Source organism: Dromaius novaehollandiae, chromosome 12 (assembly GCF_036370855.1).
Source record: "Dromaius novaehollandiae isolate bDroNov1 chromosome 12, bDroNov1.hap1, whole genome shotgun sequence".
In the NCBI taxonomy this organism is placed as follows: Eukaryota; Metazoa; Chordata; class Aves; order Casuariiformes; family Dromaiidae; genus Dromaius; species Dromaius novaehollandiae.
The window spans coordinates 838,755-898,787 of record NC_088109.1 but is presented as its reverse complement, the minus strand read 5'-3'; the positions used below and the strand labels follow the sequence as shown (position 1 = coordinate 898,787).

At 42.5% G+C, this 60,033-nt stretch overlaps 1 protein-coding gene across 2 annotated transcripts; it reads right to left on the bottom strand.

Annotated features, from left to right (window-relative positions):
* Nucleotides 1–6,183: 6,183 nt before the first annotated feature.
* Nucleotides 6,184–55,609, bottom strand: USP4 (ubiquitin specific peptidase 4). Of its 2 annotated transcripts, XM_064518579.1 has the most exons (22): nucleotides 55,415–55,609; nucleotides 55,159–55,286; nucleotides 53,889–54,019; nucleotides 49,439–49,565; nucleotides 48,124–48,269; nucleotides 47,765–47,826; nucleotides 35,365–35,508; nucleotides 34,608–34,725; nucleotides 32,450–32,623; nucleotides 30,413–30,571; nucleotides 28,788–29,012; nucleotides 26,605–26,688; nucleotides 25,791–25,885; nucleotides 15,116–15,307; nucleotides 14,433–14,521; nucleotides 13,191–13,406; nucleotides 13,042–13,112; nucleotides 12,674–12,789; nucleotides 11,619–11,768; nucleotides 10,653–10,756; nucleotides 8,907–8,995; nucleotides 6,184–8,774 (listed from the first exon to the last, which is right to left on the bottom strand). In XM_064518579.1, exons 1-22 carry the CDS (start codon nucleotides 55,525–55,527, stop codon nucleotides 8,673–8,675), a joined length of 2,835 nt encoding a protein of 944 aa, XP_064374649.1. In that variant the 5' UTR covers nucleotides 55,528–55,609; the 3' UTR covers nucleotides 6,184–8,672. The 2 variants fall into 2 exon arrangements, with proteins under 2 accessions (XP_064374649.1, XP_064374650.1); XM_064518580.1 differs by lacking the exon at nucleotides 35,365–35,508 and having other exon boundaries at nucleotides 55,415–55,608.
* Between the last annotated feature and the right edge of the window lie 4,424 nt (nucleotides 55,610–60,033).

Genomic DNA, 60,033 nt, shown 5'->3' with positions numbered 1-60,033 from the left:
TCATGTTAGCAATTCAAAACCAACTTACCAGAGAAGTATCTACCACAGCCTCAGAAGCAGCCTGAGGGTTCACTTTCTTTGTATTGGTTGTCCTTCCTCCTTATACTCTCTCCCTGTTACAGTAATTGGAGTGTGAAGATTTCTCACAGGAAAACAAAACCAAGAGTAAGCATCCTTATTTTTTGGAAAAAAATGATTTTTTTTCCCCACAGTGATAGAGCAATGGAAGAACTTCTGACAGATTGTTACTGTAACAATTAAGAGCCAACATAGGCACTATTTATGTGCTGTAACTGTGACAGAGAAAACTCTGGTATCCGTATGTTAAATGGCTGGCAGACTAGATACTACTATTTTTCTGATATCAGAGCTAATTCTGAATAGCTGAATTTAGACATGAGAGTGGAAATATGTCCTCTTCAACACTGCCTTGTATCCAAGGCTGCTATCCACCACATAGGCTTATCTAGCTCCCATCGGCAGCTGAGCTACCCACTACACAGTGTAATAGAAGTGGGAGTAGACATTTGACCCAGATTATCAGATGTGCTATATGAAATCTGGTGAACTAATCAGCTGCATTTGCAGGCGGGTGAATGTAGTAGGTTAAATAGCTTGCAAAATCATATGTCTGAATCTCTGAAAAAACAGAGAGCTAGACTTTGAGTTTAGATTGGAAAGTGTATATTCTGCTTGTTTTAACCAATATTTTTTGAGGTCATTCAGAGAGAAGTTAGGAGTGCAGCTGGCATTATGGTTATTGCACATATCCAGATGTGGGAAGGGGTGTGTGTGCACTGCTGGGCATGCAAACAGTCAGGACTTCTGCTCCTTTAATACTTTAACCTCGTATCCTTGGCCTTGCAATAGCTGCATGTTCCTGGTTTAAGCCTTTGTGTTTTCACAGCAGGGTAGTTCCAGAGAGCTGCTGTTCCCTCTGATTTGCCAGGCCCAGCCAACTTCCCCTTCAAAACCAGGAGTTCAAAAATGCTCAGAGGGAAAACTTCAGTAGCAAAAAATGCTGATTAAGAACAGTAAGCGCTTGAAGGAACTCGCCAGACTTCGTAAGTGAATGGGATTTTGATTAATCCTGTTCTGCTACATGAAACCCACCGGGGTTTCCTTCAGTATCAAAGGCTGGAAACTAATCTCAGGAATGCTGGAGCCAGGCCAACCCCCTCACACCAGTTTCAAGCAGCTCAGCACAAAGCCAGCCATCTTCCTGCCTCCCTGCAGGGCCATAACCCTGCTCTTTGGAGACAGCAAAGATGTCTCCGTGGAGGACAGGCTTGCACCAAAGCCTGTGAACTGGGGTCAGCTCAGCCACCAGGGCCACCTGTCCTACCACAGCCCAAATATCTGGGTTGCCTACAGAATAAATGAAAACACGAAGAAACTTCAGGCCAATAAAATACATTCAGAGAAGAATGATTTTTTTTCCCAGATATCTAAAGACTTAAGTATTTCTATACATAGTAACCGGTCACAGCTCTTTATGCTGATGCCTGTCTCTGCAGCAAAACTTCTTTCTTCAGCCCAGTGCTAAAGCATGCTGCTTTGCTCTGTGGCTTTTTCCTACCTGGCACAGCCCAGAAACACCGAGCTCCCCACATCACTTTGGAGCGCCGTTTCCAGGTAATGATCCTTGTTCTGTTCTTCTCTTCTCTTCTCTTACTATATATTGTGCACCCTCATCTAACAGGGTGATGGCCCTCTTTATTTCATTCAGATATTGAAAAAAAACTTTCCCACAAGACAGTAGTACTTGTAGTAAGTAGGCTTACTAGTAGTGTACCAAATTCTGCTCTTTTTCCTGCTAGTTTTTTCCTCCTGAAATGCTGAACACCTCTGTCACCAAACACATTTCTACCATGCTCACAACAGCACAGTACCTTGAGTGCTGGTTTTTTGGTTTTGTTTTTTTTTTTTTTTTCATCTTTCACACTTCCTGAAAATGGAAGAAGAGGGCCATGCATTTTCCATGCTTGCCAGCAACTCTCTGCACACTTGGAGCCAGGGCCTCATTTGCTGGAATAACATTTGTCATGAAGGTAAGAGCCTCTTTTTCAGGAACATAAACAACTGGAGCAACTTGGTTGCTAGAGGGAAGTAAAATAGAAACAGGATCTTTGCACCATCTGCGCTCATCTCGGGCAAGGAAGCAGGTGTTGCTGTCTGCACCTCTCAGTTCCACTAACTGATGCACCGTGGTGAACACCAGGGAGGATGGAGACGTCTGCGCAGCCCCCTCCATAGCTGCAGCCAGGTTGGTCCCACATCGTTCACAGCTGAGAGGCTTCACTATATTTTGGACAAACCTCCCCTGCAGAAGCCTGGTGAGCCACTCAGTGCAGGGTCCTGCTGGTGCCACGTGTGTCCCAGCCTGCAAGCAGAGCCCCTGGGTGCTTCCCACAAAGGCACAGAGGGCTGGGAAGGGCTTTTTGGGGGCAGATGGGGGCTGCCAGTATATGTCAGTGTGAAAGGGCAGAAGAAAGCTGATAAAAAAGGACGGAGTAACTGAGGGCGTGCTCCCAGGGGCAGTTATAACCCTGGACCACTCAACTGGGAACCCTCTCCGTGGTCTCAGTGGAGGGTTTTGAGCCCCTCCCAGGTTTTTAACATAATTTCCCAGACCTGAGTTTGATATCTTAAAAACACTAGCGTGGAAGAAGCTGTCAGCCCAGGCACACACACAGTCACATCACACCTGGCCGTGACTGCTCTGGTGCACCACAGCCTGGGTCCTTGTGCACAGGGAGAGGTGCTGGCCCTGCTCCGGGTGTGGAGGCCGTGGCACCGTGCACACACAAGTGACATCACCCTATGGTCCCCAACTCACTTGCGTCACTGGCAGGGTCATGAGAGATGGCACACACCAGGACTGGGGCCAGGCTCAGTCCCTGCCAGCCCAGGGCTGCCTGCCAGAGGGGCGGCACAGCTGAGGCGGTAGTGTGAGCACAGCTGGTGTTGGTGGGGTCCCTACGTCCCACTGTGTCCTCCACACCAACTCCTGCCCCCTGCCATGCCCCCCCCCCCCCAATCTCGACTGCCCCACACTCCATGTCCCACTGCCAGATCCCTTTTTTGCATCACGGTATCCCCATGCCTCCCCACTATTGCCCCCTCCCGCCACACAACAAAGACTCCAGCACATTTTTGTTCCTTGAGGCCGCAGCGGGGTGCTTTCTGCCCCCAAAACTGGGGACATCTGGCACTCCACATCACTAACAAACAGCGGACGGGAGCTGGGGTAATGCAGACACCCATCCCTGCGAGGGGGGTGCTCAGCACCCTCCAGAGCAGCTTTTCAGGGAAGTCAGCAGGAAGGTGGCATTGTCATTTTGGCACCATGGGCCATGTGCAAGCCTCGTCACTGAGTGCTGACCCATACAGCCACATGGGACAGCTGGACCCAGCTGTGAGGAGTGCCACCTCAGGGACCCCAAAGCTCCCTGAGACTCCATCGTGGCTGGTGGCATCCCTGGAGCTGTCCCCTGACAGGCCTGACCTGAGTCCCCCTTCACAGACACTGGCTTTTTCACCTTAGAAGCACATGGGCAAAGCATTTGCCACCCAGCAGAACTGCACCAAGCATCACGGCTGGCAGTGCAGCAGGGCTGTGTGGCCCTGGGTGCCACTGTCTTTCTCTACCCCATCGCAGGAGAGGATGTACCAGCTGCTCCCAGTCACGAGGCACCCATGTTCACGTGTGGCAGCTCTAGCCCCATTTGCAGCCATGCGGTGGCTGTCCCTGAGGGTCATGTCACCCTCCAAGGCCATGGATGGGAGCACTCTGGTCGCACAGTGGCAAAGAGGCATGGCTGGGACCATAGCTGCCTCCTTGCAGAGGCCAGCACACTCCTACATACCCACAGCAGACTGAGGAAGGCACAGGAGGCTCCCATCTCTTCTCTCTAGCTCATGTTGATGTTGGCACTCATCGCTCTCCTGTTGATGCAGGGTCCGCTCAAGAGGTCCCAGGGATGCAGGTCAGCACTTCCAGCCAGGCTTCCTGCAGCAATTTTGACTCCTGGCACCTGCTTCCAGAGGAAAATGCCCCAGGAAGACAGGGGAACCCAATTTGCACCTACAGTCCAGCTCACCCCCTTGCACTTCTCTCCTGAGGGCAGCCAACAGGACAGGGCAAACCCTGCACACACTTGCCTGCTGCAAGGCACAGCCTAGCCCCCAGCAGTTCCTCACTTTCATCTTATACCCCGGCCTGCCCCAAGCTTCCCCCAAAGCTGCAAAATCCCACCAGCTTTCTCCTGCCCTGGTCCACTTGCTATGGGCACACACGGGGCCAATTCTTGTCCACCTTTGTTGCCTCATTCCTGGGTAGAACAGCTTGAGCACTGGAGAGTCAGTGATACCATTTCTATGGACAAATAGCCAACAGGCAGACTGTTTCCCCCATTGATTTATTGCTTCCTGAGCCCATTTATAAGCACCTCACGACTGCCTGCTGGGTCAGCCCCACCGTCTACAGAGCCCATTCTGCCTGCAGTGCACACAGCTGGTTAGGCCGTCTAGCAAGGGCATGGGTGCCCAGCCATTCCCCACGGTCCCCCTTCCAGTTATTTACTGTGCTATGCGAGGAAATTTAGTACTTGTCTTAAACCTACTGCCAAACTTCACCTTTTTGCACTGTAAGGAGCAGATAAGCAGGGAACAGTTGATCCCTGTCTACCTGCCAGGACTGGGGTCTGCAGGGGCTCCTCAGCTATCTTGTCTCCAAGCTGAACAGTCCTAACCAGCAGAGATGTTTCTCCAACATACCCGTGGCTAGTTTATTTTCCTTATGCCCCTCTGCATTGGAGTGAAACCATACACCCTCTTCAAAGCAGGGGGTGAGACAGGACTGAGACAATGTTTCCTACTCCTAGCAAAATCATTTGCTCTCCTGATTGCAGCCCTAACTCTGAACTGGTATTTTTCTCTGCCTCAGAGACTTCTCTTCTGAATGGTAATAACTACTTCACTAACAACATAAATAACACTTCAGGTTATTTTTTTCCCCTTTTGCAATGGGGAATTTCATCTCATTTCATGCCCCCAGCACTTTGCATGAGACCTTTTTGTATGTCTGTGCATTGACTTTACTATCTGCATATCTCCATATCAGAAAGTTGTTGTTTTGCTCTTTCCTTCTCTAACTCATGTTTGAACAATCAAACGGCACCGATGAGCACCAGGTCTCCCCGCTAAGCTCTTCCATTGCAATTTATCCTGCCCTTCACTTTGTTTTTAAGAAAGCTTTTCTTCAAGGCAACCTCCTTATCATGTTGACATTTTATCAGTTTACCTATTCCATTCTTTATAGTTTTCTCCTTGTCTAATTTCTCAGACAGCACCTGCCCCCCTCCAGCACACACTTCATGTCCATTCCATAGAAAGGAGAAACTTGCCACCTTGCACTCCTCTGGAGCCCCAAATATTAAGTGACAGGTTTCAAGCCATGCTTTAAAGGTCAGTATTTCATACTGAAGCTCCTTTAAAGTCAGTTGTGATCTGCTGTTCTGCATTAGAGCTATTCCAACCTTCTTTGAGGCTTCAGCTAAGACTAAGCTCCTCAGCTGTTGAACTGCAACCACAACATGAAGACTTCAAACTCTTAACTGGGGCTTAATCCTTCACAAACCCTCTTGTCAACAAACTTGCAGGTCAGGTAGATAGATGATCAAGCCCCCAAATTCCCTGCACATGCACTAATGCTAAATGCACAAAAACCTGTTGCATTTAACAAGCTTTCTCAATCTTTTCTGACCTGCTTTATTGTGTTTGGTTAGTTTGCTTTAAAAAGGAAATTGCAGGGATTGCAGGATAACCATTTCAGTGGTATAGCCACAAGGAGAGCAGTCCCAGTATCACCAGAGAAGATGGTCACAAGGAAGGCCAGGACCACCCAAGATACAGATCAGCAACCCAGTGCCGCAGGGGAGTGAAAGCAACCCTTGAGGGAGCACAAACTGTCAGATTTACACAGCGGCAATGGCTCCTTTCTTCTGAATCCCCACTGGCAGAGTGGCAGGGGGCTCTGCCATCACACTGTGCTTGCCCTGTGCCAGCCAGAAGAGCTCCTACTGAACCAGGCATCCCCGTGACCCAACAGTGCCCCAACAACAGACACCTGGCTGTGTTTCAGGTCACATAATGAAAGGTAAAAAATATAGCAGAACCCAGTTTCAGTGCAAACCACTCTTTAATTTTCCTCTTTGTACAATAGAGCCAGCCACTTACAAAGTGCTAGTCTCTAAAACAGGTCTGACATTACAGAACATACACACCAGCCGAAGCCCGTCAGTTCAGAGGCAGAGAAAGTAAGAGCTGTGCCCCTTTTTCTGCAGTACAAAGTTATACACCATCTGAGCATCAGAGGTTTCACCCCACTGACAGATTTCTCAGTCAGACCACAAAGAAGAAAGGACCATAGTCTGCATGGGTAGGAGAGGAGAAAGATGGCTGTTTTAAACTATCTTTCCTTTAAAAGACCTTCTACTCCCCTCCCTTTCCTTTCTCCCCCACTTTGGAATGCCCAGACAATGTTCTTTCAGGGTAAAACTAACAAAAAAAAAAAAAAAAAAAAAAAAAAAAAGAGAGAGAGAGAACAGAATATTCAGTGCAGTGCTACAGCTTAAAAATAGCTTTTTAGATGCTCCCCTCTCAGTGAAGAGGAAAGAAGAAAAATAAAATAACCATTTAAGAGTTGTAAAAACCCCAAACAAATCAAAAACCGAAACAGCAGAAGCATCAGCAATTCTGAGCTCAAAATTTAAATCTCCATGCTTTAAAACAAAAATTCTGCGGAAGAGCAGCACAACACTAACATGCCAACTAGGGACAGCCCTTCCTCCTCCTCTAGATCAAGACCTTTCAGTACAAAGGCCAAGGAGCTATACGGTGCTTTCTTCCCTTCCCGTTGCATAGAGAGGGTCAAGGGAGCAGGGAGCTGGCTGTGCTTTTGCAAGACAGCAGCACAGCAAAGGGATGGGGGGAAAACACAGCTTCCTCCCGAGGCCTGTCACAGGGCAGCAGCAATGGAGCTGAGCAGGCAGGTTCAGAGTTAAATGGATGGCTGCTGTTATGCTAATGGTCAGAAGAGAAAGTTATGGTCAGCAATGAAGCTGCAGGAGTTGTGCACAGGCAGGACACGGAGTTGCTATAAGCACAGACCTCAAAGAAAAAAAGCGGGGGCGGGGGGGCAGTCTTCCCTAGCCTTTTCTTCTGCTAGTGCTCTTGCTCCAAGCAGGGAAAAACATCTTAGTGTTTGGTTCACCCCTTGAGCCAGATATTTCCTAAACACAGTTAGGTTAAGACTCTGGATTTTCCCATTTTTCACATGGCAGACCAGTTTTCTGCTGAAGACTGACCTGACCTAGTGTCTGCAAAAGTCCTGATTCAAGACTCATGTTGGACTAGAGCCCTACAAATCCCACAGCCAGCTCAGGTAATGGGGGACAGAGGAAGAGCAGTTGCACTGGAAGGATGGAGCAAAATTATTAAACAGCTACTGCAAAGGGAGACCTCAGACAGGACCTTTACACCTGCAGCCTTGCAGAAGATGGGTGGGAGACCTAAGTGGGCAGTGCTCAAGGGAGGAAGAGAAAGGCCAAAAGGGCAGTACAAAAAAAGGTCGCAGGAGAAAAGCCAAGGCTGAAAACTCACACAACCCACTGCACTGGGTTGTCATCCGTAACTCTGGCAACAGTCCCAAGCTTTGCTGGAGTAAGAGCTTCAAAAAAATGAACAAAAACAAAGCTTCCACTGCCATCAGAGACATACAGGAGGCAGGGAAGTGCTTATGGAGCTGCCTGGAAGCTGGCATGAGGGATACGGGACAGGACAAGAAGTGGCCAATTTTACAGATGATATTTTCTCCTGTGAAGGATGGGAACCAAAGCCGAAATGGATGTATCCTGCAATCACCCTGCAGATCAGCTGATGCATACATCAGTCATGCAGGTGGATATGACTTGTTTCCAGTGAAGCTTCCTGCTTTGAGGGGTTCAGTGTCCATATGGAAAAGGCTAAGTCAAAGCTGCCCAGAAGAGTCTCGAGTGCATCAGCAGATGAAAGGACACAAGAATGAGAGAAACTTATGCTGCTTAGCAAGAGAAGCAATGTACAATGGCAGAGATGGCAACAGACAGGCCACACGTATCAAGATCTGAACTGAGAGCTTCCAAAAGGGTGCAGCCAGCCTCCCTGAAACAAGCAGAGCCCAAGAGCAACACCGGAGCGTTGAGAGGATCTCAGGCAGATTCACAGAATCATAACCCTTGTACTCCATGGGCCTCACAACATTCATCTATGACCTCCAGCTCAGGCTGTACACTCTTCCCAACCCAGCTACACCCCTCAGCCCAGCCCACGTCCCACAGTCCCAACCCAGCTCAGCCCTGATCCCTACCTTTAGCGACACAGCTCAGCCAGATTTTAAAAAGAACTTTATTGAAGCTCCAATATATATTATTTTTGGCCTCTAAACGCCTAGGTGTCAACACCTCATTCCTGGCTCTCCAGTGCTATTCTGCAACCCTGAGCACTGAATCTTTCAGTGCTAAATTTTTTGCTTGACTCCTACAGAAGGAAGAAGAAAAATTTTCAGATGCCTCAGACATGGCTTTAGAAGAGCGAATGCTAACACGATGACCAAGTGTTGGAGGTGAGGCTTAGTTGGTATCCATGCCGTCGCACTCTTCTGGTGGAGGAGATGGGGCAGCATGTTCCTCATTGTTTCGACGCTGATAAAACAGCACATATGCAGCTTTTGTCTACCAAAAAAAGGAAAAAAAGTCTGAAAAAAACTGAAAAATATCCACTTAGCTTGGCTGGAAACACAACACCCACTGTAGGGAACCATGCTTACTGCACAAACTCAGAGTAGCTTCAGGGCAAGTACTCACCACTATTTGGTCTTCTGAAGCCACCGATACACTGCTGTCATCAAAGTAGTACCACTTATCATTCACTTTGTTCTTTGCGTAGGCAGTGTCTGTCAGAAAAACAAACTGCAGATCAGTACTCACAGGAAAACTGGTAGGTTGCAGCTGCACTGCAACAGTGACACTCAAGACTGTCAAACTCAGTGTGCATGCAGGGCCAAAAGCTAGCTTTGTTAACTGGCCCAGAATCTAGCTCAACATACATATCTTTTAGAACATGCTCATAGGTCTAGCTAGTCTAGAGCCACATAGACCTACCCCAGAGAATTGAGAAATAGGACAAAGAAACTTAGAGCGGGTGGGTGGGGGGGAATGTGTTTCGTTCACCCCCTTGAGCCAGATGTTTCCCAAACACACAGATTAAGATTCTGTATTTTCCCACTTTTCACATGAAGGACCAGTTTTCCACTGAGGACTGACCTGATCTAGTGTTCCCAAGAGTCCTGATTCAAGAAGAAAGTTGGATTAGAAATTTTTATGACTCTATGAATCCTAAAACACATCCTTCTTCGACTAATGCTCTTACAGTGACACAGCCTTCTAGTTAAGCAGATGTTGTCAAATGGGCTTTCACCATCCTCTCATAGTAAAATGCTTTTGAGTGGTTCTAAGGATCACCTATAGCAGGAATCTGCCCAAAGAACTCTATTTACAGAGGCTTTTCTTCTACGCTACAACAAAACCAATGACAAAACATGTACTTGTCATATATAATACGAAGTTTTTCTCACATCGAATGGCATAACATTGCCCCTGTACCTGCTTATTCTGTGAGCACCTGTCAGTGTAAAGGATGTGGACAATTTATTGCAAGCTTATACCATGAGTGCAACCATGAGGTCCCAAGTACCCCAAATTCATTTCTGACTCATTTTAAAAAGAGTCTGGAACAAAGGACAACGAAAAACAAGTTCTGCTGTAAATTTCAATTGCGGCAAAACAGAAGCCAGGACAGCAGATGCAGAAACGCACCAGACCCAAGTGCTGCTACTCAGCTTCACGACAAGGTAGGCCCTCTGCTCTGATTCCCTGGCCTATGTGCGGCTCTGCTGTTTGTCCGAACTTGTCCCACCAACCACTGAGGGCACGTGGTAAGCTCCTGCTTGGCCAGGGGGCAATCACTGCTGAGGCTGGTAATACTACATGCACACACACTGGATGAGCAGCTGGACTCTAGCATAAGCTGTCGTCCAGCTCCAAGCCTCAGTTTCTTACCCTGCCGTACCCTAAGGATTCCCCCACCTCCAACATTCTCCAGTAAGAAGCTCCCTTCCACGGTTTGATATTCAGTGCTGAAATCAAGGCTCCGTGCAAACTGAGGAACACAGTCACACCCTCTGAGGACTATTAATCAAGGTCCCACAGATACTGCAGGCAGGCCTGAGGCAGTTGCAAAACTGCAAACTGTCTAGTTGCTCTGTAAATCCTAATGGGATGAAAGTTACCTTCTGGTACCATATCCACCTACATACAGAAGACAGGTACGTTTTGGATTAGAGATTCTCGGTGAGGGCAGCTGCAAGCTCAGTCATCAGATTTACTCCACAGATTCCATGTTCAGATTTGTTCCAGTTCAGCAGCTTTATCCATTTACTATAAACCCTTACAAGGGAGAAGTGCCACAGCAGCCTCCAGCATGCAAAGCCCTCCCCTGACCCTTCTGTCCATATTTCCTTGCATACAAAGGATGGAAAAGCAGTTACTCACAGTGGCCTACTCCCATGGCTCCATAATGATTGGAAACTGCAATGAGGTCATACACATATGAGCCTGCTCTTGGGTCACAGACAAACTCGGACATGTTTAAACCCCTGAAAGGAAACCCAAATGTATCAGCACACTGGTAATCTGCACATACTGAAAAGTAATGCCTGACACCAATGAAGCTCTGCAGCCAACCAGCACTGGGGATAGAGAAGTGTTGAGCTCAGCTGCTCAACAGCCAGATATTATCAATGTAGAGACCAGAAATATTGCACCTCCCACACAGGGCAGGTCCTGGTAAACACACCAAGTGCTGTCAAGAGATTTAAAGGGAGGTGCTGAATAAAAGGAAGCTCTGACTATGCTGTTGGGCAAGCATGAAAAGTGAGAGACCGGAGCAATACGGAGCAAGTCAGCATCCTACTGCAGGATGAAGCAAGTGGAAAGCAGAGGGAATGAGGTAGGTTTTCATGTTATGTATGTGCAATCCTCAACACTACAATGCAGCTTTGCCCCCAAAATGTGCTAATTTCTGTGCAGATGTCTGGTTCAGCAGGAACCCATGTTTTAGCCTGTTTCCCAAAGAAAGGGTACCTGCCAGTAACTGGAATTCTTTAAGATAAGTAGAACTGGTTCATGTTAAGATTAACCCAACCCAAAAAAGTTAACCCAGAGCAATTAACATTCCCATTTCCCTAGGAGCATGTCTACCATGTAAAATTTCATCCTGGCCCACCTCACTTCTCAAGAGCAGAGCAGTTGGGATCACAGCAGCAGATGAACTGCTGACATGCCCTCTGCCTGGAGATGATTACCTGAGTTTTGCTTGTGCCTGTTGCCTTGCAGTTCAAACCCAGTAGACATGGCTGTTCCAATTACAGGTTTAATAACCAACATGCACAAGAGTAAAATCAGAAGTAAGTTTCTCTTGACCAACTCTTCATGACTAGCTTGAGAGAAGAATCCTACCTGATGGGGAATTCAACAACAGTGTCAAGTTTATCCCTCCAGTATCTGCTGTATGAGAAGCGTTTTAAATGCACCACCAGAATCTTGGGCAAAGACCACAAATCAAACTTCTTTGTGGCTTGTTGATGTTTCTTGCAGTTAGGGCAGTACCTGAGGAAGGAGTACAAACAAGGAAATGAATGACTATGTTAAAAGAAAAACTTCTGTCCTTCTGTTAAAGGATGCATTGATAGTGCAGTATAGGCCCTGCTACAGAGAAGGCATTTTAGGTTTGTGTAGTATGGCAGAGAACAAATTTTCTCAGAGCTTTCCAAACAGCAACCTGCATTCGCTTTGTAGTAAAAACGTCCTAGTACAAGTGCATTAACTGAACGTTGTTCAAAAATTAATTTTTTCATAGATAAAGATTTAAAGATCCCGATATTCCTTTACTATTTCCCTATACAGCTGAAAAAAACAGCTAATGTTGCAAATACATCTACAATATGTAACTGGAAATTAATAAGAAACAATCACGTAATGCAAACAGAAGTTAATTTCTTAATACAGCTAACAAACTCAACTTCCAAAAATATTCTTGCACGCACAGTAATGATGTTTTAGTTATTTTAACTCTGACGTACACTCTATACAGCCACTTGGCTACAACCCCACTGAACTAGAAAGTTTTGGTAGAATTAGGAGTGGCTTGGGACTGGCACAAGCTCAAGGTAAAGCAGAGTTAAACCTGAAGACAGCCATATGCTTTCACTCTTTGCTACCATAACTATTTTCTCTCACACCGTCTGGAAGAGACATGTACACCGGGGAAGTTAAAAATAGCCTGATCTCCGGAAGCTACGTGCCAACTGCCACCTTTTTCAGTAAAGACGGGAAGCTGATTACAGACATGGGTTAATAAAAGGTATTTATAGAGTCAGCGACTTAACAGAACTAATAGATTTCCCATAGACGAAGACAAAGCTGGGAAACTATCAGAATCCCCTGACAACTTATGTGAACTCAAATAGCTATGGCTTCTCAATGGAAAGCGAGAGGCACAAAGAGAAACTTACCAAGGATCATGTTCACCAAGCGTTTCCATAGTAGTAAAGAGCTCAATACAGTCTCTGAGGGCTACCACAGCCTTCTTCTTCTGTGGTTGTAACGTACTTCCATGCTTTTCAAATGCCTAGTGAAAGAGATGCACGATTTATCCAATTCCATGAAGACTTTCATCTTAATATCATGCAAATGAACATGCTCAACTTCACCATGCTGGCTGTGTCTGGCCCCTTCCCCATCCACAATCATCTCCAGCTTCCAGCCTTTCCTTTCTTGTATTATAAACTGCCCTTTTTGGTCTTTCCACCTCAGACATGACCCCACCCAGGAAATACCACGCAAGTTCACAGAATATTTATGAAAAAAGCATACTACTAACCTGTGACTCCTGTTCATCAAAAAGCAGCCTCCGCATATCAGAATCCCAGTCAATAGCAAGTGTAGAAAAAGCTACAAGAAAGAATAATGAAATATTTGTTGTAAAGTTGTAAGGAGGAGGAAGAAAAAGGATAACAGAGTAATAATTACCATTCAGTTTTAGTATTTTCCCTTCTACAATTGAGTTTATCTCAGAGGTCCCATAGGAATTCACAAGGCTAAAAGTGAAAAGCTGCTTCTTGCGAGGCTGCAGATCTCTTGTTGATTCAATCTGCATACAACCGTCAGTGTGGCAGGGATCAATTTCTGCCAGCTTTTCCTTGCCTTCCTGTCCCCCATCCTGATGTTCCATCTCTTCAATTTCACCTAGCAAAATTTAAGACAAGCACAACATTAAGAGCTTCAGTGAAAGTTAAGACTGACAGTCTCACGCTGACAAATGTTTGCACGAGCCTGTTAGGACATGCATGGACTACTTCTACAAAGAAATGAAAAACATGCAAAAAAAGTAAAAAAAAAAAAAAAAAATCTGTGCTTGCTGATCAGCTGCATCTGAAGCTATATTCTATCCTTTAGCAGATGCCAGATAATGTACTGGGTTTTATATCCTATTTGGGCAAGTATCAGGAATGATGAAGAATGCTCAATTCACAGGAAGTTAGTGATCACACATTCTGACAGCACACCCTAAGTAACATCCCAAAAGAGAACCAGCAAGGTTGCAGGTGGGTGTCTTTACAGAACAGAGGAATATGCAAGTCCTCAGCAAAGTTATTTCCATACTTTGGAGAGGAAAAAAAAAAAAAAAGAAAAAAAGGCAGATTCCCCTCCCTCCCCCCTGTTTTAGATTTTCCATTTAACCTGCTTCAATTGTTACTCTCGCAGCAGCACAAGTGAACCCCTTCAAAGGGGAAATGGAAACGTGCAGTGTCATCACCATAAAAGCTTCCTTATAAGCATCCGCCTATCCATGAGACCCCGTGACCTTAGGTTCATGAATTGGAAATGCTATTTTGCAGTCATTTCTCCAGAAATCATCTTGTGACCTAACAGGCTAGCCTTTTCATAGCACATACTAAAAAAGGAGTCTCCTCTAGATGGAGGCACCCGAACACTTGACAGAGAACCAAGAATTTACAGACAGTGGTCAACATTAATGCACAACACCTTGTTCTCTAACTACTATTTACTCATGTCTCAGATGTCTCTTGAAAGGAAAATGGTCTATAAGAATTCTCTGTGGTATGGTGACTTAGAAGTCCTATGTAGTAACATGGTTTAATGATCGTGCAGAAATAAAAGAATCTACTGTAGCTTAAACCAATGACACACAATGCAAATTAAAGACTAATAAAAGCTTGATGCTTCCAAACATTTTAAAAAGGACTTTACCTTCAGCCACACCATTGGAGCCATTGCAGGTTCCTTTGTCTGGGCACAGTGTAGAGTATTCTTCTGCCAAAGGGAGTTTCACATAGCGGCTAAACAGGGGGAACACTTTTATCACACATACATACTGCTGCTTTACATCAGAAAACCTGCATCTCCTCCACTATCAGTGATAACAGTCCTCACTAATTCCCCACAACAAATCAGAACTATTTTGCATAGCACCATGTACAGGCCAAGATCTCTCAGAATGAATCAGCAGACAAGAGCAATTCAGCAAGCCTATGCTGTTTCACTGCTTGTACCAAGTTTTACTGGCAGCAGATGGAACGTGCAAAATTATCACGTTGTGGTGGCCCCATTGGATTGAATCTTAGTATGAGAGCCCAGAAAACACAGTCCGAGTTCTGCTTTTGATCTGCTTTGCAACAAATAGGTAACTTCCCCCGAGACTGCCCTCACCAGGAGTATCTTACAGCCTGCTTTTACAGAGCCCGGCAACCCAAGGCCTTGAAATATCCATGGTGCCTCTAGACATTACTGTAATACAAAATCTGGGTGATGCTCCACACACAAAATCAAAGTAAATTATTCCCATCAAAAAGGATGTGATGTTCCTATTACAGTGTAATTGGATGAGTGAACACCAGAACTTTGCACAAGATTCAGTTATACACATGACTTACCTGATCTGCTCCAAAACCACAGTGTACAAGTGATCCAGAGTGAGCTTGTGTTTCAGAACAGATATTAATAGTGGCTGACCAAAGAGTACAGTTCCTGAAGTATTGCTGGATTGCCTCACTGTCTTTTCCCGAAAGTAAATGGAGAGAGTGACATATTCTGAGCCATCCTCACTTGGCTTGCAAACTTCGTATCTGTTTAAAGACAGAGGAATGGTTACTTCCATTACCAAACCATGGGAGGCAGAAGCAACATTAACTTGGTCCAACAAAACTCTCCCAACAGGTTCCCCTGAGAAGGGCAAAAGGGATTTTACACTTTCTTCGTGCTACAAACATAGTAGATTCACAAACACTTCTCACAATGGCACGGGATACATGCCTGCTATGGACTGTCATCTGCCCTCTGCCCTTACCCTCCTAATTTGCATCCATATTGTCATTCACCTCTCATAAAACATTACCCTGACAACCAGCCATCACTTCAACCAGAACAAAATGTCAGTAAAAATACCTAATGCACTTCTAAATTCCCCAGTGTTTGTTCCTTCTGGAAAAAGAAACCCCATCAGTTCCTCATGTCTTGCATTCCCCTAGCCTCTTGTACAGTCTATGGCCAGGGCTCACATCACTGATCGACCAATGCTTCCGAAAACCAACAGTTTGGAAACATCTGTTTCACAGAAAATCCAAGGACAGTAACATGCAAGAAACATTCTGGAAGAAAACAATCAACTCTGGAGAGCAGCCAGATGGATGGTCAAAATAAATCAGAAGCCTAAGGCACAGCTTGTGCTACTGGGTGAAACACCACATCAGATATTTGCAGATATGAGAGCCAAAGGAAACCATCTGGTCCAACACTACTGCCTTGTTCACTTGCAATATGTACTTAGGACTATTCATTTCAAAAGAACTTGCTTTCAGGGATGCCAAGTCACACTGCCCTTTAAACAGTCGTCTGGCAAGTCACCTGCCCCAAACTTATCTTAAAACCAAAAAGTTTAGTAAGTTTTCACGCAAGTAAGATGTCCTTATACAGAAATACCAGGATTACAATCACGTCTCTGAATATACCAACTCTCAACAGCTCTTTCATCACTCAAGCCACTTCCCCTCTCAACAGTCAGGAGGCAGACTTTTTGTTCCGGGGTTCAGCATGCCCTTGTAGAGCAGGGAGGGGAACAAATTTAAGAGTGGTGGTTCCACTCCATACTACTAGAACAAAAAAAGGATCCCAGCCTGAGGCTTGCATGGAGTCCAGCCATGTCAGTAGAGTACATGAAGCAAAATATCCTTGCAGAAAGTCTCACCCCAACCCAACGAGACCTTTAGAGGTCAGAGTCAGCATACAAGAGCCCGATACAAACTACTGTTGAGGTTTCCTGTGCTACCAATGCTATACACCTAGACAAAAGCACTGGATTCAGTTTGCACATTCTAACGGTTCCTGAGAAGAACCACAAGAAGTTGAATTATTTTACGTAGTACAATTCAAATAAAAGACCACACTGAGTCACAGAATATCATCTCTGATTAACTCCAGGTCCTGTGAGACACTTAGACTTGACTTCTGCAAAATCAAACCGTACGTGACATGCCCAAGATGCACACATGCCTCCACATTCTCGTGACTGCCTCTTGTGCCACCTACATTGCTCTGACAGCAGAGGCTAAAGCAGCCCCCATTTATACTCTACTCTCACACAGGTCCCAGATAAAGACCTTCTCTGTGCGACGGAACAGATGGGATAGAAAAAGTATTACCCTTATGCAAGTGTCATCCATCATAAATAACCTTGGTACACCAGCATGCTGTAACCCCACAATATTCTGCAAAAAAGCACCTCCAAAGCTTCTCAGTGGAACATAAACAAGATGACTTAAATGCACCCCTACCCACTCCGGCTAGAGACTGGACTTCTCAGAAGAGCTTTTACACAGCAGTGCTAAAAGCAGACACTTAATCAGTATTTGTCACTTTCTGAATCTCTTCAGCAACAGCCCTTCTAAAAAAAATCTAAGATAAAATACTAGATCTGTATTTAAGAAAGCCTGTAGAACTAATACTAGGAATTACTGGGCAATAAACTGTACTTCTGTACCTTACAACTTATTAAAATAACAGAAAATAAAGATGATGCTACACCAGACTGACTTTTGAAACCATGTTGCTCAGAGTCATTAGCTCATCTGCTAGCACACTGTCAGATGTTGGCCAGCTGCCCTTATAACTCACGTCAACTTTTAAAAGCCTGAAAACCGCTAAGCAATATTAAACAGGGTACGACTTGACTAGTCTTCATCCTGACTAAACAGCACCATGAAGGCTTCACGTCTGTCGTCATTATTCAGAAAGGAGGCAGTGAGCAATGAAGTTGTTAAATTTGCAAGGGAAAAAGTTAATTAAGATGCCTAGAACACTATTAGAAGAACCACAGCAAGACATGGCAGAGCTAGGTGAAAGGACACTGAAAGCAGAAAATACTCTGAACTAAATGCCAAGCTAATATGTACGCTATATGTTATTCAAATATTCCCTCCAAAGTGCTGGGGCATAAATAGAAAATCAAGCTGGGAAAGACTAGGTAGGTTACAGGTCAGTATGCAGCAATGCTCAAGAAAACAAGTATATTCTGTAAGACAACAGAAAACGGTGGGGGGAAAAAAAAAACTATCGTAGAAGCTAGCAACACAGATGCATCTGAACAAGATTACTACTACACACTAACTCAGAAATGCAACCATCGAGTTATAGTAGATTCAAAACTTTGCAATAAGAATGAACGGAGGCCTGGAAAAAACTGGGCAAGAGTGCTGCACAGTCACCTTTCTTCAAGGAAATGGCCATACTCCTTACTGTCATACTACCACAATAAACACACAACCAAGTAAACTAGGAAACTGAAAATGTAACACAAAGTACTTTCTTCAGACAATGAGCACTTTGCCCTATAGAAATCTGTCACAGTGTTTTGTGAGAGTCCTAGAACAGAGGAAAGTTAAAAAGGGTAAGGGGTTTCAAAAAGCAAGTCTTTTTCTGAAGGTTAAGAAGGACAAATTCATTCTGAAAGGGATACAAACCCTCATTTCGAATAAGTAAATCCCAATTTGGAGAAGTGAGGACAAGCTTCCCAGATCAGCCTACTACAGGAGGTCACACATCTCAAACATTTCACATAAAACTACTGCACTAGCTAGTTTGCTGACCTATCCGACACAGCGCAGTAATTCTTGTAGCCTCTGTCACATTATCAAACCTGCTATTTCTGCAGCCAGTCATGGTGTCCAACACCATAAACTCTTCTAACCACAAAGCACAGCATGTTGTAAAAGCAAGTAGAAAACTTGGTCATATGGCAAACTAAATATTTTATTCAAATGTACACGTCTAAGTTAAAGGTGACCTGCAAATCAATTTGTCAAATTTTCATCAACGTGAGCAACACATGTAATATAACATGCCCCCATTAGCCAGGCTAAGAAAACAGGGGTATCAGTATATAATCAAGATGCTTTTCTTCTTAGGCCTTAAGAACTAAGAAGAAATAATTAAAAAAAAGATACCCTTGCAGTACTGGGCAGCAGAGTTTGTTTTCACAAATGCTACTTACCTGACCCCTTGTAGGCCGGCTCCAAGCTCCAGCAGGATCCCTGGGTGATGTGATATCACCAGCATGGTGCATGCTGGGGTGTTGCATTGGAGCGGGAGCCGAAGTCCTAGTGGGGCTGGACTTCATGGAACCTAAGGAAAAGAAATAGTAAGCTTTCGGTTATGTGCTGAATGCCAGTCTCTGCTTAGCCTGGAGAATGAGAGCATTCAGCACAAACACTGAAGTCATTTTGTCAAATTGATTTGCAGACCACCTTTATGTAAGTGACTTTCTGATCGTATGCCACAGATTTATTTCCCTGTCCTTCCACAGGAACAACATGCCTCTAGAGAAAAATTTACAACGCTGTGAGAAGAGGGCTCTTCCCACTGCTCCTTGGCTGCACTGCCCCTATATGTCATGCCAGCAACCTTACTGCAAGTCTTATATCAGAGCCCTTTATTTCAGTATTTTACTGCCTCTTCCCTGATGTTAATTATTTACAAATCTCACATCAGTACTACACTATATTTCCAAGCCTATCATGAGGGAAAAGCCCTATGAAAGAAAGGGCTTGGAAAACTGCGGTCCCAAATTCTCCTCCCATTACAGGTGACCTGGAAAAAAAAAGTGCATATTTTTGTTCTGTTGTGAAAAATCAGTTAGGTTCACTTTGGGATGCATATGGGAATTAAATCAGTTAAAAACCAAGAAGCGTAATAAACATTCACATTTTTGTCCTCTTTTAGAGGCTTAACTAGCAGAGAGCACATCAGGTAATACCATAAGAATCAGTAAGCCAGAAAGAGATCTGCTGAAGCGGAAAACATATCTTACGATCCAGTGCAAAAATTTATTTATTATTGTCCATTTAGCTTAAATTCCAAACCAAGACCAAGGGGATTTCACCCTTCTCACCCACAGATTCAGGATCTCCCACCACTTTATTAGGATAACTCATAACCTGTGTCTCTGTTCCAGATGCCCTGAAAAGAAGGCTAGCATAAATTTCCTGATATCTCTACATCGAAAACAGAAAAATATCGCTTTTCAAGCTGCTGAAATCACTTAAAAATACATATATAAGCGCAATATTTTAAATTTCTCCTATGCTGCACTTTTCAGAAACACCAAGCATTCACTGTCTCAATAGTACAATCTAAACTAAAGCGTCTATGCCTGCAGACCCCGTCCTTTCTCAAACAGCTATAAGCAAAACAATAAAGTTCATTCTAGCTACGTTACTCCTACTGCTCTGTGTCGTGTGAATTCCTGTTTAGCAACACTTAGGAATAAAGCATTTTGCAGAAAATGAGATTCTGCTCAGCAGCCAGCTAACGCTGGGGCCTAAATCCAAACGTGAGCATTGACAGACACTGGTGTCAAAAGTAAAACAGCAAATTCCAGTTGTAGTACTGTCCTTTCTTTACCATGCCCCTGGTGGGGCACAAACCTACAGTATTCGATTCCTCCTTGAATTCGCGATCAAGATGTGCTGCTGGTCAGCAAGTGCAAAATACTTTAAAACAGAAATCTGTTGAACAAAAAGGGATATTTTTCTCATACGCAGACCCAGGTCTGGCTACTGCTTTCAGCAAAACAAACCTGGATAAAGACTGTAAAAGACTGATCACTTATGTTAAAACTCTTCAGTCCTGATCCACTTTAAGGCAAGGCTGAGAGGGGTATAAAAGACAAGCTGCCCGGTTAAGTCATCAAAAGGCTCTGAAACTTCAGAGACATTTTGACAACTGATTTCAGTTGCAGAAGACAATCACCCAACTTGTAGGTGACATCCTCAGTTTCAAGGCCAAGAAAAGTATTTGTAAAAAAGCAATTTGATCAAATCAGTCTCCAGTTCAGAAAGGGGGTCAGCCTGCCCCACTGCTCATCTCCCAGCCATGCTCCAGCTCTTAATCAACCCCATTGAGAACAGAGGAAACCCAGCAAAAACCACACACTGAAGATCCACCTGACTCTGAGGGGAATCCACTGTTGAGGGGGAGAAGCAGAGCAAGGAGCAAGACATACCCACTCTGATAGCACTAGCCCAAGAAATCAAGAGCCTCAGGGCCTTGAAGCTCACCCAGCTGCTACACGCTTGCTCTTTGCCTTCTCGGACACTAGCAATAGCCAGGGATGATTATTAACGCAACCTTGTTTCGGTTCTGCCAGTGAAGGGAGGAGTGCTTTTGGGATGAGGAAACTATTATGCAATCAAAAAGACAATCTAAACTCTGGCGTGAGAACCGAGGCTCTTTACTGCAGCTTCTCTCACAGCTTTCCTTGTGCGGAGTTCAAGGAAGAACAAAGGGACCCGTGAAGGCACCCAAAGTCGAAGACCCAGCAGTGTAAATCTTCGGGGGGGGGGGGGGGGGGGGATGAAAAACAAACAAACAAACAAAAAATCAAGACGACCAGTTGAACTGCTTGCAATTTTTAAATATAAGTTTTGCAAAAATACACTCGAGAAACCCATTTCTGAATATGTTATACTGATTAAAATATATTTTGAATTGCTCACTGATTTGTGCTTTGTTTTCTAGCCAGTTAAACAAGCACTTTCAATCTAACTTCGATTACTTCAAAATACAGTAATGAGATATAGGCATTACAATTTGAAAACCAGGAGGTCTGCCACTGGACACTGCTGTAAAGTAGTAACAGTGGTTAGTATACAAGAGGGGCTAGAAGTTGCAGAGCTTAGCAAAACATGAATTAGGGAAGAGTCCTGCTGAGTAATTTAGACAATGAATATCTTTAGACATCTCGTGTTAATTTAAATACAGGATTTTAAATTGATAAGACATTTCTTATTTAACATAAACAGTGAGCTAATGGTCTTCAGTCATATCACGAGTTGCATTTCATGCATCAACTTTAAGCACTTCTAGAACTACTTCTAGGTTAACACTCGGTACCCAAGAACATACCCCGCAAAAGACACCACGAATAGCAGATATCTTCCTCCCGGTCACTTTTCCAACCAATAGCTGATGTACCTCTTGCTGAGGTCTGCTGCCCTACAGGCACAATATCCCAAAAGGGTGTAAATTTCCTATTTGATTTATAACACAGATAAAAGTAATATTACAAATTTGTCTTTTCCATTACGCAGATAGAGAAACTGATACATTTTAGTCTCACTGCATGAAGCAATTAGATGACCCAATGAAATTTTGGGGAAAAAAATTTTCAAAACATGGTAGACAAACAGCTTCCAGCGAGTTTCTTCCTTGAATCAATTCCTATCTTCTCAGCTCAACCAAACACTCTAGAAAGTCCTTTTTAGAAGTTTATAAATACAATGATATGAAATATTTGATAGGTTAGCATGATTTGTGCAACAGTAGGGGTTTTTAAACTGTGAATTTCAGGTGAAACTACTGTAGACGTAAACCATTAAACAGGAATACTTTCTCATAGACAGCAGTTACGCTCTTTATTAATATAAACGTAGTTTTCTTTCAGAAACAGAAAGTTATATACACCACAGTTTAACTAGGGATACACCACTCAACTACATCAGTCTGGAAGAGAAGCTCTCTCTCAAGCTAAACATTGTAGAATACATACAGGCATACAGAGCTATGCTCCAAAGATCTGAGCCTTTTCCCTCACTTCTCCAAAGGACGAGCCTTTATTTAAACCCAAAGAACAAAAAGACTTTTCAGTAGGCACTTGGATCGTCTTCAGTGACTTCAGGGAAATGAAGTATTGCTTGACTAAACATGATGTCAACTACAGACTTCTAGCTTCAGGTGGAAGCAAGTTTGCTCTTTAAATGCAGAAGTGGCTTAAAGACAGATATTTGGAAATATTTTTGATTTCCTTGTTTAATAAGTGGCAAGATTATTTGCATGCAACCTTACAAGGTAAATTAAGTTGTTGGGATATCATAAACCCCTGAAGTTAGCAGCAGCACATGGGTAATCTAAGCACCTTACAAGGTTGCCACCTTCTCTGGCAACACATCACACAGGGTCTTCCAAAGGGCAGGAAGCCCCAATATGGTATGTTACAATTGCTGTTAATAACTTCTGCTAGAAAGGTAACACTCACACCACATCTTGAGGAGCACTTTTTTTCAGAAATGCCTTTCAAGCAGCCCCTGCCCCCATTTCTGAGCCACCATCCCAGACAAGAAAAATGATTATTTTAATGCTGATCTACATCTTGATCCAGTTTATTTTCCAGCTCCAGAGTTATATCAACACAACTCAGATGCAAGACTGAAAGCTTTAGGTTACTCATCTAGCACGTAAGATAGGGGCACAAGCTGTGTTTTCATGCTTAAAACATAATAAACAGGAAATTTGAGGAATGAAAGTTAAACCAGGTAGGTTGGATGGAACAACTTAAACAAGGAACACAAGGGGAGAGGACAGAGCTGCTCCCCACTGCCCTGTTTTGGAGAAGAGGCCTGCAAAATAAATGTGTATTTCAGTGCCTGAGTCCAGGCCCTGGAGACAGAGTAGCTGTGGAAGGTGCAAGTTAGAGCTGCATCTACTTCTGATTAAGAAAAGCAAGCAGACTACTCAAGGAAAATCCCAGTGACTAAAATGTACAAGGGCCAGTGTAACATCTGCTACCACCAGAGGTGGGACTCCCTTGGAGTACAATATAATAGTATAATAAATATACTAGTATAACAAATACCAATATAAAAATATTGATATTACTTTGTTATGTGTGTGGTAGTGTTTTAGCACTGAGGTACCAAGTCCAAACAGACAAAATTATCCCTCTGAAAAGCAACTCGGATAATTCTTATAGTCTTACAGTTTAAGATTTGGAAAGCTAGAAAAACTTGTATAAGACAGTTTCAACTTGATGCAGAGTTTTAATTTACATAGACCTCCAGAGATTCCTAAAAGAGGAAAAGTTAAAAACACATACTGCAAAGGAAAACTAAAAGAAAAGCAGTATTTCTTATCACAGAAAAAGATACTAGAAATACACAGAGCATTCCTTAAAAAGATTGCACATTTTCAAACTGACAACAGTAAGAACACGCTGAAGGCAATTAATAACAAATTAAGATAGCTATTCTTAATTTCAGCTGAGTCTTCTAATTTTTCAAAGAAGGTTCAAAATTTCTGCTAGTACCGCTACGCTCTCACAGCCCACTCAGCTCAGACTCTCCAAGCAAGAAACAGCAAAAGGGTAGAAAGAACCAAGGAATTATTCAAACCGCACTTCAGAAATGAGTTAAAGACCCGTTCTGGTCACATTTTTTTTCCCCTTCTAATGATCTCAACACAAAATCGATGTATGGTCAATCTCTCCTTTCACACCAATCTCAGCAAACACGAGTCCTTAAATTCCACTGTTTTCATCTATTAAGAACCCTCACATTACTAATACCACTCCTGAAATGGTTCAAAAGCCAGACTGGCTGTGATAAAAGTAATTATGCATCTGCCATTAAAGAGCTTTGCTCTTTATGAACAAGTGTTTCTCTGTCATGTTTTTGAGACAAGACTCTCTTCTCAATTTAAGAGTGTTGTTTAGGTTAGAATATGAAAATACAGCTTTGCAAAGCATTTTCTTGGCATCACCACCAACAAAGGAGCTGCTACGCACAACGTCCCCCTGACTGCAGCCCCAGGGCCTGGCTGCTTGCTCTTGTCCCTACAGTGCTCATATCATCTTAGAGGGGCTTACGTGGAAAAATTGGATTAGCGAGATTTCTTCCTGCTACCTCTCCTCTTTCTTGTAGGGTTATTTTTAACCCAGACCAGTCCAGTGATATGATTCACATCACCACTTCATTTACAGTTGGCCAAGCACAGAAAAGGAAGTGGTGACTGCAACGAAAAAATATATACATGGAGCTACAGCTCAGCTAAGGCTTTTTTTTCCCCTCCAGGAGCAGAGCTACTCCAGACATAGCTGTTCAGAGTTTTCCATGGAAAGGTTCTATCTGCAGGAAAATGTTTCTGTTGTAATTACTGTGTTCATAGAAGTTACAGGAAGAATCCTCTGCTGTGAAAGGGGGAGCTGGGAGCATGTGCCATGTTTGCAAGCTGCATTTAAGGAAAAGTCATCTGAATGCCATGTTTCTTTCTTCTCTACATTTACTAGCTTTGAAGAGAGACTTGCTTACAGTGACTTTAAAATACTCTGACAAAATGGTCTTCACAGAAGCCAAATGCCTTTCCAAAGCATCCTACCTGGCCACATTCTATGGAAACAACATACTGACACTGGAGCAGTCTAACAGAAAAAGAGAAAGACTGGACTTCTGAAGGTCTGGATTTGACCTCCCAAGTTCCAGGTTCAATTGCTAATCCCAAAAGTCAGCGTTACTTCCTGTGCAGTACTTCAGCTTTTCAGCTGCAATAGAGGAACAATACTTTGGTTTTCCTCCAGATTTCGCAGATGACCCGAGTCATCTCGTACATCAAGCACAAGCAAATCCTTAGCTTAAAGTCTCTAGGAACCACTGAGGCAGGTCTACTCAGTCTTTTACAATTAGATGCAAACAGCAGAAGCACTACTCAAAAGCCCAACAAAAAAAAAATCACACAGTCACAGTTAGCTCGGTGCTATACCAACCAGGTTGGATGTTATGAGAGGCAGAGTGTAACAGCTTAGACTTCATGTTACGCTAATAACCAGCTCCAAGGCTTCTGGCTTATTTGCAGCATAAGAAAAGTCAGTCTGAACTTGTCTAAAAACACCAGGGAAAGTGCAACTGCAACCCAGATACAGATTACAACCTTCAGCTAATAACTTCCTGCAAGCATATTTGAGAATACACAACAAAAAGCCCAAGTTCATATCACCAGGGGCCGTGACTTCCTTTTTGTTAGGAAAACACCTACCAAATATTGCACATGCTGATCTGCTGCTAGGAGAGGTGCTGCATTATTACTGGGACACACATACGTAAAGCACCTCTGGACTTCCAAACTAGAGTCTAGTTAGAGGCATAAGGGACAAGAATAGGAGCTGCATTGGAAAGGATCTACAGGAAGGCTTAGATTTTGAGGAAAAAAAGACTCAAGTTTTATACATTGAAACCAAAGCAAGCATTCTGTAGCATTCTTCACATCATGGCATCTTCCCACTTTACTCACACAAAAATGTCGTCTTTTGGCATGATATGATTTAAACCTTCATCCATTTGGAAGATTTTGTGGAATCGATGATTATACACGTCTGTCACCACCATCTAGAACAGCAAATGATATTTGCAAAGAGATTATAGTAAGAGTTTCAGTAGCTTTGGCAAACTAACTTTAAATTCAAACAGTTTATTCTTATTCCTTCTTCTGCAGAATTTTCAGCACACCTAACAGAGCAACAAAGTTCTCTGTAACAGCAACCAATATCAGCTATATTCATTGAGATCGATCAAAAAACAAGGCTAACAACAGGCTGATTTTACAGAGGTACTGTGCAGACGAAGTTCCCAATACTTGCAAGTCAGCCTGATGGAAACAGCACTGATTCCAGCATCGGGGTGGCAACAGACTAAGATTTCAGGCACAGATCATTCACATTTACAATTGAATGAGACCAAAACAGGAGTGCTACACTGTCACCCTAAAAACACCCCAAAGCTCACCCAACCCTTCTGTTGTTAAAGGATGTCCCACAAAGAGGTAGGCCCAAAACAGACTTTGAGCGTCTCTCATTACTAAGAAATTACACTTAATGTCAGGGAGCTGAGCTTCTGCCCCTTCTCTTAAACCTTCTTGTTCCAATAGAAGTGTCAAAATGAACACAGAGTGTTTCACACAACTTTTCATTTTACAAAGAGCAGCACTTAAACTCATGGTTTTGTCTCTATTCCATTACTTTCTGCTTTTCACCCACCTAAAAGCCAAACCAAAATGCTTCACAAATAACATATATTTATCACAGTTACTATGTTGCATTTAACCTTACATTTTCTGCAGGAACCCCAGATAGTTTGGAGAGTGATTCACACAGGTCTGAGATGGCCCCCATCATTGGCACCACGACCCGGTACTAGAAACAAAAATAAAATCATGCTTACAGCAGACAAAATGAACCCTAGTTAGGCAGAAAATGAGCAAATGGAAGCCCCGAATTTATAGGCATGCTACAGAAGTCAAGTTCATAGCCACACTTCATTGCCCTCTGGATTTTGGTTCTACTTTAAAGAAGAGGCTATAGGAAGGAAGGAGAGAGCCCTAAAAAGCTGGACTCCTGTTTTGATCAGGGAAAGAGAAAAGGAGAGAGCGAAAAGAAAGGAGAGAGCAAAAAGAAAGTCTGCTCAGTACATAAACCTACAGTCTTATGTTTTAAAAAAGTGCTAGAACCATTCTCTTCCAGTAACTCTGGAACCCAAGTTGAAAGTCATGACAGGCAGGAAGGAAAATGTTTGTGGACCGCAAACCAGGACAGATCCTTCTGCATACCTGCATATGACTGGAAGTGTAGCCAGAGAGTTCTGTTCTGGACACACCCTCAGTACTGAAAAAACTCCAAAGAGCTCATCCAAAATATGACTCGCAATGTATTACATTAAACAACAAAAAGCAAAAGGGCACAACCAAGAACATTTTCACTCTCTAAAGCAGAAAGATCTGTGAAGTCAGTGGGAGTGCTCTACCTCAGATGCTGAACATCTGATAGTCCACCCATTCCTCCCTCCCAATACACTGCATACTTTTCTGAAGACAGATTTGTGAGCTTTTAACATGGCTGAGATGTTTCTGCAAGCAAGAGTGTGCATGGCTGCAAAAATGGGAACCAGAATGCAAGTAGCTACAGTCTGATTTAACCTAGGATCCTTTTTTCATTGAGGAACTGGTACCGTATGTTTTAAAGAAGGATTCAAAGGCACTGTAGTAGTTGTGGACTGGCACATACTCAGAGAAATTATGTGGAAACCACACATTTCCCTTGACCAAGAAGGAGTTATTTATCAGTATTCACTGGGATCTTTCCAGTTTTACTATCCATCTGCATATCGCACCATGGCCATCACAAAATTTGAGCTCATTTCTCTTAGCACAATCCATAAGGGAGACAATTCCTCCTTGTGTTACATACCAGAGGTGGAAGGTAGCGCATGCCTCTGGCTCCTTCTCAATCTGGAGATCACAAAATGCAAAGAACTGATTTTAAGGGGACTGAGGGTGCAACACAGAGCATGCATGCAGCCAACTCATATAGAAGAGCTCCGGTTACTACAAGTTCTCTTAATCTTCAGAAGAAGATATCCTTTTAGTCTCTATACTATTGGTAAATCCTGCTCGTTTTCTCAATGAATCCCTTTTCCATCTTATCCCTTTTTTAAGTATGGGTGACAAGAACTAATGCAGATATTCTTGATTTCACAGTTATACACTAAATTCACAATAAATGTTCATTCCTCCTTTTAGGTTATCTGCAATAGTTTTTTTGCAAGGAATTTCATTTAATGCACAGCACATGCAAGTATTCCCAATTAATTCCTCCAAAACCACTTTGCTTTTGCTTTGGTAAATGCTCATCTGCCATTAGGGGATCTAGTCATTAGCTTGGGCCTCCCCGATCTTGTGTTTTTCTTAACGCATGTGGCAAGCGCAAGGCTATTTTAAGTAAGCATCTGCCTAACCACAGGCCCATTTGGAAAAAAACCCAAACCAACAAAGTCTACCTTGGCAGTGAGCTGGCTTTAGAAGTCATCAAGTCATTTTTTAGATTTTGCAAAAGAGATTCTCTGTTTTATCAGTTCTTTTTGAGGCTGAAAGGTCCTACCCATTCCAAGAAGTTTCACCTTGACATTTTCCAAGGCATCAGAAGTAAACAATGACTATGCAAACACATTACTGCTTTCATGGAGCAGTATGTCATTATGTCATACAAGAAAGCTCATCATGGAAACAGATAAGTCACCTTCAGTTCACCCATGATCCTAGTCTCATGGACTGAGATTTTTCAAAGCCACTTGATTTTATATGCCCAATTCCAAGTTTTTACATTAAAAATACTCCCCTCTTCCCCCCCAAACCAGACATCAATGCTATTTAGATGACTGGAAAACTCTCAACCTTAAAACAGACCTAAGAGAAAGAGCCTCAGAGGACTTTGAGATTCATGTTCTAGGCATGCCTCACCTGGACAGGTCTGTGCTGTGGATTTGCATACACTAGAGTAACTTCCATGAGACGATCTCTTCTCAAGGGCAATGGAAGAGTTAAATAACAGAAGGGGTCAAAGGTCACAGAAATTTTAGAGCATTTGGGACAAACAAGAGTAGATTTGAAAAGGCCATGAAAAATATCCACAATGATAGAGTCATTTCTCAGTCTATGATTCTCCCAGGCCTCTTTTGCCACCACCTATAAAAAAGAAAGAAAAAAAAAAAGTTCTCACAAACTTCAGTAGCACGGTAAGAACAGGGACCACAGAAAACTCAAAGTTGATACTGCGAGACACAGAGAAATTTCACAGAGAAGGGGTCCACCACAGTGTGTCCAGCCTAAGACAAATGGAGTTCTTGGTGAAACCAAGGCTCTGTATCAAGTCAGACATATTAGATGAATTTTAGCAAAATCACTTGGTCAAATATGCCTTGGTACAAGCAGTGTAAGAAACACGAATACAGTGGAGCGGACAGTGACAGGCTTGTGCGCTGTCCTTTGGAGTGGAAGGCTGCTAAGAAGATGTGCTCCGTTCTCTTCTAGGAGGAACGGACTTCTGTTGCCTGCTTTCAGAAAACAACTGCATTTACAGCTTCTGAGAAAAATAGAGTTTTTCCTCTTGCAACTGTATGGTCCACGTCCCAGAGACAGAGTATAAAAGGAGCCAATTCCAAGCCCCTGAGGACTTCCGTAATACGATTTTAGATGCCTTATACTCACCTAAGAACATCTACAAACTAGTATCTGTCTATTTAATGTGCTTAGAAGCTCTAATTAGTATGATGTTTTTAGCTTACAGTACAATACCACACATACACACATATATTTATAAATAAATATGCAAATGCCATATGTACAAACAGCACACACTACAATGGTAGTGTCATTAACAAGGATGTTAAGATAAGAACAGAGTTATTAGCTCCAACAGTGATATGGATGCAGGGCAGAAATGTGTGCATCTCTTACATTAATGGGAAAGGGAAGTATCTGAATAAAATGAAGACATGCTGGGCAAAGATCCTCTCCATCCCACAATGCTCAGCAGTTTCTCAGAAAAAAGATTAATACACTACTTCTGCTGTTGTCACATGTATTGTATCATGCATGAAAAGACCAAACCACAAAGTTATTACCAGTCACGAGGAAAAACAACTAGTTATACATAGCTCAAAACAATTACTGCATTTGACTTTTAGAGGCTCCTAAATCTTCCCCCCCCTCCCCAATATATTTACTCTGGACTTGTCAGTATATCAAAACTGTTTAATTATGTCACAAGATCAACTTCCCTTCTTTCCAATGTAGCACTCTATTAGTTCTCTCAACTTGTATCATAAGCACATCTTCCTGCATGCCAGTACAAGAGAGATGCTCTGCTCTAATGCATCCTGCAACAGCTGTATGTTGCAAGCTGTCATGAAGAACGAGATAGGCCACAAAGCGTGACTGTGTTCTCCCCTCCCAGGTGCACTGTCTTGCAGGGAGGATGTTTGTGTGGCCTGTGACGAGCAAATAGGGCAGGAAGTGTCAACAAAACTCAACTATATTCTCTCAGAAGCAGTGGCTGCACCACCCTCAAATAAAGAGCACCATACCAAATCAGGTCTGCCATTGGCATCCTTCAGCTCCAAGTAGGGCTTCTTCTTCACTCTATTCAAATCTTCATGTAAGCCATCTAGAAGAAAAGCCAAGAGCTCCTGGGAATCTTGCTGCTGATATCCTGAAAACTGAGGAGCAAAACGGCCAACCTGTGTCTAAAACATGATGCAAGAGTTAGAGGAGGTAGCTATTAGTTATGTGTAAAAGACAACGGAATAAAGAAAACAGTCATATCCTGGCTTTTGCAGAGATCAACACTATGTTACTGTACATTAGTAGTGGACCCACTGACGTGGCCACTGACACAGTAAGGGTTCTCCCATATATTTTTCATCTTTTCCAAGTGTTGAGAGGGAAGAATGCATTTAGTGCTGTGATGCTCAGAATCCAAATTACAAATATTAGTTTAGGTACCTGAAAACAACCAACACACAAAAACCTACCAAACTGATGCATTTTGTACTTTTAGCTTTGCTCTTCCAGAAGCCTGCAGTTACCACAGTGCAGACTTGCTAAAAGACAGAATCTTGGAGTAGGTGGGCTGCGAGACTGAAAACGCTTGTGTTAGTTCATAAGTATCTTCTGCAATGGGATTAAAACTAAGATTGAAAACCCAGTTTCAGTAGCCTTGAGCTATTCTAAAAACAGAAATGTGAACCGAAGAAGTGTAACACTTGTCTGAGTTGTGATAGCAACAGCACACCCCAATACAGCTTACATTATTTCATGTAATGAGTGCCATCTCGCAACAGGGCCATTTGAAATACTCCTGCTTCTGAAAAGTAATAGAAAGGATCCCACAGGAAAATCAACAATTAATTGAAGGGACCTGTCAAGCCAAGTGATCCCATCACTAATTTTTCCACTAACATGAAGAGTCCAACAGGCTTCTGAAGCTATGCTTTGTACATTTTAACCACTCAGGAAGAGGACTGCAAGTGAGCCCAAACTGGAAGGCTGTTTCATTAGAGAAAGGTAACACTGTCACTAATCAGCAATGATTGTTAGAAAAACAAGGCAAGCAGTACTGTCCTAAGAAATGAGAAGTTACGCTTATTCCAGTCTTAAAGAACATCCCATATTATGACACTTTTACTGACATCCACTACTGATTCCACATACTTCCCTCTGAACAGAAATTTACAGAACAATTTAACCAGCGATGCATGATGTGTCACCAACCCCAAGTCACAGAAGTTAAGAAACATCTTGTTGCTGCAGAACTACCTACAACCCTGGAGAACAGACTTCTGCAGCCCACAAGACTTTTGCTCCAGTGGTCTGAGAAGCACCTACTCTTAACTTCAAGACCACATCATGCAAAGCCTTAGCAGCAGCTGCAGGATGCTCATTGCTTATTTCATATATTTGAGAAGTTTTCCTCCTCATTTTACTGAGATTGTACTACAGAAACAAAGTTTTAATGTTCCTTGGATGTGTTAGTTATGATCTTCTGCTCTGTAGCATCTTTAACCTTGTTTTTTCTTTTAAATATAATAAAGTTCTTCTAGGGGTTTGACTACAACTGCTACATCCCAGCATTCTAGATAAAAGCAGCTCTTTACATTGAAGTACAGAGAGCATGAAATCAATAAATAACGTGATAAGAGATGCACTTTCCTCTCCACCTTACAATTCCATTTTAATTTATAGCTTGCACACCTTTTCTCACTGATTAAAGTTTGCAAGTGACAATTCATCTGACCTTGCCTAGTTTCATAGCAAAGATCATTTTGATCCATCTGCCAAGAGTCCTCAGGTACAGATGCATATAAGAGGCTAGAAGGTCATATACTAAATAAGGCACGTAGTGTTTAGGAACAGTAATGAATTCTGGGGTAGGATACTATTCAGTCATGTGTTCTAAACTCCTCCCTGTACTCTGAAAATCATTTACTTAAAACATGACACAACACTGAAGCAATTTGTTATCACTGCTTTCATAACACCAAAGTCTGTTAAAAGACATAATAGCTTTAATTGTTTTATTTTTCCTGTCACAAAACTATGCTACTAGAACATGGAGTACTTACTTTAAAAATACGTGGGGCCACATGAGACTGTCTCCCAGACCAAATCTGTTTAATGAGCTCTGCGTAGGCTTCTGCAATTTCTCCTCTCATCCCCAGAGGATTGTCCTGATTTATTTCAGCTTCATATCTATCTTCCAGGAAATAGTCGGTCAGAGGTGGGGTATTGCTTAGACACTGAAAGAGCATTAAGGGAACTGAATTTACTGCACAGGATCATAAATCTGCGTGACAGTGAAATAACAAACCCAACTTCCACATCAGAGCATACAGTAAATTATTAACAAATCTAGTGGGACAGAATTTGAATATACAGTTATATAGTTTACGTAAAAAAAAATAAAATCTATTTGGGGTCTGGGCAACAAATGCAATTCAGAATATGGTTATCTTAAAACAACACAACAAAACAGAAAAAAGAACAAAAACACAGGAGACCACAACATTCAAATTCCTATTATAAAACAATTCTTTGGATGCTACCTATGCTGGTAGGAAAACCAGCAAGTCTTTCCTGTGTGGCATCTTATCCCATTTTTAATATTGTCCCTACTTGCATTAACATACATCAATAGATGCTATTTTCCTTGCTTAGGCAAAAGTACACTTCAATAAACAAACAAAAAAAGACCTTTGATTACAGCCTGTTTTTTTTTTTTAGCTCAATTTCCCACAGCAATCCCTATCAGATATTAGGCAGAGCTTAAGGGAAAAATCAAAAAAAGGGAACTCAAAAAAAAAAAAAAGTAAATAAAAATAAATAAATAAATCCAGGCTCTTTCTAAAGGCCTGAAGCTTCAGGACCTGTAGCAATTAGCTGCACAGTGCTGGACCCATATGTGCAGCTACAGCAGATCTTTCAGAAAGGTTATAAATGGCATCTGGAAAAAGTCAGGAAAAATCTAGCCCTGCCTTGCTTAGCCTATTTCACTTTAACCCACTTGATGTGTACTTTATGAACTTTATCCCATCAGACACTTCCAGTTTCAAGGCCCAGACATTAATTTCTTTCGCCTCTTTCTCCAGGGAAATGACAGAACGCTGTAGTACCTCCCTATTCATGTGCTTACATACTGCTACCATTTGACCATAGTCTCTCATTGGGAAATTGTTGCCTACATACAAGTTTTCAGGAATTTGCAAAAAAAAAAAATAAGGAAGAAGTTTGCATTTGAAAAGAAAAAAGCCTAGGAAACTAAAACCTAATGGTAAATATAGGAAAGCCTAATTTGTCCTTAACATGAATAATTTCTGTGCAAAATTAAGACTGAAATGTGTTTGGATTAAGTTACTTTGATAATCAAAATTAATAAAAGTATTTTTGACTCTCAGCTGTGAAATTCAATACAGCATAATACGTTTTAAGGTTACCATGATACAACGGATAATAAAGTGATACTGAACCAAAAAAGATGAGGCAGTCCAGGTTTATTGTGGTATCCTGAACACCATGCACATAAAGCATTATAGCTTTTTTAAGAAGTGCTCTAGAAACAGGTTTTTGAAGCTATTCCAAGGTGACTGGAGTCATTCTGTACCATTTGTGCCACACCGAGGTCAAAGCTGGCTTAACAATAAATTAGCTCACATTTTGAGTTCCTTTGCAAACAACCTCTTGCAACAAGTCTCTGCGTTTTTTTTAAATGAACCAAAAAACCCTGGAAGATTGCTATATTTTATTTAACCTAATCACTATTAGCTTTGTAAAACATTTACAATGTATCCCCCAAACCAGGCTAAACTCCTCCACTCCTAATTTTTCAACAGTCTTTAAACAAGGACCCCAGATCTGTGTGCAGTGGCCTGCTCATCTCACTTATGCTATACACACAGGTTAAGTCCTCCCTTATGTCACCCTGTTTTTCCCAGAGCACAGCATTAGGATCCTATATTAGTTAAGTACCTGTTTACTATGACTTCCCCCATGACCTTTTCAGAATCCATGTATTTCAGATACAGTCCCTCATACCCTACGATGCTCTATATTATTAATATGCAGTACTTAAGCCAGACTAAACATGATCTGCTTTTTTTTTCCATTCCCATATCAATCTCTTCATTGAGCTATGTTAAAAACCACTTTCTTTTCACAGACTAATCTCTGTCTTCTGTGCAACTGCTCTTGCATTTAATTCTGAAGAGGGCTCTTTCCAATTTTTACCTGTAATGCAGAATTCATGAAGCAGGTATTTCCAAGGTTACTGAGTCCACAAAGTCCAGGTTGTGACAGGGAAGCAGAGTCCCTGCAGTTGTAAGAGTTATAGGAAAAGCCAGAACCTCTGGAAGAAAGACAACACAATGTACTCCACAGTAAGTTTACGCAGTGTCAGTAATGTTTAAGAGCAGCATCAAATACTAGTCAAAAAAACTGTTTAATGAAATGCACCAGCTTGCATGTTTCTGCTCCACCATACTGGCTAAAATTGGATACCAGGAGTGTGAAGGATATGCGCTAACTTTGGCAATGTTAACCTCTACGCAGTCTGTTTTTAATTTATGCCTCCTAACACACTAATTTCCTGTATCTACAAGTACACAGCACACTATACTACTGCAGTAGTCTACTGTAAATATCTGTACTGTATTTTGTAAGAACCGATGAGAGAATTACTGTCTCTACCTGGTAAGGCAGCTAACACGGACAGAGACAGGAATATAATCCTTTCTCTCTTACCCCCAACCCCCTCAAAAAAAAAAAAAAAAAGAAATCAGGCAATGCCCTAATAGTTAGTAAGCTCTGGAACATGCATTTCCAAGTGAGGAGGGAAGAGCAGAATAAGGTTGCTTCCAAAACAAGTTTGGTAACACATATGCAAGGGTAGCAGAAGCAGTATTTTACTCCTTTTCTACTCAGGCAAGGATGCATAGAAGTATTCACAGGAAGGACGAGGAAAACAAAGAAACGTTCCTGCTCTTACCCCCTGCCCAGGTGGGAGCTGTTCAGTCCATAGGAGTTACTGCTATCACCATTAGTAATGACAGAAGTGGCAGACACTGAGGAATAAGAACTTGCTGATGATTTTGAAGAGGTAGTAAAGTTTCTGCTAGTTGCAGTACTTGATCTGGGAGAAAGGAAAAAGCAGAAACAGTGCTACTGCTTTTTTCAGCCTCTCCCCACCCGCACAAAACTCCAAGGACTTGTCACTTTAAAGTTAGTTCCTCCACCCAGAATTTACTGCTTTGATCTACATGGTCATGTTTGCAAGCACTTGTCTGGAACAGAAAATGTAGCAAGAGCATCAAAAGCAGGAGTAGCAGTTCTTGCTTAAAGCAAAATCTGCATCTCAGACTGAAATGAGAAGGCAAGTTCAATGGAGCAAATGAAAGGAAATCAAAGCTTTAAGTTTACTTATAAATCACCTTGAAACAAGCAGGCAAACCCCCCCAATATTAAGACCACAAAATATTTCTGGGTAAAAAGCAACAAACAAAGCCCTTCTCTACTTAAAGTACAGACTACCAATCAAACAGGATATTAATTAGCAAGAACATAATCAGAGTGAGCACTAAACAGTATGCTACGGAGTCTAGCTTGTATAACTACATTCCTTGGGGCCAAGACACACTGCCATGTTCACACAGTGCAAGCATCTCAATCCTCAGCATCATGAGGCTGGAGATACTGCGCTGGATGCATGGATGCACAAAGACAAAGCTGTTTAGAAACACGGCACCTAAGGAATACTGCTGTAAACACCCACGGCAGAAGCAAAACGCATCATCCTTCTCAGGAAACCAATTCTGCGGTGAAAGGATACGTAAGCAGAACTGTGAGGGCCTCCCAGCGGGGCCTCCAGACTCTGGATTCAGGCAATTTCTTTGCAGAGGTTGATGCATTCGAAAACAGAGAGGAGACAACACAGGATGGAGTGGAAGGAACACAACTATCAGGAATGTAGAGGCTTCAGGATGTGGCAACCATAAAAGCTATACAGTAACTTTCTGCAAGGTGCAAAGGCGGCAGCAGATGCTGCAAAACACCTCAAACTCAGGAAATGACAGGGAAGGAGTCTGGTCTCTAGGACACCGATAGCATGTTGCAAGGCAATGCAAGGAACAGACCACAGAAGCCTCATCTAGGCACAGAATATCTGGATGTCCCAAGGTGCTGAATTCTAAAAATGAAGCTGGAGGAAAATCCAGGAGGAGCCGAGCAGCAGCATTTGTTAGGCAGACACCTGTTGGACTTCAGAAATTGGGGAAGGGGAGGGAGGCCTTCAAACCACACTGGAAAAGAGGACAAGTTTCAACTAATACAGAGCAAAAAACCAACCCTCCTCCCCCCAAGCCAATAAGGTGACACATAAAGGAGTTACTTCTCCAGCTAAGAGTTAAGAATTGTACTGGAAAAGGAAAAAATTAAATCAAATGCCTTGAAAGGACTGAGCCTCGTGATATCACAAGCACTGTGGAAACCCAAACGGAACAATAAAAGCAACAGGACACAGTGGGAGCTGATACCTTGCACAGCAGAAGACAAAAAAAGAACAGTGAGAACAATGCTAAATAACGGAAATCCTAAAGAAAATCCCGAGAGAACTCAGATGGAAATAGGCATAATCCTCAGTCTGCCTGGTTAGGAAGCCCAGACTATACCTCCTTACTGCTTTCCCCATCTGTGAAAGGAAGGGAACACACAACGTTGTGCAAGAGCAGCCAGCCATTATAATCCAACAAGGTTCTGCCACGGAGAGCTGTGACTCCACACAACACAAAAACATGAGACACTACTAAGCAAACCAGTTTAAAGAAGTTATTTTGACACCAAGTCACTCCTTGGTAGCAAGAGCTAATTGGGAAATGGTCTAATCCGGCCATCTTTGCTTTAATAAACGTGCAAAACTGAATGCAGAAAGGCGGGTGACGCCAAATAGCCAAGTAACAGTCAGTCTAGTCTGCTCAAATGCAGGTGACAGCGTCCTCAAGTTTTAACTCATTCTTGTATCTCTGTTAAGAAGGCCCTAATTTTGAAATTACACAAGGTAAAAATCCATATGCATAGCTTAGATGCCAGTAAGAAAAGTCTTGGAAAATCTTCACGGAGCAAAAATGGATAGATGAGGAAAAAACCACCGCAAGCAGGAGGCAGCAGGACAAACAGCTTTACAAGTTTGGAAGTATAACATGAGCAAAGGAAACACAGGCATAATTTGTAGCGGGAACTTCCACCAGAAAACAAGACCCTAAACCCATTCTAAACCTGAAATGTGCTAAAACAACAACAAAAAGACCTACCACGAGTGAAGAGTATCTTGGAAAGCATATTTTAAAATACACTATTATTTTAAAAGCTTGACACAATCTATGAGATTACGGACTTGAAAATTCAGCATCTCTGTACAAGGCATTTGACTCAAATGCTCAGAGTAAGAGTCAGAAAAATAATATAAAGAAAATCTAATAGAAAGAGAGAAGACTGCATCTTACTGAAAATTTTAAAAGGGAAGGAGAAAAACTCTAAGCACTCTTACATTTTACAGGTTACTCATTTATCTGTAATAAGTGACAAAAGTGTGAAGTTTTGTAGCCAACTTCATGAAAACCTCTGACATGCAAGATACTTGGATGAATAGAGAATGGGATGAAAAATACCAGTAAAGACACTGTATTTTACATGAAATCATGACCTGTGATCCTGTGTGCAATACTGGGCGCCTCATCACAAGGAGGATGCTGCAGAATTAAAGAGGGTTCAGATGAGAATGAGCAAAAGTTCTCATATGAGAGAATGAAAAGATGAGACTGTTACCTTAGAGGAGCCAAAGAGGAGGACAGCGTTCACTGTGACATATTACAGGAAAAATTAAAGAGATGAAAAATCCAAATAAAGGGAAACCAATGAAGATGATACTTTTCAAACAATACACAACTAAGCTGGGGAACTCATTGCCAAAAGTCACTGGGATCAGAGAGGAGGAATATTATTTTATGTTAACGTTTTCAAAAAGAACAATAGCTCCTATGCGAGGACTAAGGAAAAAAAAAAGGCAAAAAACACCCACTATCAAATGCCGGGACTTCAAAGCAGAAGCAAGCTATTCTGTGTACACCTTTAGCAGGGTGCTCACAACATTCTCATATTTTTTAAAAAAAGAATTCCAACTCTGGCTTCTGTTGAACACTGACACTGGACTAGATGAATTACCATGCTGATCCTGCTCAGTTCTCAGCACTTTACAACGTTTTAAGCTGAAAGGGATCTGATATACCGCTGTCTAGCATCTAACGGAGAACAAGATTTACTAAGAACAGCTGCTCCCCACATTTTACAAGATGGTCATAAAGGTAGCTGTCGTTCCAGGTGAAAGGTATAGCACCAGCTAAGAAAGGTGTTTTCTTTGAATGCTTCCCATTTTAAGCCCATGAGGCTGCTGTTCATAAATCCCTGATATTGAGCTCTCTTTAGGATATTTCACTCTGGTGATCGCAGTCAAGGGTCTGGGAGCCCAGGTCATTTTCTACTCAATTCTGCTAGTGAGGGGGAAGGATGGGAGAAGCAGACGGATTTTCCAAGTTAACAACTGGCTGCGCTGCTGGTGTTGGCAACAGGGTTTTGGTTTCTACAACCATAGGACTCTGAAGATCGACAACTGATGGGGAGAGATGGGATCCACCTCACTAAAGCAGAGCACATGTGTCTTTGCCAACAGGTTGGCCAGCCTGGTAAGGAGCGCTTTAAACTAGGAAAGATGGGGGAACGGGAGAGTTATAGGGACAAGGCAGTCAGCAAAACGTGGCTCAAGTCAGGATGCCTCCAGCAGATGCATGCAGCCAAGGAAGCGCACATGAGACATGATTACGGAGGATCCTCTTGCACCCCTCCTGGGAAACCTGCACGCTCCATTACCTCTCTGAAATGCCTGTGCACCAATGCACGCAGCATGGGGAACAAACAGGAAGAACTAGAGATCTGTGTGCAGTCGCAGGGCCATGATCTCATTGCAATTACAGAGACACGACGGGATAGCTCACATGACTGGAGTGCTGTCATGGATGGCTACGTGCTTCTTAGGAAAGACAGGCCAGGAAGGTGAGGTGGCGGAGATGCTCTTTATGGGAGGGAGCAACTAGAATGTACTGAGCTCTGCCTGGGGGTGGATGAAGAGCAAGTCAAGAGCTTATGGGTAAGGATTAAAGGGCAGGCTAACATGGGCGACACTGTTTTGGGTGTTTCCTACAGGCCACCTGATCTGGAAGAGGAAGTCGATGAGGCCTTCTACAGACAGCTGGAAGTAGCCTCACATTCACAGGCCCTGGTTCTCTTGGGGGACTTCAAGCACCCTGATATCTGCTGGAAAGACAACACAGCTAGGCACAAACAGTCCAGGAGGTTCCTGCAGAGCACTGATGGTAACTTTTGGACACAGGTGGTGGAGGAGCCAACGAGGAGAGGTGTGCTGCTGGACCTTGTACTAACAAACAAAGAAGGACTGGTTGCAGATGTGAAGGTTGGGAGCAGCCTTGGCTGCAGTGACCATGAGATGGAGGAGTTCAGGATCCTGCGAGGAGGAAGCAGGGCAATAAGTAGGATCGCAACCCTGGACTTCAGGAGAGCAAAGTTTGGCCTCTTCAGGGACCTGCTTGGAGGAATCTCATGGGTTAGGGCCCTAGAAGGACGGGGGGGTCCAAGAGAGCTGGTTACTATTCAAGCATCACTTCCTCCAAGCTCAAGATTGGCGCATCCCTATGAGTAAGAAGTCAAGCAAAGGGGGCAGGAGACCTGCATGGATGGACAAGGAGCTCCTGGCAAAACTCAAACAGAAGAAGGAAATATACAGAATGTGGAAGAAGGGACAGACCACTTGGGAGGAATATAGGAACGTTGTCAGAGCATGCAGAGACCCGAAGAGGAAGGCTGAGGCCCATTTGCAATTAAATCTGGCAAGGGATGGCAAGGACGACAAGGCGAGCTTCTTCAAATACATCAGTAGCAAAAGGAAGACTAGGGAACACATGGGCCCACTGCTCAATGGGGTGGATGCCATGGTGACAAAGGATACAGAGAAGGCAGAGTTACTGAATGTTGCCTTTGCTTCAGTCTTTACTGCTAAAGCCAGCCCTCAGGAATCCCAGACCCTGGAGACCAGGGAGAAAGTCTGGAGAAAGGAAGACTTTCCCTTGGTGGAGGAAGATCAGGTTAGAGATCATTTAGGCCAACTTGACACCCACAAATCCATGGGACCCAATGGGATGCACCCACAAGTGCGGAGGGAGCTGGCAGATGTTATTGCTAGGCCACTCTCCATCATCTTTGAAAGGTCATGGAGAACAGAAGTGCCTGAGGACTGGAAGAAAGCCAATATCGCTCCACTTTTCATAAAGGGCAAGAAGGAGGACCCAGAGAACTACAAGCCAGTCAGCCTCACCTCCATTCCTGGTAAGGTGATGGCTTATCCTGGATGTCATCTCTAAGCATGTGGAGGATAAGAAGGTGATCAGGAGTAGTCAGCACAGATTCACCAAGGGGAAATCATGCTTAACCAGCCTGATAGCCTTCTATGATGAAATGACTGGCTGGGTAGATGAGGGGAGAGCAGTGGATGTTGTCTGCCTTGACTTCAGCAAGGCTTTTGACACTGTCTCCTGTAACATCCTCATAGGCAAGCTCAGGAAGTGTGGGCTAGGTGAGTGGACAGTGAGGTGGATTGAGAACCAGCTGAATGGCAGAGCTCAGAGGGTTGTGCTCAGTGGTACAGAGTCTAGTTGGAGGCCTGTAGCTAGCAGTGTCCCCCAGGGGTCAATACTGGGTCCAGCACTGGTCAACTTATTCATCAGTGACCTGGATGAGGGGACAGAGTGCACCCTCAGCAAGTTTGCTGATGATACAAAACTGGGAGGGGTGGCTGATACACCAGAAGGCTAGATGATCTCCAGTGGTCCCTTCCAACCTCAACCATTCTGTGATTGTGATATTCCCTCGTTTGCATGCAGAAGTGACAATACAAGTCCTGGATGTCAAGGATTTATCCCCAGTGCCCACAAAGGATTTCTATTCCAGTGGAACACACGGACTTTGACTGGTCAAAAGCCATTTTTCCTCTCCAATGGTCTCTGACATACTGTGACTTCTGCTGTGCTGGAAACAGAGCTACACTCAGGCACCTGCTCCATGCTCCAGTCATAGATAAGCATTATTTCTTCTTCAACTTTAATAACTTTCCTTAGGACTACTCAAGAGGCTACCGCCAAACCTATTCTCAGTTTGCTTTGTTTGCTCCTTGTGGGCATAACAGACACTGGACTGGAAGAGTTCAAGCTCCTGGGGCTTCCCTTTGGTGAAAGGTGCTACCTGTCCGACAGGGATAAACACCTTCTGCAACAACAGTAATGTTCTATCCATACAGGAATAAACAACAGTGAAGAAAGGCTTCATCTAGCCATGCAGCAGTTAAGTCTGAAAAAATAACTGCATGGGTTTGAGGATGAGACTTGCTTAATTAAGCACAGTTGTCTCCCAAGTTAACTCCCATCTGGGCCAAAATACCTCTTTTGGAAAGATCTGCCATCATGGTTTTAAAATGGCCAGCAATAGCCAATCCTGCTAACCACAGGTAAAGTTTTCTAATGATCAATCATCTTTCCATTTAAAAGAAACATGTATTTTGCTTGCAGTGTATCTATCTGGCTTCCACTTTTAGACACTGACTACTACAGAAGCTTGCAATCAGGAGACTGGACCAGGACCAGAGTCACACTGCCACAAGAGTCCAGCATGTACACAGGGCTTAAGTTCTTTATCCTCACGTATACTACTTCATACTTAACTGTACTGATGTACACTGTTACCAGTCTGCCAATTAAAGACAGCAATTATAAGTCTTACCATATGAACTTTCAGTGACCCACCCAAAGGGAAAGTGGAGAGAAATCTGGAGACGAGCGGTATGAAGATGACATGGTTAGATTAATCTAGCATGGAAACTGTGAGGCCATGTGGCTGATAAGTGGAGTAAGTGCTTAGCTAAACGCTTTGAAAAAATATTGCAAAAGACTCTCAAGTGGCAGGAAAACAGAGATAAGGAAAAGTATTTCCAATTCAGCTGAGGATATCTTCAGAACATACATTAGAATTAATCCTCTTCCTTTAAAATACTAATATAAAAAGCAAAAATATTAAAAATATTTGGACAAAAGGTTTCCATCAAAGGAAGCAAAGCTGAAACTTATATTTAATTGGCAAACTAGAGACCATAAAGGATTTTCGTTTAGAAAACTTACACACAGAAGCAGCCTCAACAGATCTTGAGCACATGATGCCACTCTGAAAGCACGATGTCAGATGCAAAGTCAAGCACTTAAAGTCAGGAAATAAAGACGTGCCCATGCAATCTAACCCCATTTGCTGAAGGGGTCCTCTGAAATCATCAGGACATGCGGGACCAGGGGAAGGAGATATTACAGTTCCAAACATGAAAGGGCATTTAATTATTGCATTAAGTCCTTAGAAAGTACATATCAATCACACATGTCTTATTAAAACTTCACAGTAATTGTATGACATGTAGTATCACTGAAATATTGTATCAAATTGAACAGATGCCTAAATCAAGATGAAGTAGTTGAGAGTGAGTTATGAGTTACATATGAGTTACAAGATGGGTCAACCAAGTGACAACTCCTCAACATTTTCACCAAAAAGAACACCAGGAAGAAAGAAGTCCACTGTAACGAGTGGACAAGGCTACCAGTAAGTAGAACATCATGAAGAGAAAACAGCAAAAAGTTCTAGCAGTGACTTCAAGAATCAGAAAGATAGTTTGCAACTGCATATTGACAAGAAAGGCAGACAACTTCCAGGCAGATATGAACTACATTTCGTGAAAATTCCCATTTTATCATGCAATACCTGATGGAGAAGGTGCTATTTTTTATAAGTCTGACCCCATTTCTTACTCATTTGTGCTAAGCAAATGTTATGCAGGCTACAGAGTGTGTAGTGCTGGGACAAATCCTGAACTAGCCGAGTTCAGGCTCATATTTTGGGGAATCTTGTAAATAAAAATTTAGAAAAGGACCAAGTTTCAGAGAGTTACTGACACTAACCTTGTTCAGAAACAAAGCATGCTTACAATTCTGAAATCACTCTGTCAAGTGCGAAGCATGCAGAAAAGCAGCTTTCCAGAAGAAGTCAGGGCCTTTGACAAGCAGCAAATGATGATAGTGGTGGGGGAAATCTGACAGCAAACTCTCACACCTCACAGTCATCTTCTGCGCATGCATTCTGCAAGTAATGAATGACCTGAACTCCTACTTTCCCAAGGCCTCATTCTGCAGTTACACAGATGCTCACCATTCCTTTCTCTTGGCAGCAGATAGCTCTACTTCCCATTTGGTTTATGCCATTAAAAGTCTAATTACAGAAGAGCTTTCTCCTAAGCTTTTAATATTACAGTGATGCACATCAAAGAAAAATCTCCAAATATGATCTCCATGGTCTTGGCTAAACAATAGTTTCTCCAGCTGAGAAACAGAATATTGAAGGAAAACATGTGTCAAAAGGGATTAAAATTTGGAGTAAATTCAACTCAGCCCTGCGCACGTTGCTCCAAACCACTCTTCAACATAGAGCATTCACAGCTCCTGCTGACATTCGATGCAGCAAGATGGGCTCCATCCTTCAGAACTTCAAAACCTAAATGCGTTTAGGAAATATAGCACCTATCAACGTTACAGATTTGCTTAGCTCCACAACAGAGCAGAACAAGCTTCTAGGGTGAAACTCTTGGTTAGCATTCTTAGCCATCCTGTTGACACTGTTCCCAATTCACTTCCTACAACACCTTTTGCTTCCAGGAAGTGTCAGTTAGTTCCTACAGACAAGAACCTCCCTTACTATAGAATACTTCATACCCCGAGCACCTCATCAGTGCTCAGAATTTATAAGACACTTTTTCTGGGCTGGAAATTCTATACCTTCCCTTTTGCTACTTTTCTCTCCCATTTCCTCTCTGACCAACTCCGTTTGGTTCAATTACCCACGATAATAGGGACTATTTATACATATAAAATCTGTGGATTAGTTTGTAATAAACTTACTAAACTGCGGTCTTAAATATATAATATTGAGGTAACATAACATGTATATGGACACACACACGCATGCCTATGGGAAGACAAGCCATGTCGCAACCCATCAACAATATCTGAACCCTTCACTTCAGGTTAGGGAGCCTTTTACCAGCTTTTCACCACAGTTAAATTGCTGGCAATGTTTCATTACAGGAAGGCATCTTGTATTTCCAGGACAAAAGAATAAAACAATGTTTTCAATGATCAACTCAGAGCATGCTCTTAAGTTGCAGAGTACGCTTTCACATGAGGTTTATTTGATCAGATAACTGGCAAATGAAAGAACATGGTGAAATGAGCAGCTAAACTTTCTGATTTTTAAAAAACAGCTCTATCTGAAAATAATTTCCTGCTGTCCTGGAGGGGATCCATACTGTTCCCAAATTTTACAAGACTCATACTGGTATTAATAATAAATCTTTGCCACGTGCTTTGCTGGATTTCAACTTTATAGAAAGCTTGAATTTAGACAATGCATTCACAAAATTAAATGAACTATATATAAAGCTACAGTTCAGAAAAGCAAGCCTTGAAAAATTAAGGATTCTTGAAAGAAGATGAGAAATAACTGGAGACTACTCAGACATCAAATAAATTACGAACTACAAAGTATTCAGTATTTACATATTTATATGAAGGTATGCTAAATAGGAAAGGAAACCAAATGAACTTCAGAACCAATTATGACTAAAGTGAAAAGATAAGCATAGACAGTTACAAATGGATTAGTGTGGAACACTACCAATGATTCAAGAAATAAGTTAAATTTAACCTACTCACCAAGAATAGATTCAGTAACAAAAATACGTAAAGAATATCAAACTATACTTTAAGTCCCTTTAAAATAGGTAAAAGCTTTGTGAAATAACTCTTGAAAGGTAGAAGAAAATCGTTAACCTATACAAATGAATGATCTAGTCTAGAATGTCACCTAGTCCACTGATACTTGATAGGGAGTGAAGATAGGCAACAGAGGGAGCACCAAAAAGCAGGAGAAAAATTCCCTGGACCATCAACATTTATTAAATGCAAATATGTAGACTCAACTGTCTCAGGAAAAGTCTGAACTGCAGGCTACTGGAAGATAGCAGTGTACCACAGCACATGTATTGTTATTTATACAATCTTCCTATAAGGAATCTCTTTTTACTCCTCCTACATGCATCTGCTACTGCCCACACTAAGAGGCAGGATACTGGACACATCTGGTCCAAATCCAGTGCAGCTATCCTCACACTTCTGGCAGTATGAGTATGATTTATACATATTTTGGGGGTTATCAACTGCTGCACAACATTATTAAAGACATAAAAGGCCATGGAAGCCATTATTAAACCTAACAGGAAAATACTTGCTGTTTGTTGGCACCTTTTGCATAAGCCTATGGAAGAGCAAGTGCTCAACTTCTTTCTCCTTCCATTTCAACCACAGAAGGAAGCTTAAGTTCGATCATCTTTCTCCTCACTTGCCTTACACAACACAGCTGAGTTGGGTGTAGGATGGCATAACGTTAGTCCAACAGAGATTGTTCTGATTCAAACACAAAGTATACTATTTTCCTCTAAGGCACCTTTTCCCTGGCCATACAAAGAGGCCCTTATCATTTGATCAGCAGTTTGCATGCTGATCAGCACACACCAATGTCAATCCTGAAGAGCAGTGGACATCTAGCTGGCCAGCCGCTTCTTCCTCTATCTTTCCAAATAGTTTTTGAACAAATGGATATTATACATTTAACCTACAAGACTAAACAAGGGAAACAAATAGCCAGAGAACAGAACTTTCTAAACCAATGCACCCACCTGAGTAAGGAAAACCAATTACGTAGAACATACATGCTTAGTTTCTTTAACTAACAGAGACAAGGGAAAAGGGAATAGCCAGAATAACGTACAAAGGAACAGATAATCCTATCGGTATGACTTGTTACTATTTTCTCCACCACCGTCATCAGCAGGTACCCATCAAGCCAAACAATGTCGTGAGTTCTACATTATAATAAACAATCCTATTGAATAAGAAAATATTAACTTGCACACTGATAACCACTTTCACTTAAATATCACTAGAGATACATACGTTTACATATCAGATTAGCTACTGAAAACAAAAGACAACTGATGTCTGGGAAAGGTACAGGGCTCCTTTTTAGCTTTGCTTCATGCGGAAACAAAAATCTTAGCACTCCAGCTTGGGACCGACTTCGCACTGTGGTCTATGCATGGCTGCCTCACTGCAGCTGTCAAGCAACACTTGATTTTTTAAATTTTTATGTATGTGTGTATGTATGTGATGAGTATTTATGCACTTTTCACATTGCACTCTTACAGAAAGTTCACTGCAATCCCATGGACATTCTCATGACCCATTTACTAAGCATTATATCTCAAACGTAGAGTATCATCTTAAGGTAGGTTCCACAGGCAATCCAATTCTGAACCAGTCCTCACATTTTATGCTAGTGAGATCTTTATCTCAATGAGTTCTCCTGCAGCGAGGTCCATATGCTAATTTTATTGTACAGAAAAACATGTTCTTTATCAGTATTGAGTCTGATGACTTCAGTTTCACTGTTCTTTACTTTCTTTCTGTAATACGAGAGTGGATACAGAGGGTTTCCCTCATCACTGCATACAACTTACTTTCTACATTCATTATATACACATAAAATATTTCATCAAGCCCCCATCTTATCTCTTATTCTTTAACTTAGAGAAGAAAGGAGCAAGAGCTGTGTCAATATCTACAGGTTTCTGATTGTCTTTTGGGGGGTGGAGGAAGAAGTCAAGCTATTTCTATATCCTCTTTAAGGAGGAATTATCAGCACTCAGAGTACTCACTTCTAGCAGCTTTGGCAATGCATTCCAACACCCTTTTTGTTCTACAGTAGTAAGAGATGAGTTCTTATTTGACTGTGCAGTCCACAGAGGCAGGTTTTTAAGCAGGCCAGCTTAACATAAATAGCACTTTGCTTGTCTCCTAAGTACTGTACAAACATAAGCTATTTAATCCTTACACTGCCTATTTGAAACGGGCTTTAAAATCAAAGAAGGTTGCTAAGACAATAAACTGGCAGCAGAAGAAACCAAAGAATATTTACATTCAAGGTTTTATTTCCTTCTTCAAAATACCCAGAAGAAAGAAGCCCACAATAACCAGAGACAACTGGGCTTTCATAGAGAACAAATTGTCACTAAAATGAAGTGAGCAAGTTGGACAGAATAGTGAAACCCATTCAGATATGCTTACTTTGCCAGAAGAGACTGTCTAGGCCACGTTCCATCTTCATTCTTCACTTCTATTAGAACAATCTGAAAAAGAGTTCATGAAATAAAAAACAGATAACTGCAATTCTACTATATATGCGCTGCAAAAATCATTAACAATCCCTTCCTCAATGTTTGCTCAAAATACACAAAAGGGAATTAAATAGATTTCATGTTAGAGAATACAGTACATGAGAATCTAAAAACCCATAGTTTTTTAGATAAAGCATTACCCAAAAAAACAAACATTGTAAACTGCAGAGCATATTAGTATATACTGCCATCATTTATTGTGATCATAAAAAAAAACAACCACAACAACAACAACAAAAAGCCCCTTACCTGACCCTGATAGAGCCCTGCATCTTGCACAGTACTATCCAGCTTGCTGAGCTGCTCGTAAGCGTTACTCATATACCTGTTCCATAACCTAGTTTCCTTTTCAGTTGGGATATTAAATAATTTTCTCATTTCTTTCTCAATGGTAGCTGTTTGAGGGGAGAGGGTGAAACAAAAGAAAACAGAGCTCCTGAAACACAAGTGCTTTTGAAAAAAAAAAAGTGACAAGCCAGACTTTTAGCAAGGAGGTACATCCTTGATGCATCAGTATCTTATGAGTAGAAAATGTATCATGGAAGCTACAATTGCTCATCTAGATTCTTGATCATTTAGTCTGAAACTAAATAGAAGTAAAAATTTCTATTATCAGTCATAAACGTGTGCGTCAAACGCTTAATCCAATAATGGGTCATGTTGAGAAGTTTCTGCCTAAAGGCCAGCTTCTACGAAACAAGTTATTATTTGAAAATACAGGTTCAAGCAGGAAGTGTTTTCAGTTATATACCAACAAAATGAAAGAAGCATCTTTATGGACAGCATCAAAGTTGACATTCAGCATTTTTACATGGGAAAATACAAGGAATGACACAGAGAAAGACACCAAATTTCAGGAAGAGTAGCTGGGCAGGAAGAGCTGTTAATAAAATGGCTAAAATATTCATTCACATACAAGGAAGAAGGAGCCAGAGGAGAACCAGAGCTAGAACTGCTTTACACAGGAATAACATGGATGTTTCTCAAGGACAAGTTAGTTAGTAACAAGCTCCTTAATGCTCTTAACCTTGACTCACTGCATTGCATATGTAGAATCACTGTGGCTGGAAGGAACCTCAGGAAGCCTGTAGTCCAACCCGCTCAAAGTAGGGTCAACACCGAATTTGGACCAGGCTGGCTGGGGCTTTATCCAGCTGGGTCTTTAAAATCTCCAAGGATGGAGATTTCCCCGCTCCTCTAGGCCCTGTTCCCTCAGGGAAATTTTTTTTTCCATCATATTCAGTTGGAACCTCTCCTGTTTCAATTTATGAGTATTGTCCCCCGTTTTCTTGCTTTGTACCTCAGTAAAGATCCTGACCCCATGTTCTCAGTAACAGCCTCATGGGTACCAGGGGACTACTAAGACGTCCCCGCAAAGCCTTCCCTTCTACAGGCTAAGAAAGCCCAGTTCCCTCTGCCGCTCCCAATACATCATATGCTCCACTCCCCAACCATTTTGGTGACCTCCACTAGACTTGCTCCAGTTCATAACCTCTTTCTTGGAAGGGCCAAAATATCTTGGGGGAATACAAGAACACAGCTCTCAATATCAAGAGACACTCACCAATAGTATCTGCTTTGCTGAAGTGGCAGCTCACCACATTATCAGGATCTCTGTTCTCACAAAGTTTCAACTCAAGAAGATAAACTTCGACCTTACAATGCTTCACAAACAGACCATATTCCACTACCTGTAAACAGAAGGCAGATGCAATAAGGCAAATAACAGAAACAAAGTTAAAATCCTTTACTGAATAGTCCTGAATAAAATACACTTGCTTAAATGTCTTATGTCTTTAGGATTTGACGTGCCAGACTCTTAAAGTGAACACTGACTTGCTTCGAAGTCCAGATCAAAGTCACAGCTTCTCTGCCATTTTATTTGTTAAGTTTATTATTTTTTATTACAAAAATCCCATTGTTTTCCTTCCCCACTAGAAAGCTCCAAAGGTCTATCATCATAGCTAAACTGGTAATGTCAGCTAATTACAGGTGAAAAAAAAGTAATCACACAATCAGCGAATTCTAAAATATTTACCTTTTACATCTAGCCTTTGGCTAAGGTTTACATAAAAAAGAAACAAGCCTGGAGTGTTGGAACAAAATCCCTTCTATTAGAAGACAGCCCATGCAACAAAGAATGAATTATTTTCTTGCATAGCATACAGAAGGGGTCTCACTCTTCTCTCTCTGCAAAAGCAAACCAATATGGCAGAATTTCCTTTGATAAGCCTGCTTTATTTTGAAGCCATTTTAAAAATCACTTTCACATTTGAGAGGATACTCCAATGGATACACCTGCACATCCCACTAGCTGTCAGATTTTTTTTTTCTTAAGCAAAAGTATCTTCTAAAGCTAGATACCATTCTTCAGCTACAGACCACAAACCACATTATGCCACTACGTTTTAGAGGCCAGTTACATGATGACTGTGGTGCAACAGGACAAAAAGAACTTAGCTGCAGAACACACAACATCTACTGTGACATCTCACTACGATGGTGGCAGTTACAACTGATGTCAGAACTCCCCTATGCTCAAACACCAACTATTTCTCTTTATCCTGAGTCAAGTTTTCAGCTACAGATGCACAGTACTAAGCTATTCTATTTTTAAAATTGTTGCACTTGTTTCATTTTCTGGCTCTATTGCTGAGATTCCAGCTTGATAATGATTTAAAATTACATGTTTAGATATAGGTGAATTATTTTTAAATCTGCAATTTCATTAATCTAAATACTATGATCACTCCTCCTCGCCTATTTTTGAGGCAAACCACAGAACAAGCCCAAAGCCTTCTGCAACACTGAAGCAACATCAAGTTCTTTTCTTAAAATGAAAGCCAGAGTGTAGGCTATTTAAGATTGTACTGGCAAAGCGCATTGCTTCCCAGGTGCTGAAGTGTATTAGCTTCTTATCGATTTGGAAACAGATGCTTTAAAACTTAGCCTATAAAACAAACCTCAATTATTTGCAGTTATAAAGCCAGTGAAATTCAGATCAAGGGAAGAAAAAAAAGGTTGCTGTGCGGGCTCATAGATATCAGTGGGTAAAGCTAAAGACATATATACCAGAAGTGGAAGCTGGGCTGAACAGTCTCACCGATTGCTGGCACTGTGCAAGTAGATAGAGGAAGTCTCACTTGAAAAAATACAAATAAGAAGTGGACTGTCAGTACAATCCCATCATACAAAAGCTATTAGGAACAGCCACATATTTTAACAAGCAGGTACAAATTTTAAAAGCAACAGTTCTTTTGCATGCCACCAGACCTGCTACAAACTCCATTTAAAAACTTGTGTCATGTTACAGAAAATAAACTTCACTCAGTGTTAGAAAGAATGGAAAAAATAGAACTAGGACTCACTATGAGAGTCTGGGGAGACACTCCTTCCCTTCTGAGCTTTTATAAGCTTGTGTTAGATACATAAGGTAGTGCTTTAAAGGCAAATAAATAAATAAATTTGGAAAGATCTTCAGTATTTTATTGTTTCAACAGGAACAGAAAGAAAAAAATCCCTGTTTAAACAACTTCTGGGCAGGCAAATTAGGCCTTAAAAAAAAAGGAAAAAAAAAAAAGAATAGAATCAAAGGAACTAATTCACAAGTTTTCAATTTCTTTTTCAGAAGCAATTTAGAAAACAGGGCTTTCCTTTCTCTGTGATTTTAGTGTTAAGAACAAATAGATGAGAACTGTAGTCAGAAATGGAAGAACTACTTCCTGGAAGAAATTCCTGATCAAATCAGTGTTTCTGTTAGGGATTCTTATTTCCATTTATCTGTCCTAATAGCCTGCAGATGTCTTCTAAAAGCATCTGAACAGCTAACCTGCTCTCTGTACAAAGTTTACTGAAGTGAAACTCAAGTCACCCTATTGCGTAGCAAGTTGGGTACGCTGGTATAGACATTCAAGCTTACTGTTCTCTATTTTGCACATTAGTACACTTTCTATTACGACCTGACAGAAGATTGTCCTGAGAGCACAATACAAAATATCACTAGTACACCTGTACTACAGACAAATCTAATCCCCCTGTACTTGTCTCTGATCATCAGGAGCCCAGGGATGAACGAAATCCTGAAAAAGCCTGAAAAAGAATTTCTTTCCAAATCCTGCTTCTACGGATATTCTGATGCATGAACTACAATTGATCTAGTTTTAGGAAAGGATTAAACTTACAATCCTTTAATGGTCTAAATACGTCACTTTAAATGCCATCTGGAGAATCCTGCTAGAAGAGACTGACCATTTCATATTCAGATACAGGACTGTGGCTTGAAATTGTTACTCATCTCCAAGCCTATTCTTTGATTTTTTTTGGTCACTTCTCCACTGCAAAGGCTGTCACCATTGTAAGTTTTCTGCTCTGCGTTCCACAGACTTTTTACCTTACGGTTTTTACAGAGATTTTAATACTCCACAAACCTATTATTACACTCTATTTCAAGAATTTTTATGTCAAAATCCACTTCTGTTACCAGGTTAACATCAAACACTGAAACTCTCCTGGCAATTCAAAACTTACAAAATTTATTCTTCACTGGACCATGATAACTCAGCATCACCTGACTGTAAAACCAACACTAGCTGTAAACTCTCCTGCCCAGCAATTAGGGCGTTGAATACTTGAATCTGATACCCCAAGAAAAGGAGGTTCATGCAGTCAAGTCCATGACCCATTTATTTCCCAGTAACTTTCAGATCTGTTGTCCAACTTTTTAATTTTTTAAGAAGGAGACTATGTAAAGATAGGTCAGGTTTTGTGAAAATGGGTTGCCAGTTCATGAAATAAAGCTTTCTAGTGTCCTTACTTGGAGAGTCAGTGCCCAGTAGTAGTTCTAGCGTTTCTCTCAGATAATTCCATGAGGAATAGAAAGTCTACACTGATTTTATCAATACCACAATCATCACCTTCATAAGCTGCAACTCATTTCCACCTGTCTTCCCCTGGTTCTGGTTAGTACACATGGGAGTTGTATCAATATTCAAAAGAGTGAACACGGGATGAAGAGAGAAACTTCGATCATTCAAGCTGTCTGAACATGTCAGCATTTCTTACTAGGTACAATTTCTAGTCCACACTAAATGACAACATTTCAGCATCACTCATCAGCATGGGTGCGTTTGTAAGAGAGGAATTTTATTTCCTCCTACCATTCTGGTGCCATGCTTTCCTGGGTTTTGCATACACTGAAGTGGCACTTCCTGTAAGATTATGCAACTTAAACTTAAGCAGTATTAATTCTGTACATTATTTTAACACAGACTAATCGCTACACCACGAAGACAATGTACCCCATAGACTGGCATTGCTCAATTAAATCAGCATAAAAATCAATGACTAAAATAAAAACAAAAAACATTTTACCAGTAAAGCAAATGCTTGACTGGGGATTTCAAAAAAAGTGACTTGTGAATTTTACCTTTCAGAACAGATTCAGGATTCATTCAGGACTGCATTTGCAGAACAAAAATAGGAACATCTTACAGACTTTGAGATTAAAACGAAAAATGTGCCTCACCTCTTCTCTTCAGATTTTAGGATCACAGAATATTTGGAAGAGAAAACAAAGAACAAAAAAACACCAGAGGAAATCTATAAGCCATCTAAGATTAAAAGGCAACTTACTCCAACACTGCCTCCTGTCCAGGAAGACTGATCTGTTTGACATAACAACTTGAATTTTTCAATAAAGTTCAAGTTGTTCCACACAACAAGAAAGAACTGCACTGGTTCAAACAACTATTAGTGTAAAGTGGTACCCAGAACAAGGTTCATAACTCTCACCCCATATAACCCATCAAATGAAAACTGATTAAAATTTAGGCATTTTTAACTGTAATACTAGAAAGTCATCTTCTTTCAGACACAGCAAAAGCATCTCATGCTATTATCTCCAGAGAGGTGCTGAGCATCCTATCCTAACTCATAACTAGCACAATAAACACCATCTAAATTTTGCAGAGGTAAAATAATAAAAGCAGAAGAGAATTTGGTTCATCCATACTTACTTTTCTTACAATAGGCTCCTGTCCATCTATGCAACCATACCAGGTTACTAATTTATTCCAGGCTTCAGTGGGAACCAATACATAATCTAGTTCATCAATGAGGTGTTCTTTTAAACTCTGAGTTTCTGGATCTAAAAGGAAGAAAAAAGAGAGCATGACCTGAAACAGAATTCTTTCTTCTCAAGAACTACAGACATTTAAGACACTCAATGCATAGATCTTATGTCTATAAACTGTAACAGAGATAAATTAAGTTGCTTTAAATCTGTAGAAAACTGACAGATAATCACACTTCTAATATTTATTAGGGGATCATGACAGATGTTTGCAGAAGGGCCCATATGAAGAGGAGCACTTGTGGTCATGCCTCTGGAAAGACTCTGAAGTCTCCTTCACACAGCAAGTTCTGAATGATATGATGTCTAAATGGAGCAGGATAAGTTTTTCTTCCTGACTCTTGAGACACACTCTACACCACTTTTAGAAAAACAAAGCACATGGGATCAGCATCTTCCAACTTCTGTGGCTGGGAGGCCCTGCATTAGACCTAGGTTCTGGGCAGACATCCCTTTACCTATGCTACAGAAAAGCTGTACTGCACTCTATTAATAATTTGTCAGTATAAGTACCAACAAGGGTATGGAATCCCTTGAACTGTACAGAAAAAGTACTAAAGACAGGCAAGCAACTATACAGAGTTATATACTATCACAGAAGCCTGGAGGAAGCCAGACACTTCACAACTCCACGCACCAGGTATCTTTCTGCTTTTTGAAACAACTCCCTTTTAACTACCAAAACTAAGTTATTTCACATGTAGGTTTTTATTCACATATATTGCTAAAATCTACACAGGAACAGTCATCTGACCATTACTACAAAGACATCCCAATAAAATAACTAAATGAGTTGAGACAATGAAAAAGAGCTGAGACACGAATAACAACGCACTCCCATCATTCTAAGGGATACCAACAGTCCCCAAGGGCAAGCAGAAACCTCAGCCATCTCCTTGCTCGCAACCTTTAGGAGGGTCGTTTGCATCCTCCCCAAACACACAGCTTGAGAAGTGAGAGCAGCACGACGAAAAACTCGGATTCTAACAACGCGGGAAAGTTACTTACACGAGTCTGAACCGCGAGGTAAGGGAAACCTGGGTACCACGAGCCGCTTGCGTCCGCCGCGACCCGCGGCACCCCCTCTGCCCCCGCTGGCCCCGCAGCCGGCTCTGCTCCTCCGCAAGGGCCCAGCGCCGCCGGGCGGAACTCACCACTGAAGAGCCCCGAGTTGTCGACGGGCCCGGGGAAGAGGCTGGGCTCGCCCACGCCGAACATGTCCCAGCAGTCGAAGCCCACGTACTTCTTCCACTGCTTGAACCACCGGCTGTCCACCAGGTACCTGCAACACACGGCACGCGGCGGCGCGGCCCCTCAGCAACGGCCCGGCCGCTCCCACAGGCCCCGCCGCCCGGGGGAAAAGGGAGGGGAGGGGAACGGGGGGGGGGGGGCCGGGCCGGCCGCGCTCACCAGGACTCCCCTGGCCTCAGGGCCAGGGCCAGCAGCGGCCCCAGCTCGGCACGCTGCACTGCCGGAGCCGGAGGCGCGCCGCCGCCGCCACCGCCCTCAGCCACGGCCGCCATGTTGGTGCGCAAGCCCCGTCGCGGGCAGACGTCCGCCCGCGCGCGCGCGCATGCGCAGCGGGAGGAGCGCGGGGCCGCGGAGAGGAGCTGCGCGCGCTCGCGCTGCCCGGCGCGCCTCCGCCGGGGGGGGGGGCGGGGCGGGGCGGGGCTGCCCGTGCGGGCGGCAGGGCGGGGAGAGGGAGGGGGCAGGGCGCCATCTTCCTGGCAGCGCCTGCGGGCCGCGGCGTCCCGGACACCAGCTCGGGAGCTGTGACAATGGCCGCCCCGCAGCGTCGCCGTGGCGCTTGTAAACAGCAGCAGCAGATGGGCGCTTGTAGGGTCTGGTTGTTGGTGCTGAGTTGTCTTTTGTGGGATGGGTGAATACCCCCTCCCGTGGCCGCCAGAACTGTTGTCCAGGCCTTTACCCGTTGTGCTGTGGGGCTGGCAGCTGCCTCGGGGGGGGCATCTCGCCTTGCTGACCTGACTTCTTGCATCTCTTTGATGGCTGAAGGAAGAGGCCACCAGAAGAGGATCCTGGGAGTGTCTGGGGACCTCAGAGCAGTGCTAAAATCCTTTGGGGCACAGGAGACCTCAGCCATGCAGACAGCGGGTCTCATCCCCATGATGGTTTGAGGCACGGGAGGGTGCACCCAGGGTGAACCTGTCTCCAGACAGAAGGAGGCTAGCGTACTTTGTGTGGGCAGTATGGTTTAAGTATTATTTGCTGGCAGGGCAGAACTTGTAATGTAATAACGTGAGCCTTTTCACCATGCAGTTTGGTGCCTGATGTGGTTAGAGGGTTTTCAGACATCTGGAAGGATGTGAAGTTAATAGGATGGTTATGGGAGAGCAGAATTATCTGCCTAATCTAGCTTGAAGCAAGACAAATCCTTCTAATATTAGCTTGGAGGGGTAAGTTGAAGTTTCTCTTCTAGAGACTGACATCATCAGCCTTTTGATACAGTTTTTTGCCTGTTATCCTCGATTTTCTTACATAGGTTTCTTTACGGATGCCTCTTCTCATGGCTCTGGCTAGAGAAGGACATTTCGAGTCGCTAAGGAAAGAGAAGAGAGAACAGGTCCTAGTGACTAGCTGAGGAGCTCTCGGGAATTCTGAAAGTGCTGCCTGGAAAGATAACCCTTTGGGAAGAGATTTAGGCATTTTTCTCTAGAGTAGTATGTCCTGATGGAAAAGAATGAGCAAACTGAGCGGAGATCAAGGATGTGGCTCTTGCCCAGACAGAAATAGCACTGAATGTCCTTCAGCAGCATGAATTCTGGGTTTGTCTTCCTTGTATCATGGGTCTAAAAAAAAAAAAAAAAAGAAAACAAAACAAAACATGAGTGTAGCCCCTCATTGAGTTTAAGCCAAGTTGAGCTTCTCTCCCATCAGAAACTGTAATCATTGAATTTTGCTCCACTGATAAGTTGATACATTGCAGTTCCACGGCATGCTGATACAAATCATCCATATTGTGTCTGCTTGTGCAGACCAGAGGAAAGGCTATGGGGCACCCAGTGCATTCTTCTTCCTAAGCTCAGACAAGCTGTCTCAAATGGAGACTTTGCATTTTTTTTTTTTTAATCTTGCTTCCGGTGCTGGCTTGGCAAAACCTCAGGGGCTCATCTGTTCTCTTCAGCTGTGATTTGCTGCAGAAGGGAAACCTGAGTTTTGCTTTAGAAAATATTATGTAAATTAATTTGTCAGTGTTCATTATTGAAGAAGAATGGTATTCTTACTCTAGCTAAGTAACCTCTGGAATTGGAGTCTGGAAGGTCACAAGTGGTCCTTACTGGTTTTGTCGTCTCATTCCTCTGTGCTCATGGGAATTGTCCCATCTTCTTATATTCGTAAAACTAATCCAAGCACCAGGAATTCATGTGTTTTCTCTACTCTCATATCATTAACCAAGTCTGTAAGTAGGATAAGGAATCTTTAGAAATAATTTCTAATTGTGGGAGTGTGCAAGTTTAACTAGCATTTGCAATGTTGCTAAATTTTTGCTTAACAAAGATGGCTTGAATAATCAAGTAAATTGTGATTTTATTGTGTTTTTAATGTTGCTTGATAAACTGAATGAAATATCATCTAGCTGAAGGCCATAGTTAAAGGCTAGGAACAAATACTGAAGGAGAAGTACAGGATGGAGTTCATGTCCTGAAAAGCAACAACTTTGAAAATAATTTGGGAGTTACAGTGGGTAGTCATCAGTGTGTGTCATGCTTAGGCTTTGAGGGGTTACTGGATCTTAAAAATAAATTAAAAGATGGATTTGGAGTAAGGATACAGTATTATCTCTGTATATAGCAGTGGTAGAATCACTGTTACAAAGCTTTGTGGTGTTTATGGAGCCTATGTTTGAGTATTAGGAAAATTGGGAAGGATTCAGATGATGATTCAAGAACTTAAAAACCTGCTTTAAACTGAAGCACCAAAGAAGTCCATTTACCTCATGGATAAGAAAGGAAGGGATGACATGCTCAGACTGTAAATGTATGCTCAGAGAAGCAGTCTCCTGGCAGACCTGCCGTCATGGCGGTTCTGTAGGCTGGGCTTTACCTCCTGCCGGCCAGGCCTAGGAGAATTGCAGCCGTCCTGGAGTAAGTCGCTAGATGCCTTTCATTTTTTTGAACGGCAGGGCAAGTCCACCCAATTAACATCAAAATAGAAGACAATCTTCTCCTTCCAGCAAGAGCTGAGTCCTGTTACTTGCTCCTGTTTTTCTCAGAGTAGGGCCACAGCCCTTTTTGGTCTTCAGGGGACTGATACAGCCTGTTACAAGAAGACTGGGTGTGTTTTTAAAATGAGTCAGCTGTTCTGAGATAATGCTGTCTTGGCTGACCTCACTGGTAAATGTGAATTACCTATTCCTGAATAGAAAGTGTGGTAAACAATTAAAATAGTCACATTCATGGCTTTCTGATTCAGTATTAGGAAATGACATTGTTACAGTTTCACAGAAGATAGGGGTGTCCCTGTGTTTTCTCCTCTGTTTACCTGCTTTCCTTTCAGCTATTTGGCTTCTTGCCCTTGCTGGTTTCCAGCTGAAATCTTGTGGTTCCTAACTGCTAGAGTGGAATGGAGAGGAACAAATACCTTCCAAACAGTTACAGGTTGGTACAACCCAGTGTGAGTCAGGTGTTTCCTGCCCACCTTGCTACAGCAATGATAAAAAGCAGTGAGTGACCAAAAGCTGTCCTAAAGTTACTTAGTAGGTGCAACAAAGCCTTGCAGGAGGAGAAAGCAGTTTTAAATGGCTGAAAGAACATTTAATAGGCTGAGCTAGAAAGGTCTTGTGCTCCATTTGATGGCATTTCTGTTGAATATAACACTTCTGAACACCACATCTCATCGATCATCATTTCAGGAGATGTTCTTGGGTTTGGGGGGTGGAACATGCAGGAACCCAGGAGAGGGAGATAGGGACAGGAAGGGAAAATTTTCTTCGCAGCTAGTTAACACTCCGACAGCACAGCTTCAAATATCTGAACTTGTTTGAAGGTTTAAGAAGTTGATGACAACTATCAGCAGCTTAAAAGAGTGTGGGGAGAGGGGAATCATGAGGTGAGGGAGAAGGGAGCACAAAACACGTTCTCTAGAAAGGGGGGAAATGTGGGCCTCCGGTATGTGGAAGAACGGGGAAAACAGTGCAAACAGATCCTTTGACGCTAAGGGAGGGACTACCTGTTTGCAGAAAAGTCTCGAGCACTTGGCTGTGCTCTTCAGTGTGTGTTGCTAAGGAACATTCCCAGCCCGCAGGCCACCCTTTTCACCCCAGCCCCCCTTTACCCCAGGAGCTAGCTACTCTAGTGAATAATGAAAAGAGGCAGAGAATAGCAAGGCTGAGAGGCTTTTATCTACTCTGCAGAGCTACTGCTGGAACTGCAGTGTGCTAATACCTGTATTGTTCATTTTCCTGCTGGCATAGCTAATTTTCATCCTGGAATAGCATCAATGTACTTCTGGCATGAATGTGTCTGTACTGGAACTGCTGCTTTGCATTTCTGCTGGCACAACTGCATCAGCCAGAGGGTGCATCCCTTGGCTCTTACCACTGCCACAAACACTCTGTAAGGTATCCTTCTGACTAGGGCAGGGTGATATCCGACTTTGGCATGAGCCCTTTTTTTTGCATGGTTGACATTGGAACAGCAGCAGATGTTACAACCTGCTCCCCACAACGGTGGGTCTCAGTGAGGGCCACAAGCTAATGAGGAACATGTCAAAGCAAAGAAATTGTCTCTGCAGAGGGATCTTCAGGAAGTGTCTCAAGGTTGGGTGAATCAAGATTAAGGAAGTGCCACAGCTCACGTCAAGAAAGATTTTTTAGATACAGTGTAATGAGTTCCTGCTACCCATGATCCACTATACTCTGAGCATATTTTAACATCCTGCATTAATTAGAGAAGTAGATTTAACTGAAAGATTAACATCCCAAGTCAAGCAACTTTTGCTGCAAAGCTAGAATAGCTACTGAAAACTTCCTGTTTTCCCACAAAACTGCAGTGGAAGTTAAGAAATAGCCT

Excerpts from the sequence above, each read along its gene's own strand:
- USP4 (XM_064518579.1), bottom strand. The coding sequence starts at position 55,527 with ATGGCGGCCGTGGCTGAGGGCGGTGGCGGCGGCGGCGCGCCTCCGGCT. Across the intron at positions 35,509-47,764 it reads AGACAGTCTCTTCTGGCAAA|ATCAAGTACTGCAACTAGCA; the intron begins GTAAGCATATCT and ends CCTTTCTCCCAG. Across the intron at positions 32,624-34,607 it reads TCATGAATTCTGCATTACAG|TGTCTAAGCAATACCCCACC; the intron begins GTAAAAATTGGA and ends ATGCTCTTTCAG.